Here is a 72089-nt window from a genome sequence, read left to right on the forward strand (position 1 = left end):
CGTACCCCAATAATACAACTTTCCAATGAAACCCATTTTCAAATTTGAGATAATCTTCTTGAATGGTGGATGGTGGTGGTGGTGGTCCCTCGTCATTGCCACAAGCTTTTGTCATTGGAAATCCACATAACCCCAAGTTACCATTGTAAGAATCATTCTTAAATGTATTGAACTGTTTACCTTGAGGTATCTGACCAAAATGATAGTTTTCTGATAGGTTTAAAATTGCTAGTGATTTGATATCTACTAATTGTATTGAAATTTCACTTGTGAGCTTGTTTGAGGAGAGATCTAATCATTCAAGATTGGTTAAATTTCCCAACGATGGAGGCACATGACCTGGAATTTCTCCTTTGAAATTATTTTTGGAGAAATCGATGGTTGTGAATAGACTTTGGATTTTTACCAATTCAATGAAAAACCCTTTCATTGTCACTGTCATAGAATCTTGATAATAATCATCACTCATATATTTCAATTCACCTTTGTTCACACTCGCATTCATCATGGCTTTTAAATACTTCAAAAGGTTTGTCGGCAAATGCCCATGGAACTCGTTTTGAGAGAGATCTATGATTCGCAAATTTGGGAATGAGAATTTGGTCTTGGGTTTGCCTAAGGCACCANAGACCCCAAACAACAAAATACCAAATCAAGTTTTATATCAAACAATGTATGTGCGAAAAATGATAACAAGCTTATACCAGAATTGATAAACAATCTAAACCAATTAAAATTACATGCACAATAGAAATTAAATGGTAAAGATTAAGGGAAGGGAGATGCAAACACAAGGACAACACAACGATGTGTTATCGAAGAGGAAACCGAAGCCCTCGGCGTAAAACCTCTCTGCCGCCTTCCAAGCAATCAATAATCCACTAGAAAATGAAGTTGGGATACATGAACAATAATAGACCCTCCAAGCCTAATCTACTCAGGTACCTAAACCCTCCAAGCTTCTTGCTCCAACGAGATTACGCTGAACCTTTGTCTTTTCTAGCTTACCGGATTCCGCTATGACCCATAGCATCAACCAATAACCATTGGTCCCTTCCAAACTGCTTCCCTTAGCATTAAAAGACCTTCTCACATACGTAGGTATGGTGAGAAAAGGATTTGGTCAAGAACCTCTCAAGGATGTATCAATGGAGATGGTGAGAGTAGAGGAATTTGAAGAGTCTCTATGTGAAGATTGTGGCTAAATCAATCTTGTTTTTCCCTAGGGTTTCTCTCTTAAAATTCTCTTTAGAAACTCTCTACATTTCGTGGGTATAAGGGGCATTTATACTAGGGTAAGATAGGAATACAAAAAGTCAGGTTTTTCAAAACAGAGCTAGTTGGGCGGCTTGGCACGACTTGACTGAGTTGCGAGTTCAAGCCGCGAGATAACAGAACGGCCAGGCTAGACCTTTTGTCTTGTAATGCACCAGCTGGCGTGACTGTTCATCTTCTCACATGCTTCACTCATGTGCTGCAGTTGATGGCTTGCTAGTAGCGAGTCACTCACGAATCCCTGCATCTTTGCACAATCTTGAACATATCTTCACACTCTCTCACTCACTACCCTTACATGAATCCCACCTAAATACAGGGTTTCTAAGTGCTGAAATACAAGAAAATTGGCATGAAATAAAGCCAACAAGATGGTTGATTAAATTCAACCTTACAACAAGTACAAAAGCTACAAAGCATGGTACAAACACCTTAAAAGCTTAGAAAATAGAAGGTACAAAACATACCACAAGCAGCTGAAAGACATCTTATATAAACTTAAACAAATGAACCCCAAGTTTCAAAAGATTTAACAGAAACAACCATGAGTTTAAACTAAACTATTAACCAAAGTGTAGCAAACCCAAAATATAGACAACATTATTCAAGCAAAATACCAGCACCAACAACATAAGCATAAAGTAAAAACTGATAAATGTAAGTTTTTATGCATGCTCCCCTTCAAACTGGCACTCCCCCTCAAGAGCTACCTTAAACATCTCCCCCTTTTTGACCAGAATGGCCAAAGGGTCACTGCTGAGTGGAGAAGCTATCAAACTTTGCTGACAGGATGTTCATCTGATCTTGAAGTGCTGCCACCCTGTCAGATTTTTCATTCTGGACATCTCTGAGTTCATCACTCCTCTCTAGGAAGATCTGGAATGCATTTGAAGGTATAGCTGATGAAGATGAAACTCTGCTCCTCTTACCACGATCTCTTGAGCTTGAGGATTCTCCTGTAGCCTCTGTCTCAATTTTCATTGGTTCACCTTCTTCTGTATCACCTGGGAGATAAACTTGTATCCTTGTGATGGTTTGTTTGTTGATGGCTGAGAGTGCAGGCAAGAGATTGATATCTTGAGGGATTTTAACACCTTTCTATCTAAAAAGACTCATAAAAAGGTTGGGAAAAATCAGCTTGGCTCTTGAAGTTGTTCTAGTCTCATCCACAATTGTGTCAAAGATGTGAGAGCTGATGTCTATGAAGGTGTTCTCTTTCAGCTCCATGAGAAAGATAGCTCTAGCATTGTTGATTGTAGTCAACTTCCTGACTGGGTACAAGTTCAACATCATGATGGTGGCTAGACACCTCATGTCAGTTGGGAAGGCATTAGTGTTAAGACATCTCCCCTCTTTAACACCACCAATACGAGATTAGACAATTTCTATGGATAGCATCCTGTCCTTGTAATTGGTGAAGTCATGGTCATCTAAGCCTTCAAGTCCTAGCACCTCATTTATATCACCCGCATCTATAGTGAATTCCTTTCCTCTTATCCAACAATTAATTTCATCCTCTTTTAGCACAACATTTGCATAAAACTCCCTAATCAAGGGCTCACACACTCCAGGCAAGTCACTTAACAACTTATCCCAACCTCTGCCCTCAAAACATTTGGTAATGAAAGTGTCCTTCAAATCCACTAAGTCTACAAATCTTTCTTGAATGATTGTTGCATTCAGGTAGTACACTTTGTATATCTTAAAGTGTTGAGTAGATCTGAACTTGGAGTTGTCCATTTTCAGTCTTTTATCACCCTTCTTAGCAGTGGTCTTCTTCTTGGTGGGAGTCATCTGTAAACAAAGCAGAAAAGGCCACAAAAACAGAGCACAATGGATGGAAATTCAAACATTAGTAACAAGTTAGTATAACTGAAAAGAACATAGAACTATATCACCATTAAGTCCATATTCAGATGAGATTCAGACATTGAAATGGATAGCTCAAACCAAAAAAAAAAAAAAAACCTTATCAACAATAGTTATGCCTAATACATTGTGACAGTGAGCACAACAACTTAATCAAGAACACTCTAGGGCACATTCCTAATCACAGACTTCAACGTGCAATAATATGTCTATGAGACATATTTGAGTGAGTATGACATGTTCAATATTCAACATAGAGCAGACAATATCCTCAAGGCAGAAGCAACACACATGATATCAAAAGTCAATAGTAACTATAAAGTAATAAACCATAACTCAACCAATTTGAACCAACAATACTCAAAAACAGAGAAAGTCACAGTAAACCCATACAAATAGCATATGACAATGAGACAAATTAACATGGGTATGAGATATACCAACCAACACAGATCAAAGCACAAACTCCAACAGTGAAACTAAAACATGATAACAACCATATTTAGTATCCTAGAAACAAGATCAACCAAACCCAAACACCCAAACTCACAAACATGAATCCAACCAATATCCGAAACTATAGATATCACAAATCAGAACCTCAACTCACAGATACAAGAAAATAAAGCTCAAAACATGAAATATGTAGTGAGAAAGAGAAAGCTCATACCTTTTCCTTAAAGATTTGAGGTTGAAATGATGCAAAAATAGAGGTTTCTGGAGAGTGACTTGGTGAGTTTGAGAGAGAGTAGAAATAGGGAAGACAATGAACAATCACAAAAGTTCGAGAGAAAATTGAAAAGTTTTGAAAACTACCATTAAAGCGCAAAACACGCGATTTTCGTGATTAAGTCAAGTTGCGTGCAACCAGGGCTAACTGCCAGAACACTTAGAAACAAAAATTTGAAAAAATTTCTAAGTGTTTTTCATGATCGGATGGTCTACATGTGAGAAAGTCGCGAGGTAAGTCACGAAAATCTCTATGTACCCCTCGTGATTGGGCCTTCCACTTGCAAACAACTCGTCACACTGAGCCGCGAGAAACATAAAAACCCAAATTTTGAAAAATATTCTAAGTATTTTTTGTGATTGGGAGATTGACCTGCCAGTGAGTCACGAAGACCTTCTGAGTAATGTTCGTGACTGGGGGCATGCGACTGTATTAACTTGCGATTGAGTCGCCGGAACAGGGCAACACTGTTTTTGAAGTTTTGGCAATTTTTATAAAAAATAAAATACTTTCCAAAAATAAACTAAAACACTAAAAAATCTTTTTGTGTTTGATCAACAAAGATTGAGCATGTGAAAACACATTTAATCAAGTACAATCACACAAATGAATATGACATTTATTGAACATAGACATGTGTGATGTGTGTGGGTATCAAAAATGAGATAGTCCTTAATCTAATGTGAAGGTTCAATGATCAATTCAACCACGGCATACATAATTAGCACTAGATAATGTGGCTCATCTCAATTATATAAATATGCATATATGGCCTCCCACATAACTTTGAAACTTTTTATTTGGCTCCATATACAACATATCATTTGATCTTTTTGAATCAATACATCTCATTTTGAGATCGATGCCTGAAATTTTTTATATTTAAATTTAATGAGCAATCCTTTGGGTTTTTGGGCATCATACATTTTATTTTTGGTCTTTTTTCCTTTTTTCCAGTCAAATACTAGTATGTGCAACAGGCTTTTGCAGCTCTATATCTCCTTTCATTTGGAGATTTACATTTGGTGAGCTCTTTAAGCAAAATAATAAAATAAAGAGTGGGAAGATATATAGGCATAAGTCTATGCATGTGTCAAGATCAACAAAACCATTCACTAATCACTCATGACAAGGTTGAAGATCTATTTACAATAGTCACATAGATTTCAAGATTTCTTCCACGATGATATAAGTGCATAGAAAACAAGTTAAGCTCGTAGATGCACAAAGCCATTAGTACAAAGGTACAAGGAAAAACATGCTTTGAGACAATACTCAACAATGTCGATCAAACTTTTTGGATTTTCTACTCTTTATGTGTTTTTGGATTTTTGACACAAAAGCAAGAAAAGACTGATAAAAAACAACAACGTAAAAACATTTAAAAAGAACAAATAAACAAAAAAACAATTATCAACTCAAAATAGTAAAAAGCACACAACCAAGCATAGTCACAAAGCATAGGAAGTATTAATGCATGGATATGTTGTAATGCTTATGCATGTGTACCCCTCTTCACCCACACGTCACATGCGTTTGGGGTGATATCCCTATAGGATTGGGTACGAGAGATAGGACTTTTAAACCTTCTAGTGAAGCTTTCCAAGCAAGTGGTGAATGCACCAATCATCTTTATCACGTTCATCATACCGGGATCACCCTTTCGACCTCTTGATGACTCAATAGCCTAAGTCCTCTTGTCATTTCTTGGTCCTCTCGCCCTTTGATCAGTTGCATTTTTCAATGCTCTAAGCTTATGACAATTTGGTCTCGTGTGTCCTTAAAGTCCACAATGATGGAAAAAAGGATTCATTCTCAGACCTTTTTGTGATTTTGGAAGAGATTTTCCTCTAGCTTTAGGTTTGATTATTGATTGGTTACGGGGCTTATTCAACACTCGTTGGTCAGCCACATTCTTCTTCTTTTCATCCTCTACTTTCTTAGGTGTAGAGGCAGCCATTATAGGTTCTTTGGCTTGCATAAACTTCACTTCCTTGGTGATTTTGACAGCTGAACTACTTTCTTCGGTATATGCCAACTCGGATTTGTCTGAGAATTGTTTTTGAGAGGAAATGACATCATCTAGTTTCTTGGTGGAGACCCTTTCTACCTTGGCATTTGCTTGAACTACTTCAAACTCAAGGAATCTAATTTTTAGATAAGCTTCTGACAACTCTCCATTCAGCTTCTCTATCTCACACTTGGCCTCCTTATGTTGCACTAGGAGACTTCTATAGTCCTCTTATGCCTTCTTCATCTTTTTTACAGCTACCTTAGTCACACGTGCATATTCTCCTGATTTCTCAAAGAGTGAATTGAAGTTTTCTTGAAGACCTTCTATATTCCCATCTTCTTCAACATTTGATTCTTCTACAATTCACATTGATTCCTCATTACTATGCTCCCCAAGCTCTTGTACAAGAAAATTTAAGTCCTCCGAAGACTCAACATAAGCAATAGTCATAAAAGTTGAGTAATTCCCTTCTCCGTCATAGCTTTCCTCAAAATCTGAATTAAAGGAATCAGAATCACTAAGGGTAGTGGCATACACCTTGCCCTTTGATTTCAAATAATTGGGACATTCTTTCTTGAAATGTCCGCATCCGTTGCACTCGAAACTAGTGATTCCTTCTGTAGATTGGGATTCCTTTTCATCTTTCCTTTTGAATTCCTTTTTCTCCTTCTAGGAACTTTGGAATTTCCCTTTATCACCAAATTTTTCATTGTTCTTGAATTTCAAGAACTTTCAAAAATTCTTCACCAAATATGCCACATCTTTATCGACAACATCCTCATCCGATGAGTCATGAGCTTCCACCCTTTCATTAACCATCTTAAGAGCAAGAGATTTGCTCTTCCTTTGTGTGGACAATGACAATTCATAAGTCTGAAGTGAGCCAATCAGTTTTTGGACTTTGATATCATCAAGGTCCTTACTCTCTTCAATTGTTGTCACCTTGGCACGGAAGCTCTCTGGCAACAAATGAATGATTTTCCTCACAACTTTTGAGTCCTCCGTTTTCTCCCTCAAGTTGAACTTGTAGATGACCACTTCATTCAGCTTGCTATAAAAATAGTCGAAAGACTCGTCCTCACTCATTTTCAGCTCCTCAAACCGAGTGGTCAGCATCTGCAACTTGGTATCCTTCACTTTCTTTGTTCCTTCATATGTGGTCTCAATATCTACAATGTCTCCTTGGCAATAGAAATGTGAGATATCATGTGGAACTCATCTGGAGACACACCACAAAAAATAGCATTAAGTGATTTGCTATTTGCATTAGATGCCGCTAGGGTTGCCTTATCCCACGTGGATTTGGCAACCTCCGACCTAGTCCATCCAATATCTACCACATCCTAGACGGTTTTATCCATTGAACACAAAAATGCCCTCATCCTGACTTTCCAAAAGGCATAATTGCTACAATTAAAATATGGTGGTGCATTTAAAGATTGAGATCGGTCCATCTCAATACGGGGTTAAGGATCGCACTAAGGTGTTTAAACCACAAAGAGTGCACCCGCTCTGATACCAATTGAATGTTCAAATAGCGTGTAAACACTATGAACATTTAGACCCCCAATTACAAAATTATCAATTCAAGCTTAATGTCAAACAATATATGTGCGAAAAATGAACACAAGCTAATAACAGAATTGATAAATAATCTAAACCAATTAAAGAAATTAAATGGCAAAGATTAAGGGAAAAGAGATGCAACACAAGGACAATATAGCGATGTGTTATCGAAGAGGAAATCTAAGCCCTTGGCGTAAAACCTTTCCGCTGCCCTCCAAGCGGTCAAAAATCCACTAAAGAATGAAGTTGGGATACATGAATAGTAGAAGACCCTCCAAGCCTAAACTACCCAGTGTACCTAAGCCCTTCAAGCTTCTTGCTCCAACGAGGTTGCGCCGAACCTTTGTCTTCTTTAGCTTATCGGATTCCGCTATAGCTCATAGCATTAACTAATTACCATTGGTCCATTCCAAACTGCTTCCCAAAGTACCAAATAGCCTTCTCATAGATGTGGGTATGGTGAGAAAAGGATTTGGGTAAGAACCTCTTAAGGATGTAACAATAGAGAGGGTGAGAGTAGAGGAATTTGAAGAGTCTCTATATAAAGATTGTGGATGAATCAATCTTGTTTTTCTTTAGGGTTTCTCTCTCAAAATTCTCTCTGAAAACTCTCTACATTTCGTGGGTATAAGGAGTATTTATACTAGGGTGAGAAAGGAATGCGAAGAGTCAGTTTTTTCAAAACAGAGCTGACTAACGACTTAGCCTAGCGACTTGACTGAGTCGCGAGTTCAAGCCGCGAGCTAACTGAATGGCCAGTCTAGACTTTTTGTCCTATAGTGCAACAGCTGGCATGACGGTTCAGCTTCTCTGCATGCTTTGCTCGTGTGCATCATCTGGCGGCTTGCTAGTCGCGAGCCACCCACGAGATCCAGTCACGAGTCCCTGCTTCACTGCACATTCTTGAGCATTTCTCCACACTCTCTTACATATTACCCTTACATGATTCCCACCTAAATACAGGGTTTCTAAGTGCTGAATTACAATAAAATTAGCACGGAATAAAACCAATAAGATAGTTAATTAAATTCCACCTTACAAGATTTATATTAGTTGGCAGATTTATATCACTAGCCTCATCATGTGATTTATATCCATTGGTGGATTTATATCACAGGCCTAAAGGTTCGTCATTTGCTACTATGTGGAGATTAAGACTAAATAATTTCTTTATTGAACTACTTTAAAGCATAAACAAAAGGTTGTCATTGATTACAAGAAACTTAATCCTTATTGATGATACCTCTTGAGGTGTTCAATGTTCCATGGACAAGGCAGTTTGTTGCCATCCATGGATTCCAAATGGTAGCTCCCTTGTCGTGAATAATAGGTGATTTTGTAAGGGCCTTCCCAAGTTGGCCCTAACTTCCTATGGGTTGGATCCTTTGTTACTAGTGTGACCTTCCGTAGGACAAGGTCTCCTATGTTGAATCTCCTGAGCTTCACTCTCTAGTCGTAGTACCCAACCATCTTTTGTTGATATCTTGCCATTCTTTGGGATGATCCATCATTAACATCTTTGTTGAAAAACTCTCTTCTTATGTTGGTGATCCCTACTTCAACAGGGATTACTGCTTCAGTGCCGTAGGTAAGGTTGAATGGTGTCTCTCTTGTTGGGGTTCTGGCCATGGTTCGGTATACCCACAAGACACTTGGTAGTTCTGCAAACCATGTACCTTTTACCCCTTCTAGTTTAATTTTGATGGATTTAAGCAAGGTTTGATTGGTTACTTCCATTTTTCCATTGGCTTGAGGGTGTCCAGGTAACGAGAACTAGTTTCTGATTGCAAGCCTTGAGTAAAAAGATCTAAAGCCTTGGCTGTCGAACTAACGACCATTGTCTGAGATGGTTGTCCTTGGTATGTCGGACCTACAAATTATATTCTTCCACAGAAAATTTTGTATCTTTGCTTTTGGATGGTTGTTAGAGCTTCTACTTCTGCCCATTTTGTGAAACAATTAATTGCTACAAGTAAAAATGTTACCTATTTTTTACCTTGGGGCAAGAGGCCTACTATGTCAATCCCCCATTATGCAAATGGCCATGGTGAGGTTATGGTCGTCATTTTCTCCCTTGGTATCCGTTGGATGTTTCCATACCTCTAGCATTTATCACATTTCTTGACGAAGTCTTTTGCTTCTTTTTGCATCATCGGCTACAAATAACCTGCTCTGGTGATCTTTGATACTAGAGACCATGGCCCCAAATGATCTCCACAGACATTCATGAACCTCTTCTAGGATATACTTTGCTTCGTCTTGCTCAACGCACCTAAGGTAGGGGAAGGAGAGCCCCCTTTTGTAAAGTATGTTGTTCAAGAGGGTGAATTTGGTATCTTTTCATTCTTTGTTCCTTCTCTTCGTAATCTCATTTGATTTGTCATATGGAAGACTATGCCAGCTTACTGAACCATACTCATGCTACTCCCTTTAGTGTTGTCGAGAAGGATTGGAATACTATCTCTTCCGGGGTCCGTTGTAGGCTCAAGGTCAACTTGAAGGTGGTTATGTGATCCAACGGGTCTTTTAATTTGTCATATGACTCAAGTTACAAGAGATAGAACATTGGTGGCAAGGGGCACTCTAGGACCTTCAACGTTAATGGTGAGTCAATCCTTTTTACCATCCCATCCAAGTTTTTTTCCATTTTCCCCTTCATAGCTTCTTTAAGCTCATCCATTTCCCTCCTTATGCTCCTTAGGAGGTCGTTGCTAGCTTCATTAGACCGTTCGTTTCTTCTCGAGCCATCTATTCCCTGGCTACCTTTCGGGTCTTGAGCTTTATCTTCATTCTTGTTGTTCTCGATCCTCCTTGGCGAACAGTTTTCTTCCTATTGCAATCGTTATCTCATTTCTTGGCTTTGATATGTGAGTTCTTCCACACTAGCCATAAGGGCTTGGATCTGCAAGGCTAGGGTGTCTGACTCTGGTTATGCACTGGATTCCATCTGGATGCTAACAATAATAAGGCAACATCTTTTGACCTTAAGGTTAGAAAGAAGTTCCCCATAGACAGCGCCAAATTGATGAAGCCAAGTTTGTCAGCTGCTGTGATCATCCAAATAGAATCATGCGTTCCTGTAAGAAATAAGGAGTGAGTCGCATAGGTCATCGACATGGTGCCAACCAATAAACCTCCGATAACAAAGTCAGATAATGGGAGAAAATGGTATCTAAATATCTGGAATGATATATATTTTTTTTTTGTGTACCTTTGCTTTAGGTTTGACCTCCTTTATATATGTTTTTACCTTTCTAGCCGTTGGAGGCCTTCAATAGTTGCTTGTTTGAGTAACGTATCTGGTGATAAATGTAGTGTTTATGGGGACTTCTGAGCTGTTATGCCTCTTGCTTCGTCTGACCGTAACGGCCCTTGCATTGAATGCTTTCTTTATGGCGTTTTGGTCGTCCATTACCGTGTTTGGACGAGGAAGATTTCCTGACTCATCAGATATAGTTAGAGATTTTTGATTTTCTTAAAATTTTGCAAAGATATAATAAAAAAAATACAATTTATCGGAGAATTTGCTAGAATTCAGATTTAATAAAAAGATACAAGGAAGGTTTAAAAATTTTCTCTTCAAAGTAGTAACTTTGTCCTTTTGTTATTTACATATTTTTTAAAAATTCAATTATTATAAGTAGGGGAGGGGATTGATTGAAATTAAACGGATTCTTGACTGCTTGAGTTGAAATAGTTGGAAGATCGTTGGTGTTGCAACTGTTGAGTCACTGATATGATTCTCCCAGTAAACGGTTTGTGCAACCGTGATTATTGGTTCACTGTGCAAATAGACAAGCAACATTAATTCAACTGTCCCACCAATAATCTACATTTACAATTTTGCATTTAAAACTAAAAGTAACATCTTTCAATCTAATAAGAAGGTTGTCTCCCACCGACAACCATTTTCATGGTTCCAGATCTATCTTTCTCTTTTCCATTTGCCCTTCGTTTACTTGTTCAAATACCCACATAGTCAATCTTAAGTTTTCCACTTCTTAAGCCTCCACATATAGAACAATGAGTTGGAGAGGCATCTCTCTCTCTCTCTGTTCTTGTTATTTTTGTTGTTTTATGCAGTGCTAAAATAGCACATGCGCATGCTAGTATGAATCTCAGAAACAGCAGCTGCAGCAGCAATACCGATACCCATCAAAATTACACTCAGTTCCTTCTTACAAATGGCGTTGCTCGTACGCCCCCGATGGGGTATTGGAATACTTTCTAACACCTGCCCTTTTGCTTAAATTAAATTTGAGTTATTAGATATTATTGGTTTGTTTTAATTAATTTTCTTTTGACTAGTGTAGTTAGAACAGCTGGAATCATTTTCAATGCAACATAGATGAATGGACAGTGAAGACTACTGGTACCACTTTCGATGCTTATTGATTTTCTTTTTGGGTTTAGTTATACTTTGAACTTTGTTATTATTAAATAATAATGGTTTTTCAGTTACTTTAGTACAATCATCTTTTATTAATTTACCTTCTCAAAAAAAAAAAAAAAAAATCTTTTATTAATTGAAAAAGACCCTTGGCCCCTCATCTAATGAAAAGATGGCCTAGTAATTTTTTTTTTCTTTACGATAAACTTGATACTTTTTTTTTTCTTCTATGATTTTATTATATTTAATGCAAATGGAGATCCACTTTCGTAGATTGACTTTTACTTTTTGTAGTGACACTCTTTGTTCAAAGTATTGTCGTGTTTTTCATTATTCTAAAAATTCTCTATCAATTAAGGTCAGTTACATCAATATACTATTGCCTAAACATATTTCTTCAAGGAAGGTTTTAGCTTTCATATAATGCTTGTGCACGCAGGAATCATCCTAGGGTGCCAAACCATCCCCAGTGAATGATCGCGTCCTGCGCGGGACATAGGAGGACCCAATCCTTTCTCATAGAGTATTTTCTTGAAGACCTCAAACTAGTTTTACCTAGCTAAAGAAAGCAAAGGAACTTCCTAATTAGGTTCCTCACAAATGACCAAGACCAACGTTAATGTGATTTAGAGAATAGACCAATTGAACATTCCAACTGCCTTTGAAAATGGAAAGTCAAATCAACTATAGTCATTGCAGGAAAAAAAATGTATATATTATATGTTTCCGTTATATGCAACATCACACATACAGGGTTGGCCCCACCTACCTATGGAAATGCTGTCCAAGGCTCCAATCACAACATTTAATCTAATACGGCACAAACTTGATCTAATATATCATTGCTGAATGAACACTTCTAATGACTAATGATCACTATTTCCATGAAACTATTCAGAGTTTCTAGGTTCTAGCCCTTTCAAGGATTGTTTTATTTAATCTTTGCTATTCCTTTTGGTTACTGAGCACAGCAAATGCTCTTATTTCAACCGGTTTGCCCTGGGGTACAAATTGTAAGGTTGAAATTTATCAACCATCTTGTTGGTTTTATTTCGTGCCAATTTATTTGTAATTTAGCACTTAGTAACCCTGTATTTATGTGGGATTCATGTAAGGGTAGTGTGTGAAGAGAGTACGAAGAATTGCTCATCTTTGTGCAAAGAAGTAGAGACTCGCAGTTACGACTCGCGACTGACTCGTGGCTTGCAAGCCGCCAAATATTGTGCACATGAGAAGCATGCGGGAAGGTGAAGGGTCACGCCAGCTATCGCACTACTGGACAAAAGTCCTAGACTGGCCAAACCGTTACCTCGCGACTTGAACTCGCAACTTGAACAAGTTGCGAGGCCAAGCCACCAACTTACCCTGTTTGGCAAAAATTGACTCTTCGTATTCGAAACACATACCACTATATATAGACTCTTATACCCACGAAATGTAGAGAGCTTTCAGAGAGAATTTTGTGAGAGAAATCCTAGAGAAAAACAAGATTGCCTCATCCCCAATTTTCACTAAGTGACTCTACGAATTCCTCTACTCTCTTCCTCTCCATTGATACATCCTTGAGTACATTTGGTGCTAAGGGAAGCAGTTTGGAAGGAACCAATATTCATTGGTCGATGCTATGGTTTAGTAGCGGAATCCGGCAAGTTAGAAAAGAAAAATGTTCGACGCAACCTCGTTGGAGCAGAAAACTTAGAGGGCTTAGGTACTTGGGTAGATTAGGCTTGGAGGGTCTATTACTGTTCATGTATCCCAACTACATTTTCTAGTGGATTATTGACTGCTTGGAGGGCGGTGAAGATATTTTATGCGAGAGCTTTGGTTTCCTCTTTGATAACACATCGCGTGTTGTCCTTGTGTTTGCATCTCTCTTCCTTTATCTTTGCCTTTTATTTTCTGCTGTGGATGTAATTTTAATTGACTTAGATTGTTTATCAATTCTATGTTTGGCTTATGTTCATGTTTCACACATTAATTGTTTGATTATAAGCTTAAATTGATAATTTGTAATTGGGGGTCTAAACGTTCAAGGGTGTTTTATACACATATTGAACTTCCAATTGGTATCAGAGCGGTTACACTCGCTGTGGCTTAAATACCTAAGTGTGATCCTTGACCCTTTTTGAGATGATAGGTCTCAATCCTTAAATGTTCCACCATTTTTTTTTATGGTAATAATTATGCCTTCTGGAAAGTTAGAATGAGGGCATTTCTATGTTCTATTGATGACACCGTTTGGTATGCGGGTGAAGTCGGTTGGACTAGGCCAGAGGCTGCTAAATCTATTGGGGATAATGCAGCTCTTGTGGCAGCCAATGTTAACAGTACAACTTTAAATGCTATTTTCTGTGGCATGTCTCTAGATGAATTCCACAGGATATCTCACATGACAGTTGCCAAGGAAGCTTGGGAGATTTTGAAGACAACTTATGAGGGGACTAAAAAGTAAAGGACACAAAGCTCCAAATGCTTACCACCAAATTTGAAGAGCTCGAGATGGGTGAAGATGAATCGTTTGATTCGTTCTATGGGAAGTTCAATGAAATTGTTATTGCGAAGCTCAATTTTGGTGAGAAGATTGAAGATACTAAGGTGGTGCGAAAAATCTTGAGGTCCTTGCCTGAAAGCTTTAGAGCAAAAGTCACAGCCATAGAAGAGAGTAAAGACTTGGATGAGATCAAAATTCAAGAGCTAATTAGGTCTCTCCAAACATATGAACTGGGACTGCCTTCCCACAAGATGAGTAAATCGCTTGTTTTCAAAAATATCACCGAAAGAATGGATTATTCCTGCAAAGAAGATGGAGTGGAGAAGGAAGTAGCATATCTTGCAAAAAACTTTCGCAAATTTTTGAAGATGAAGAACAGTGGGAAACCATTCAACAGAGGGAAGTTTCCATCTTCAAGAGGTGATAGGAAAGAGTTTAGGAAGAGTGAAAGGAAGGATTCTCAATCTCCTTCGGACATTGGGTATTTTGAGTGTAAGACATGGACACTCCAGAAAGGAATGTCCCAACTATTTGAAGTCAAAAGGAAAGGTCTATGCCACTACTTTAAGTGATTCAAATTCATCAAAATTTGACTCTAAAGAGAGCTGCGATGGAGAAGAAAATTACTCCGCATTCATGACTATTGTACATGTGGAATCCTCAGATGATTTGAGTTCACTTGTGAAGGAGTTTGGTGAGCATTCTGATCTGAGGTCTATTGGGGTTGTTAAAGAATCGGAGGCTGAAGAAGATGAAGATACATCTGGTCTTCAAGAGAATTACGCCTTACTTCTTGAGAAATCGGGTGAGTATCCAAAGGTGGCAAAGGTGGCTGTGAAGAAGATGAAGAGAACTGAGGAAGATTACAAAAGTCTTCTGGCACAATACAAAGAGGCAAAGTGTGAAATTGAAACACTAAATGGTAAGCTATTAGAAGCTTACACAAAAGTGAGATTTTTTGAGCAATAGGTAGTGCAAGCTCATGCCAAGATAGAAAGGGTCTCCTCCAAGAAACTGGAAGATGTTATTTCATCTCAAAAACCTTCCTCAGATAAGTCTGGGTTGAGATATATCGGAGGGAGTAGCTCATCAGCCAATGTTACCAAAGAAGTGAAGTTTGTGAAGGCTAAAGAGACGACTGTGGATAGGTCCATTCCTGAGAAAATTAAGGCTGAGAAGAAAAAGAGTGTGGCTGGTCAACGGGTGTTAAATAAGTTTCGTAATCAATCAGAAGCCAGATTTGAAGTTAGAGGAAGATCTCTTCCGAGATCACAATGGGGTCCTAGATCGAACCATGTTTGCCACTTTTGCGGAGTGCAAGGACATACAAGATCCAACTGTCACAAGCTGAGAGCATTGAACAATGCAAGTGCTCCTCGGTCACGAGGAAGAAGAAACGACAATAGGACTTGGGATGGTGAGCAACCAAGAAATCAAAACCGTGATCCAGGAATGATGGACATGATGAAGATGATTGGTGCCTTCACAAATTGCTTGGAAAACTTTACAAAGAGGTTTGACAGTCCTAACTTTCATACCCAATCCGTCAAGGATATCACCCTAAACGCACATGACATGTGGGTGACACAGGGTACTCATGCATAAGTATCATAACATGTCTATGCATCAATTCTTCCTATACTTTGTAATTATGTTTGCTTGTATGCTTTTTGCTTCTGTTTGTTTGGATTGTTGTTTGTTTATTTGTTTTTGTTTCTAAAATGTTTTTCCATTGTTTCTGATCAATCTTTTATTACTTTTATGTCAAAAATCCAAAAACACATAAAAAGTAGAAAATCTAAAAAGATTGATCAACTTTGTTGAGTGTTGTCTCAAAGCATGTTTTGCCTTGTACCTTTGTACTTATAGCTTTGTGCATTTAACAAGCTTAGCTTGTCTCTCATGCACTCATATTATTGTGGAAGAAATTCTGAAATCTATGTGACTGTTGTAAATAGATCTTCAATCTTGTCATGAATGATTAGTGAATGATTTTGTTTATCTTGAGACATGCATAGACTTGTGTCTATATATCTTCCCACTTTTATTTTATTGTTTTACTCAAAGAGCTCACAAAATGTAAATCTCCAAATAAAAAGAGATATTGAGCTGCAAAAGCCTGTCGCACATACTAATATTTGACTAGAAAAAAGGGAAAGCGATCAAAATAAAATGTATGATACCCAAAAAGCCAAAGGCTAAATCATCAAATTGAAATATTAAAAGTTTCAGGCATCAATCTCACAATGAGATTTGTTTATTCAAAAAGTTCAAATGATATGTTGAAAATTAAGCCAAATGAAAAGTTTCAAGAATTGTACTCAAGTTTATGTGAAAGGTCATATATGCATATTTCTATAATTGAGATAGGTCACATTATCTAGTGCTAGTTGTGTATACCTTAACTGAATTGATCATTGAAGCTTCACATTGGATTAAGGACTATCTCATTTTTTATACCCACATATAACACACAAGTTTATATTCAATGAATGTCATATTCATTTGTGTGATTGTACTTGTTTAAATATGTTTTCACAAGCTCAATCTTTGTTGATCAAACACAAAAAGATTTTTGAGTGTTTTATCTTGTTTTTGGAAAGTATTTTGTTTTACAAAATGTCAAAATTTCAAAAATAGTGTTGCCCTGTTTTGGCGACTCAGTCGCGGGTTGGTCCAGTCGCATGCCCCAGTCGCGAGCTCACTCAGAGATTTTTCGCGGCTCACTGGTGAGTCAAGGTTGCAGTAGCAAAAAATACTTAGAAATTTTTTCAAAACTTGAGTTTTTGTGATTTTCATGGCTCAGTGTGGCAACTTGTTCGCGAGTGGAAGGTCTAGTCGTGAAGGGTACACAGAGATTTTCGCGGCTCCCTGGCGACTATATTGGGGGTAGACCTTCCAGTCGCGAAAAACACTTAGAAGATTTTTTGAAAATCTTAAGTTCATAGTGTTTCGCGGCTTACCCTGGCTACTTACTGGCGACTTGATCTAGTTGCGAAAAACGCGTGTTTTGCGTTTTAAAGACAGTTTTTAAAATTTTTTTTCAGTTTTCCCTCGAATATTTGTGACTGTTCATTATCTTCCCCAAATCTCTCTTTCAAACACTCCGTGTCTCATTGAAAAAGTTCCCATTTTTGCATCATGTCTTCATCAAACACCAAGAAAAATGTATGGTTTCTTCTATCTTACTTCCCTGTACTTGGTTCAAGTATTTTTTTTTTTTTTTGGTTGTGTGTAGTGTTTCTGTTTTAATAATTGATTACTAAGTAATTCAACTTGGTATATATGCCAACTTTTAATCTCAAAATAATTCAGTCTTAGAGCATCCACATCAGTTGGTGGATACTCTTGTATAATACAAAATCCCATTCATTTTACACATTTTGGCTAAAAGATCTCACATATCAGTAGATGTAAAGTGCTATAGTGACCGTGCATATACGCACAGTCACTGTAGCTCGTGTATCTATTAGATTAGTAATTTTTTCTCTCTCCCACTCTGTCTGATGCGCTTCCTTTTCTCCCTAAAAACCCCGATCAAACCCTTTCCTCACTACCTCTCAACTCGCCTCCTCTCCTCTTCTCAATTCAACAACTCACCAACTTCAATGGTGATCCCTCCTCCTCCTTCAGCAAAGTCTGTGGCAACAATGGACTCCAAGGTGGGTTTAGCCAAACTATCCTGGATCAAGTTCCGCAGAGAATCGGTGCTCACTCCGAGGATGGAGCGCATGGTGGCGGCCATCGCGAGGAGGTGTCGATGCTGCTAGGTGTTGATCTTGCTCAAGCCGGAGGCGTCGATCTCGCTCCGATCTATTGGTTGCTTCTTTTTTTTTCTTTTTTTTTTCTGGTTTTTGGGTTGATTGTGGGTGTGGGTCGTCTTTAGGTTGATCGGCTTGGCTTTTTTGGTTCATTGATGGGTTTTGATGATCTTGCTGCCGATTGGGTGGGTGATGATTTGGCTTGACTGTGTTTCAGGTTGGGTGGGTGATTAATGGGTTTGGGATTGAATGGGTTTCAGATTGAGTGGGTTTTCCTTGATGATGCTAGTTGGGTGGTGATGATGGTGGCTGGGTGGTGATGATGGTGGTGATGGTGGCTGGGTGTGAAGTGATCGTTGATAGTGACAGACTGTGGGTCTGTGAGAGAGAGGCGCAGTGAGGGAGGGAATAATAAAAAATTGTAAAATAATGAATATTTTATTGAATAAATGTATAGAATAGATAAACTGATGTTGGTGTTTTGTAAGAGTATATGTATAAAATAGAAAAAGTAAGTTTTTTCATGTAAAATAGATGAGAATTTTGCATCCACTGATGTGGACGCTCTTAGACTGTTATTTAGAGTCTTAAAAGTAATTGATTACTTTTTTGATTACTAAGTAATTGAGACAGTTACTAATCAAAGTAATCAATTGCTATGTTGTTAACTGTTAGAGTCTACAATCAGTTCTACTACAATCAGAGTCTTAGACAGTTATTTACTAAGTTGTTAAAGTGGTACAAATCACATTAATTTCCACGTTAGTTTGTAACCCCTTATCAGCAAAATTGGTATTAACTCTTATATTTTCCTTTTGACTATATATAATGACTTTCATTTTTTTTTTCATCTTTTTATCTCCTTAGTTACAAAACCTGCAGCAAGACAATGCCCGGCTCTCTTGGGCATGAAGATATAGATGCAAGAACCTTTGCTGAATGGGTTAGTTTCCTCTAGTCTGTTACTACATAATTAGGAAATAGTGATGGTGATTGGTTTATGGGGCATTTGGTTGTAGGGAATTGATTACTTGAAGTATGATAACTGCTACCATGATGGTTCTAAGCCTCTAGATAGGTATTATCTTTTGAAGCTTTGTACATTCTATAATTGCTATAATGCTGAAAGGTAGCTCTATACTAGTGAGAGCCTGTGTTTTAGAATATATCTTCCTTTGTGACAGATTTGCTAGGATGAGTTATGCATTGCAGAAGGTTGCCAGGCAAATCCTTTACGCTATATGTGAATGGTAAGACAATTGTATTTAATTTGTTGGACCATTAATATCACAAATTCTTTAAGGGGTGAGTATCTGCATGCTCTGGCATGTTTTAGTTAGCATATCTACAATCTGCATCATATTTCAAGCAAGTATAATTTGAGTGTTACATTAGGCTTTGAAAACTAGAAGTAATTTGTTGGTCTCTTGTTTGGATGTTCCTTCCTAGCCTCTCGGGATGTAAATTATAATTGGTGCTTCAGAAGACAGGGAAGTTACTTGGATAATTTTTTTGCAAGGCATGTAACTTGTTGTTGTATGTGTTTGTTTTCTTTTTTTTAGTGATGATCTAGGGAACGACCTAGGACAGGTCTTGGTAAGCTTTAGGATTTAGGGACCCCTAAAAGCATGCTTTGAGCTATGCTGTGTATATGAAGGTGAAAAACCTAATATACCAAAAAATGAAAATTACAAGTCAAGGCTCTAGATTAGGTGGGACTAGAACATAGTACATGGAATGAGTTTAGTAAAAGTAGAAGCATAGATGAAGGGGTGGTAAGACTTGACAGCCAAGAGATACTGAAGAACGAGATTTGTTGATATCTTGGATCAATTATTCATAAAGAAGGAGAGATTAAGTAGGATGTGAATCATAGGATAAGAGTAGGGTGGATGAAATGGAGAAGTGCATAAAGAGTATTGTGTAATCATATAATACCTATTAAGTTAAAGTCATATACAAGATCGTAATAAGACTGACCATACTCTATGGTACTGAATATTGAGTTATTAATATGAATGTGATTGTTAGGATGGATAAGTGGGCATATATGGAAAGATAAGATTTGAATCGTAGAAATGTGCTTAAAGATAGTGGTGACTCTTATTGATGAAAAGATGAGGGAGAGTTGCTTGAGATGTTTTAGTAATATTCATAGGAGAACAATTAATCCACCTGTGAGAAAGGGTGAGCTGATTCAAGTTGAAGGAATGAAAGAAAAGGTAGAGGACAACAAAAAATAACATTACTAGAAGCAGTCTAAAGTGATATGTTAATCACAAAAGTAACTGAGAGTATGACTTTGAATAGAATAGAACCACGGAAAGAAAGCATGTGGCTGGCCCTGACTAATTTGTTGAGGATCCTTAGCAAACCCCAAAAAATTTGGGACTAAGGTTTGATTGTTGTTTGTTATTGTATAACATACACTTTTCTAGAAACTTTTGAATGTTATCTTATAGATTTTGACAGGAAAATATTCTCATAGGGGAGAAGAGAATCCAGCAAAATGGGCCAGTCGGTATGGTAATGGTTGGAGAACTACAACGGACATAAAAGACATTTGGGAAAGGTCAAACTCTCATTCCTTTTGCTTCCATGTTTTTTATTTTTGAACTGGCTCTGATTTTAGAGGTCAGTCTGACGTTAGAAATTGAGTAAGTTCTTTAATCTTTGTACATCTCTTTTCAGTATCGCATCAATCGCAGATGAAAACAACATTTGGGGAAGATATGCTGGACCTGGCAGGTGGAATGGTAATTGCCAAAATTTCAATATTAGCCTGAGTAAAGATTGTCATCTTTCTGTTTTTGTGTCAACGACTCAACAGCTATAGCTCTGATACAAATTATATTCACAAAGAAAACTAGACAATCTCCATTGACATTTCATTTACTGATCTTTGGGCCAATTTCACTAAACTATTTCCAATTCTGATTGTTATAGATCCTGACATGTTGGAAGTGGGCAATGGAGGCATGAGTTTGGAGGAGTATCGACAGGGACGTAGCTGTTCATTGACTAAGGGGGGCAATGGCCCCCCCTAGATTTAAAAAAAAGAAAAAAAATCATAATAGTATATATATTCTGAATTTTTTTAACATTTAGGTCCAAGATAATTAATCTTGGCCACCCCTTTCCCCCAACAATTTGCAAATTGGCCCTTACAACCCATCCAAAATAGATTTTTTTTTTTTAAAAAAAAAAATGAAAAATAAAGTCCATCACTTTAGTTGATGGCCTCTCCACAGACAAACAAACAAATTCCCCAAAAACAAGTAACAAATCCTTGAATTGTAAGATATATATATATATATATGTAATAAATAAATAAATAAATAAATAAACCTCTTTGACATCCCATTCTGCATTGTTCTTGAGGAATGAGGAGACAACTCAAAAAAGTTTACCAGTAATATCTGGAAAGTCACTCACTCTACTCTATTTAGAATGTTTATTTGAGAGAGATGAATGATTTGTACTTAAACTACTCCCCCTCACTCTTAGCTCTTTTTGTGTGTGGCCATAAGCTATTGAGTATGTTACTAAGAGGACTACGTGTGTGGCTATTAATTTTTAAGGGAATACTTCTAATATATAACTGGTTAAATTGGTTTAACTTGAAAGTTGAAACGTTTGTGTTTTTTTTTTTTTTTTTTTTGGAAAACGTTTGAGGTATGAGCTTTTCTTATCTTCTCTTTGTTTACATTTAAAAAAAAAAAAAAATTATCAATTAGTAGAGCTATAAGGTTTGAAATTGAAGAAACATTTGAAAATTAATTAAATAAATGATAGAACGAAGTAATGGAAACATTAATTTTTATAAGATAATCTCATTTAGTTACAAGTCAAGAAAATTTTTTAACATATTTTTTGCACCCCCTAAGTCTAAAGTCTGGCTCCATCCTTGAGTATCGATCTCATTTTAGCATTTGGGCTATAATGAAAGTTAGTCCAGAATTGATGCCTGTATTGTGTAACATCTCTATGACTTTCATGTTGTGATAAAAGGAAATCCTTATTCTGGCAGGCGTCTTTGCTTATCGGATGTGACATCCGATCTGCAAGCAGAGAAACTCTAAGGATTCTTGGAAACAAGGAGGTGATTGATGTTAATCAGGATCCACTAGGAGTGCAAGCAAGAAAAATACGATCGAAAGCAGGTCTAGAGGTATATAACCTGTTGTTTTTCTTCATTTTTGCAAATAAACTTATAACATTGCAACCATAACTTATATCCCTCAACCTTGGACCTAGGCTCACGTGTTAAAGGAGTGGGGTAGTGTTGGCACAGGTTTTAAGTTCAAATCCTACATATTCAAAAAAGAAAAAGAATATGCAATGATAAGGCTTTGTGAATTAGCCATCTTAACTTAAAAATCATTGTGCAAATTGTTATATCCTGCCTAAGTTGCTCTAGTTCATCAAGATGATTTATCGCAGACACGGTTTAAGAAGAGTTTGTCTATGTTTCTCATCAATGTGATGCAGGTTTGGGCAGGGCCATTATCATGGAGAAGAGTGGTGATAGTATTATGGAATAGAAGCAAGTATAGGCCTCCCATATCAGTGGGATGGAGGGAGGTTGGACTCTCTCCCATAACGTGTTTGAGACTTATGGGCGGTATGATACACTTCATTTTTCCTTTTTTCAGTTTTTTTGGTTCCATTTTCATGCATGGATGCTTAAACTTCACGTAGGCAGATTTATGTTGTTTGGATTCCATGGATGTAGTTGCTTTTGAACTTTCATTCAACATGACTGTTAAAGTGGTGGAACCACATAGCTTCACCACTCTCAGTCAACTGTGTCCTCATGTGAAGGTTCAGGCCCTTTTTTTTTTTTGTCATTGTTGGTAGGAAGTGAATAGGTTTGGCTTAAGTTGCATATTGTTTGGCCTGGCCCTCCTCTAACATAGTTTATGCGGGAAAAATAGAATAGAATGCATTATTAATATAGGATCTTCAACTTGGTCGTGGATTTAAACTCTTCAGTTGTCAAAATGGTAACACATAGAATGCTTCTATATAAGTCAAAGATATATGTATTTTTTGTCACTTTAACTGTATTTTTTGCAAGAAAACTTACCACCAGTTTTCTTTCAGCACTCATTCATTTCCAAGAGTATACGCTCTCGGTTGACTGCACATGTTGCTCCTCACGCTTGCAAAATGTATATCCTAACTTCAATCTAAAAGGACGAGGGGCTCTTCACTCCATAATAGTGAGTGAAAACAATGTTCCCTTCTGAAGGCTGCTTAATGAGGTGAGGATATTTATTGGTAATACTCAATATATGTTAAAGTGAAACTAATTTTGGTCCGAAGGATATTTTGTGCTTCTTGGCCTATTCCCTTTCTATTTTGCATACACTTGTTCTCTACTTGAAATATATTACAAATTTGCTTGATAAAATGTTGTTCAAAATTGATATGGAAGAATTATAGCAAGTACCATGAGCTTAACCCGTCAGCTTCTATTTTAGCTGACGGGTCAATTGTGACGGATATTATAGGCTAAACGTGGAGAAAGGCATGCTGACTAGATTAAAACAAGCCGACGGACTGAAGGCTCCAAGTATAACTGACGATAATTTGAAGCCCCTGGGCTACTCAACGTTGCGAGAAGCTGACGCCAACTTAGCTGAAGGGAAGAGTGCAAGCTGACGGTTTCAAGGCCGACGGTTCTATGAAAACCATGACTTGGTCACCACGCATGGGTTTTAAGGAAGTTGCTTGTATTCCACGCCCAGTACTATTACACACACTCAATTACACATACAGAACACACACTTAGTTTTTTGAACTAAATAATGATTTTAAGTTATAATTTTTGTGTATAAATGGTGAATATATGTACGAATTATGCAAGTGAAGGTATGAAATAGATATGGCTCAAAAAATTTATAAAAGAAAAAAAAAAATGCAGAAGTGTTCCCCACCAAATATAGAAAGGAATAACAGCAGCTGGGATGGCACTTCAGGAAAGGAAATCATGTCCGAAGTAAAGTTTGTTAGTGTGGAAATAAAAGTGCCCTCCAGTTTCAGGTAGAGAGTTATTGGGTATATCTACCCAACAAAAAGCCAATTTTCATGATTCAAAAACAGTCACAGATAAAGTAATATTAATAAATTAATTTGAACAAAGGCAGAAAACTGACGTTTTTAAGTGCTTGATTTTCTTCACTTATCTTATAATTAAAAGCTAATGAATTTTCTCTTTAAATACATTGGCCCAAAGATAGGACAGGAGCCGAAAGCTAATGAATTTTCTCTTTAAATACGTTGACCCAAAAATAGGAGAGTAGTCGGAAATAGCCTTTTGTAGACTACCTATTGACTTCAAAGTTTCAAACTACTCCCTCTTAATTATATTACCAAGCAAGAACTATGTCAAGTTAAAGTCTCTCAGTCCCTGTCTTCCATTTCTTTTCTATTGTGAAAACTTTTCCATTTCTTGTGATTATCTTCTAGAACTACCTTATATTCATCAATCCATCTTTTATCAAATTCCAAGAAGAAAACATGGGACTGAAGGATCTTCATCTCAAGTTCAAGGTAAAGCCTATAATCTTTTTCTGTTCTCTCTTCCTTTTACAACATATATACTATTTCATTAGCCTTTTATCTTGTAGTTCTTGGCCAATTAGATAATTTAGACTATTGGGTCTATGAGTTCTGGTTGATTTCTTCTTTCTTGTGTTAGAAGCATTCACATGCCAAATGTAAGAAAAATGGAGAAAGAACATGTTATGATATTCCTAGCAAGAGATATACTACTACCAGGCATCAGCAACAAAGATTGATTTTTCTTTGATATTGTTTGTTTTAGTCTTTCTTGATGCTTGAGATTACATAGATAAAGAATAGGAATTTTCGCAAAGAAGTTTCTGTTCTTTCATATAAATGTAGAAGTTCAAGAATTTTCTGATATGAGTAAATTTACAATCAAGAAGTTGGTTATTGCAAGACCCCATCTTTCGTTAGATAACTTATTTTCTTGCGTTTTATAGGCATTCAGGCTGAGACGCTTTCTCATAGGAGATGGCAAGAGAAAGAAAAAAGGGCAAGAGTTTACAAGAAGGCCCTCATGGATGATGCCAGTTTCACATGGATATTATGTTGTGGAGGATCAATCATTTAGAGGTGGTTCAGAGGACTTTGAGTGTAGCTCAGTTGTGGTTCAGCGAGAGCCAGTTGGAGACATTGAATGTTGGTTTTTTGGGGTTTCCGATAATCAAATTGCAGATGGAATTCACAAGTATATTCAATCCCATTTATTTAGCAAGAACCCCAATGAGGTAATGAACATTTTACATAATGCCATACCCTTTAAAGATTACTTTCATGAAAAAAAATGACAACTTCAACCAATACATATGAATGTGAAAAGCGCTTTGATTAGCAAGTAACTTGATATTTACACTGACTGCAAATGAAATAATGCCACAGGTCAAGCTGCATACATGCTGCGCCATTTGAGCACACCGTTGCATATAGTATAATTTCCTATGTGTCTTGTTTGACTGTTTGCTTCAATGCTAATTTAAAAAGGATTGTGAAAAGACTCCCAATATTGCAATGAAATGTCATTCTAGCCATGATACTAATAAAGAACAAATTTTGCTTAGTTTTAAAAGGGCAAAAAAAAAGCACAAAATTCTAGTGCCATATTGACTCCTTCCCTCTCTCCCTTTTCCCATTTTCCCCTATCTTGATATTGTTACATTGTGCTTTGCAGCCTCAGGTTAGGAGGAATAGCAAAGAGATAATGAGAAAGGCATACCTTTGTGCTAGAGCAAAGATTAGAGAGACATATGAAGCAGATGAGATATGGAGAGCAGGTTCAGTATCTGCGTTGGTGATGAATGCGGAAAAGCTTGTGACAGCTTACATGGGAGACTATAGAGCTGTTGTCTGCAGAAATGGTGTGGCTCATCAGATAAGCAGCTGCGACCAGCAATCAGGCAAAAGACACTGGTCTCGCAGACTTATGTCAGGTATAGAACATCTTCTTACCATTATTTTTTAAACCAGTGGATGAGGGGATTCGACCTCAGTTCTTCTCTATGGGAGAACCCAATAGTGCCATTGAGGCACAAGGCTCTTGGCGAACATGTTACTTTTATTTGTGTTACTCTAAAATAACAACCTTTAGTTAATTTATTGACACAACTTTGCCACTGACATAAGAATAGGAGTTTGCATTTAGATACAAAAGGGTCAGAAGATTCATAACTAACCAACTCTTGTTCTTGTGTTCACATGGTCTAGAGTACTTTATGATTGACACTCTCTGATAATAGTTGCTCTTCTTGTGCATAAAGTACGCATATTAGGATTCAATTTGGGCAAAGTTAAGCAACCCAGAGGCTCAGAACTTGTTATTGCTGCTGAAAGAATTGATTCCAGTACTGAATTTGTCATCATAGCAAGTGCCGGCATATGGGAGGTAAGATGCATTTTTCATACCAACAGGCATTAGAGCCTCATGCTTCCCTAATGTATGGATTATAGTCATCTTTCGAGAAAGTTAAATAATCACTCACAACAAAACAATGCACTCACCTCATAATGAAGTTTAAGTAGTAGTGTTGTACACTTGCACTAGCACACACAATACTTCTATTTTATTTCAGAATATCAAAGAAGTTTGAATATGTTTGCCTTGTATGTCCAGGTAATGCAGAATCAAGAGGCTGTGAATCTCATCAGGCACTTAGAAGATCCCAAAGAAGCTGCTGGGTGCTTGGCAAAGGAGGCTTTAAATAGAATGAGCAAAAGCAGCATTGCTTGCTTGATCATTCACTTTGACTAACATCCTTTATGTTTATTTATAGCAATAGAACTTTAAAAATTTTTACAGTGCATAGTTTTACCGCATCTTGATTGACCAACTAAGCCAATATCAAATGACAGTGAAATGAACAGCAAAGAAGTCATACCCGGGAGGAGTTTTTGCTTTATTACAAAGAAAAGAAGAAAGAAGAGTTTTTGCCTTAGTTTGTATGGAAGGCATGCATTTTTGCTTTTGTATGCAGCATGTATGAATGGTATCATCATATACACACAAGCTTATTATATTGCCAAATGTGGGTTTCTCCACCACAAGCGTTCGGATTAATTTTTTTTTACTGAAAGTTTTTTTTTTTTTTTTACTTACTAAAACTCGACAAAAATATAGTAAACGAAAACTTTAAAAAACTATAAATAAGAAAATAAGTTAAAAAAAAGCTAAAAACTGAAAGAAAAACAATTAATCCAAACTCACTTGTAACAGGCCAATTTAGGAAGAAAATAAAGGGAAAGGGGTTTGGACTTTGGGGGTTTCCAAAACAAAGAGGTATATTTTTTTGGACATAAATTAAAAAATGAAAAACAAATTGTCTCCTTTGACTACATTATGGCAAGGCAACTTACTCAGTTTTGTTAGGATTGTTCAACCAATCTCATCCTTGCGCTTTGGACTTAGATATGTGTAAATTGCAACCTGCGAACTAGTCAGGGAGTTTGAATTTTTTGCCCACAAGTGAACCCATTATAGATTGTCTGCCACAACCCTCTACACTAGTAATGATGCATTATCATCTGCGTTGACATTGAAATTGGAAAATACTAACGTAGACATCCAATATTTCTCTACCTGAAGTTTTTAAGTCAGGGAGTTTGAATTTTTTGCCCACAAGTGAACCCATTATAGATTGTCTGCCACAACCCTCTACACTAGTAATGATGCATTATCATCTGCGTTGACATTGAAATTGGAAAATACTAACGTAGACATCCAATATTTCTCTACCTGAAGTTTTTGACGTTAATCCACATTGTGAATACATCTGACATTCACATTGGTGTGAGTTGTGGCCAGCTTGAGACAATATATGGCATCCGATCGAGTTGAGGACAGAAACGGTCTTTCTAAACCCATTCTCTAGGTAGTATTTACATACCAAACTTATACACATTTTAGAAATTTCATCTCAAACCCATCCCATTATATTTGAAACCCAAACATGTTCTAAACAGTAAATACACGGTTATCGCTCTCTGTATTTTAAAAAGATTCAAAAAATTAGTTATGTCTTCAGAAAATATCAAAAACACTCCTAATCTAATTAGATAATTTTTATTCTTAAAAAAAAAAATAGAGTTAAAATTTTAATTCAACAAAATTAAAAAACTACTAGATAAACTTTTTTTCCTAAAAATTAGCACACTCTCTATTTGAATATATCTCACACACATTTAATACATTTTTTTTCTAAAAACTAGCACACACTAAACCTAGCCGTTTACACTCCTGTGTAGCTTCACTAACAATAGATAAATTAAAATTGAAAAATTACATTAAACTAAAAAAAAAAAAAAAACTCATCATGTGTGATGAAGCTAGTCTTACATAATATGTTTATTTTTACTCGAATTGAATAAAAAGTGGAGATATAAAACGTCAATTTTTTTTTTCAATAGATTTTTTAAGAGAGGTCATACGTTCACAACATTTTCATAACAAATCGTAGGTGGTTAATTATTATTGGTTCTAATTTAAGCCTACTACTGAAATTACTTTTCTACCCTACCAATAACAACCTGTAACAACTTGCCAAATAGTATTTGTTGTGAAAATATTGTGGACATAACATTTCTCATTTTTTTAATAGTCAAATTTGTTGTATTTTATAAATAAAATTGATAAAAGAGATATAGGATCAAGTTAATGTTTCTCGGAAAAAAAGAAAAAAAGTCCAGATACCCAAGATATGAAATCCAAATACAAGGCCTGTTTGGTCAGCTGAAAAGAGCACCATTTTTTGTTTTCATTTTCAATTTTTAGTGTAGTGGGTCCCACCAAAAACTAGTTTAGTTTTAGCATTTGTATTTAGTTTTCATTTTTAGTATCCTAAAATTTGGATTTGAAAACAGAAAATTAATACAACTTTTCAGCGTTTTCATTTTTTATGAATATGAATACAGTAGTATATTTGTAAATATTGTGAAAACATAAAATTACTTTTTTGTTAGTCCTGTGATGTGCTTGAGTGATAAGAGTTTTTTTTTAATAAATAGAAAACAGTTACCAAACGGTCCAAACCCGGGTATTATGTATTCTATACTCAAATTATATATCCAAAACAACTTATCAAACACTACCAAATGTGAAAATAAGAGTTTTTTTTTTTTAACTTAAATTCAGGATTTGAATATAGAATAAAGAAAATGAAAAGTAAATAAACCTTTTTTTGAAACCAAACAGGTGCTAGAGGATTTAAAATCTGAAATCAAATTCATTTTTTTAAAAAAATTCTCAGACCCTCACCAAAAAGGTCAGATTAGATTAGAAAACCTACTAAACCCAACCCATTACCATCCCCACTTGAGAACTCCAGTTCTTGTGGAAAAGCTTAGGCCACACCTGTTTTTTAATTCCGATTTGACTAGGAAAATATATAATTCTAGTCATTCTTCGTTTAGTGGCAACATTAAACAAGTTAGCAGTTTCCCTGTTCATATGCATTGTTGGTTGGACCGGTGGTATAAAGCAATCGTGAAACTAATAACAAAAATCCAAATCCCAACCGTTATTAAAAAAAAAAAAAAAAATCCCAGTTTATTAATGTGTGATCCAGCAACCATAGTCTACTTGCAATTTCAGCTAACCTATAGATAAAAAGCTTGCATGTTCGTTTGCCTCCAAGTTATTTGTTTAGTTTTTAGGTTAATTGTATTATTTTTTAAAACTTCACTTTTTTAAAGTATACTTTAGCACGCTTTCAGCATAAAGTAACCATTAAAAAACTAAATAAGTTAATCTCAAACATGCACGCAATATGACTTATGCAGTAAAAGGCTAAATAATCTGATCCTGAACACGCACGCAACATGACTTATGCAGTAAAAAGCTAAATAAGCTGATCTACCAAACATGCGCGCAATATGACTTGTGCTGGGGGTGCTACAATTTCTACAATCAATCCATTTTGAGGCTGGCTATATGTAGTGGTGCCAACCCTAACGTTTGTGGTACACCTACCAATTGTTGAACAAATTCACAGATAGTAGGTCCGCATGACATGCGTGGAATAATCAATAGCTCAGCAACGACGTCAGTTTGTAAAATATGTAGTACTAGTACTAGTACCCTAAGCATCTCTCAAACAAAACTATCAAAGTTTATAGCTATTGCTGATTTAATAAGTTCACACAGCGAGCTACACAATATGTTATCATTCAAATGAATGGTCATGTACAAGGATCACTTTGACAACAATGTCACTAATAATTTTGCCTTTTCACATTACAACAATGATATTTGTAAAAATTCACAACCAAACTAGTTGAAAGACACAAGCTGCTCCGTCACCTTCAAATATATAATCCATGTTGTCATGCTGTCGGTTTCTTTTCACTATTCTTGCTCCGGAAGGGAGATAACAAGGAGAAAGAGCGAGAAGCTGTAGGAAGACAAATAAAATCATTAATCTCAAGTCCAGACAGCAGGGAAAAGAAAGAAAGAATGAAATTTGTTTAAGTTGCAAGGAGCACTTACACTTTTGCGGAGTATGGCCACCTGTGGGAGTTTCATCTTGAGAGATCAAATTCTTCAATGTATGAACTGATGATGACAACAGAAAAATAATGCTTAGCAGACAAATGACAGTCAGCTTCTGTGGTTAAGTTAAGCTCAATCTTATGATTAAAGCTCCCATTTGAGATTGACTAACATCAAAGTAACACTAAATCTTTAATTATTATAAATTTGAAATCAAGTCAGTTATTTGCAATCAGATGTATAGCCAAATCAATTATTGATATATACAACTTTTATAATCTGAATAAATTATTCATTTTACTTGTACAAGTAAAGAATTTGGTTACATAAAAGGGAAAAAAGAGGAAGGATAGAATACCTTAAATTAATTGAAAAAGAAATGAAAATTATTTTTTTATATATTCACTTCTAACAGAACAAGAATAACTCTAGCTTAACACTGGAATATTCTCAATGTAGAAATCGAGAACTTTCCGTGAATTGGAACACATACAGCTGAAGAAAACTTTCACAAAATCAACACAATCAATATGGAGGGAAATTTTGCACAAACTGAATTAAAAAAGAAAAGAAAAAAGATTTTTTTTTTTTTTTTTTTCCATTGGTGTGGAAAATGCACCACGACACTCAAACAAAAGCCATGTAACATGACTTATATATAGCCTAGACAAAACCCCTAAGCAAGACCAAATTAAGGACCCCTTCAACACTAAACTACCAATGATCTCAGAATTACCACTGTCAAATGGTGTAATTCTCTTCATAGTAGAATCACTTGTGTACCTTTTGGATTCTTTGTTCACTGTTTTGAAATTTAGGTGTCACTGTGATTGTTAGTAATGGTCATTAGACTTCAAGTTGACTCCAGAAGTTTTGGGACTATACTGTTTGTTGTTGTAACTTATAGTCAGTAGACTTCAAAAGCATGTCAATAATGCATTTCAAAATTGTTCAACTAAGTACAAGAGGGAGGAGTAAACGCATGCTACCTTCACTTGTAGAAACAGAGTTTGTCCCAGAATCATCGACCTCAGAACCAGTGACACTGGCATTGTCAGATTCAGTATTGCGTTCACCTGTAGCTGAGCTATGATTCTTTCTTCCAAACTTCAACAGCCGTCTAATTCCTTTTGATGATTCCTTTACTTGAGGTTTCTCCAATGATTCAGGAATCTTTTCCAGTCTCAAGTTTCTAGAATCAGATACAAATGCTTTAACAGTCTCTGTACCTGTTGTCATTATCTCTGAGCTTACTGGTGGTGCTTTGCTAAACTCGGAATTTCCAGTACATGGATCTTCCAAAGAAGAATTCCGAGCCAAGGGGGCTTGATACGGTTTCTCAGTAATACCAATGCTTGAAAACTTTGGAGGTTCTTTGTCTGTATTAATTGTTGTGACCTGTCCCGAAGATGTAAAATAAAGAAAAAAAGGGGGAAACATCAGACTATCAAGAGAAATTCTCATTTTTGCCAAAGACTTAATATAGCTAAAATATTTTTTCCAATTCAACAAATTTCTAAATATCATTCTTCTGTTCAGATTAAAGAAAGAATAAGGATGGTTTCAAAACATATCAGAGCACCAATTTTAAGTACCAAGGCTGCAATTATTACAACTAGGAAATGTAATCAGCTGCAAGGAAATGTGCTTACTCTAGTTAACCATAGAACAGAATTTTCACCAAGCTTAGCTAGTAGTAGCTATCAACTTGTCTCAAACATTCATATTATATATAAAAATAAGATGAATTTTTAATTGCCAATGGAACAACAGTGTGGATCACATTGCTTGCAATAATGGATTTTTTATGTTACTGATTATTTTTGAAGATTTCTATAGATAGAAATCAGAGTAATAAGATCAACATAAGATGAACCAGCTGTGAGCTGGAGCAACTCCCACATTGTTTCCTTTAGCAAGAATTGCAACATTCACGATTACATATATTTGGGTTAAGTTCTATTTTTAATCCATGAAATTTGAAAATTTTCTTTTTTAATCCTCAAAAAATTGTAATCGTATTAACTTGGTCCTTCTATACTATATCCTCAGTGTCATAATTTTAGCTTATGTGGCAAATTTCGAAAAAGCCACATGGCACTGTATTCAAGGATAGGGAAGGGCAAACTTGGTGCATTTATAATTTTTGGAGGACTTGGAGGACTAGAAAAAAACTTTTCAAAATTTAGGGAGTACGGTAGAATTCTGGCCCATTTTTAGGGATTGATGGCATATTTCCTCCATGAATTATTCTTACTTGTTCAAGAAAGTTAGATGCATGTTACATTCATCACGGTCCTAAAGACACCGAAAATAGTTAACCTGTGAGCAAAGCTCTTCTTGGCTCTGACTAACCATTGAACCATACCTTATAGGAAACAGGTTGTTCTTGTGATTGGCGTTTAGACGAATCTCCATCAACTCTATCCATGGTAAATGGTGAAACTGGAGCATGTATAGCAGCATAATCTGACACCACCTCAGATTTCTTCCCAATCTCTAAGTTATTGTACTGTCCCTTTTGTGCCTCTATATTTCCTTCCAATGCATGTACAGTAGGAATAGAAGGCTTATCACATTCTAGCATCACAACAGTCTTTATTTTTTTTTTTTTTTTTTCCATTGGTGTGGAAAATGCACCACGACACTCAAACAAAAGCCATGTAACATGACTTATATATAGCCTAGACAAAACCCCTAAGCAAGACCAAATTAAGGACCCCTTCAACACTAAACTACCAATGATCTCAGAATTACCACTGTCAAATGGTGTAATTCTCTTCATAGTAGAATCACTTGTGTACCTTTTGGATTCTTTGTTCACTGTTTTGAAATTTAGGTGTCACTGTGATTGTTAGTAATGGTCATTAGACTTCAAGTTGACTCCAGAAGTTTTGGGACTATACTGTTTGTTGTTGTAACTTATAGTCAGTAGACTTCAAAAGCATGTCAATAATGCATTTCAAAATTGTTCAACTAAGTACAAGAGGGAGGAGTAAACGCATGCTACCTTCACTTGTAGAAACAGAGTTTGTCCCAGAATCATCGACCTCAGAACCAGTGACACTGGCATTGTCAGATTCAGTATTGCGTTCACCTGTAGCTGAGCTATGATTCTTTCTTCCAAACTTCAACAGCCGTCTAATTCCTTTTGATGATTCCTTTACTTGAGGTTTCTCCAATGATTCAGGAATCTTTTCCAGTCTCAAGTTTCTAGAATCAGATACAAATGCTTTAACAGTCTCTGTACCTGTTGTCATTATCTCTGAGCTTACTGGTGGTGCTTTGCTAAACTCGGAATTTCCAGTACATGGATCTTCCAAAGAAGAATTCCGAGCCAAGGGGGCTTGATACGGTTTCTCAGTAATACCAATGCTTGAAAACTTTGGAGGTTCTTTGTCTGTATTAATTGTTGTGACCTGTCCCGAAGATGTAAAATAAAGAAAAAAAGGGGGAAACATCAGACTATCAAGAGAAATTCTCATTTTTGCCAAAGACTTAATATAGCTAAAATATTTTTTCCAATTCAACAAATTTCTAAATATCATTCTTCTGTTCAGATTAAAGAAAGAATAAGGATGGTTTCAAAACATATCAGAGCACCAATTTTAAGTACCAAGGCTGCAATTATTACAACTAGGAAATGTAATCAGCTGCAAGGAAATGCGCTTACTCTTGTTAACCATAGAACAGAATTTTCACCAAGCTTAGCTAGTAGTAGCTATCAACTTGTCTCAAACATTCATATTATATATAAAAATAAGATGAATTTTTAATTGCCAATGGAACAACAGTGTGGATCACATTGCTTGCAATAATGGATTTTTTATGTTACTGATTATTTTTGAAGATTTCTATAGATAGAAATCAGAGTAATAAGATCAACATAAGATGAACCAGCTGTGAGCTGGAGCAACTCCCACATTGTTTCCTTTAGCAAGAATTGCAACATTCACGATTACATATATTTGGGTTAAGTTCTATTTTTAATCCATGAAATTTGAAAATTTTCTTTTTTAATCCTCAAAAAATTGTAATCGTATTAAGTTGGTCCTTCTATACTATATCCTCAGTGTCATAATTTTAGCTTATGTGGCAAATTTCGAAAAAGCCACATGGCACTGTATTCAAGGATAGGGAAGGGCAAACTTGGTGCATTTATAATTTTTGGAGGACTTGGAGGACTAGAAAAAAACTTTTCAAAATTTAGGGAGTACGGTAGAATTCTGGCCCATTTTTAGGGATTGATGGCATATTTCCTCCATGAATTATTCTTACTTGTTCAAGAAAGTTAGATGCATGTTACATTCATCACGGTCCTAAAGACACCGAAAATAGTTAACCTGTGAGCAAAGCTCTTCTTGGCTCTGACTAACCATTGAACCATACCTTATAGGAAACAGGTTGTTCTTGTGATTGGCGTTTAGACGAATCTCCATCAACTCTATCCATGGTAAATGGTGAAACTGGAGCATGTATAGCAGCATAATCTGACACCACCTCAGATTTCTTCCCAATCTCTAAGTTATTGTACTGTCCCTTTTGTGCCTCTATATTTCCTTCCAATGCATGTACAGTAGGAATAGAAGGCTTATCACATTCTAGCATCACAACAGTCTTTTCAATTATTGGGTTGTCATCACCATCACTATAATGTGAAATGCTTTCGTTGTTCCTCTTCGGCTTAGCACCTTCAGAAGTTGTAGAAGACTTCTTTCCATTAACCTTCTGCGTCATATCTTTTGCTGCTGATTTGTTCTTGGCAACATCAGGTCCTGTGGATGTCCTTATTTTCAATTCTGGGAGGGTTGCTGCCTTGCTTTTATCATAGTTCACAATAGCAGATATTTTTTTGCTCTCAGGCCCATCAGATATCTTTGTTTTTGATACTGATTCAGTACTTTTTGACTTAACTGAAGAAACATGATGGCTGCTACCCATTTTAGGCTCTGATAATCTTCTGATCCGTGCCATGGATGCCTTTGTATCAGATGTAACACTAGTGTTCTCTTTCTTTGTTTCAGGCAATGAAGACACTGAGTGACTCAGTTTATTTCCAGCTGGGTGACTTCTAGTATTCAAGCTGCTAGGTTTAGAGGCTTTTTTAGAATCACTGGATCCCACAGAAGCAGTTTTGATGGGGAACCTATTTAGAGGTGATGATGATCCTAGCTCCGAATCACTAAACTTTGATACCTTGTGAGAGCCTGGGGAAAGTTTTGTCGGCAATTGTTTCTTGGTTTGATTTGTGGGTATTGATGACTTAGCTGGGATGGAACCCCCTCTAGCAGCAATTCTCTTTTGCCTCTCAATCTTTAAAGCTTCTAGTCGTTTCATCTCTTCTGCCTCCTGAAAAAGCAACACTTGAAGATATAAATACCTGTTTAACAACTCGGATGAGAGAGAAGAAAATGAAAAGATAAACTGAAGTCATGCCCCAATAGAAAATATAACTTATATCTGATGTAACACGTAGACAGAATTTGGATTGGGGGAGGGAGGGGGAAAACTTGAACGGATACCTTGCAGCCTACATGATTCATGTCCCAATCAAAGTGTTGTACTTTTTTGATGTGGAGATAAGTCCCAATCAAAGTGTTGTACTTTTTTGATGTGGAGATAAGAACCTCCTCCCCAAAACAAATAAATAAAAGGGAAAACGATAACCAAAATACCTTCTCTTTCTTCATTTTCTGGAGATCAGCTTTAAAGGTTCTTAACTTCTCAGCACGTGCTCGTGCTTCATCCAAAGGACTCAACTTTGAGGACCTTCCTTTCCTTATTGGCCCCCCAGTCTTCTTATCTGAAGCATCTGGCGTAAGTCTTGATTTCCGCTCCTTGTCTGATTTTTTAGACCCTTGCTTGATTTCTACCTCCACATTTTTCTTATCTAGTGAAGCACCATCTTCAGCTCGGATCTGCATTTCATAATCTAAAGCAGGGTCATAACCAATTGATTCCTTCTCTGTCCCACGCTCAGGCATCAAACTCAATTCATCTGGCTCATAATTGACTTGACTGTCAACTCTATTCGACACACTTTCTGCCAACTGAGAAGCAGATGGGAACTCAGAATACATGTCAATAGCATTTCTTTCATTGTTTCCAACTTGATCTAGTGAATTAGCCCTTAATGCAACAATATAAGAATCATCATCCATATCATGTGATGACTTCCTATCCAAGTTATTGTTTATACGATCAAATCCATTTACAAGTGGATCTGAGGTAGAGCTTGTGTAATCCAACTGGCTACGTATCATAAAATCATCATTGCCAGTCCTCCTATAGCCACCACGTCTTCCATCTAGTTCTGTAGACTGTACATCCAAAGACCTTCTGCCATCACCAGGTTGACCATTTCTTCTAGAAATCAACAATTCATTGTTTGAGTCCTTGTGCATGTAGGTCATCTTTCCACTAATTTTGTGCATATCTATCATATTACCTTCTTGTATTTCACCCTTACCTTGTCCACTAAAAGCTAAAGGATCATCCCCTATAGTATTTTGTCTCCTTTTCACTTGAACTTCCTTTTCCATTGCAAACATGCCTTGATCAACTGCACGTTTGTCCTCATCATCATCTCTCAGTAAATAATTTTGAAATGCTTGCCAGTGTCCACCATCTACATCCTTCCCATGTGCAGCATCAGATGAATTCAATTTATCCATGGATTTGGTATGCTTTCCTTTTCTATTGGAAGATCTCTGAGAGTCCATACGCCTCGCATCCAGGGAACTAGCCTCTAAATCTCCAACTTCCTCATCAGTTTCAGCGTCAGAAGCTGATTGTGATTCACTATCTGAAGAGTTCTGTCTCTTTGAAGTGATGTAATTAATGTTCCGAATGACAACCATACCTGATTGCTTTTTGCCTGATCGGCTACCCTTCTTCCTTGATTCTCGAGTTTGCAAAACTTCTTCATTCTCCAACTCCACTTCATCCTGCGATCTGGTTTTTGAAGCATCCATCTCCCAAGTTTCTAATTCAGTATTGCTATCCCTACTATCCATGGAATGCCTTCTACGCCCCATTCTTTGACCAGCATTGAGTCTAGGGTCTGACACTGATGGATATGGTGGCTGGAAATATGGGCTGTTCCCTGGATAGTTCTGATAGTAAGGCATGCCTTGCATGGGATATGCTGGATAAACTGGAGGGGCACCAGGAGGAGAATGAAGAGGCCAGGAAGGGAACATATGAGGTGGAAACTGTCCTTGAAAATGCCCAGGCGGTGGTTGGTAATCCGCAGGAGGCTTGTCATCTGGGCAAAGGATTAGAATCCAACTGAAAATATAAATGAAGGCATACATACAACACCACATTTAGGATATAATTGAGATATAGCATAGAAAGAAAGCCATCAATCAGCCACTCACCCTTCAGAACCAAATGTTTATAGCATGGTTCATTTGTCTGGAGGTACTATGCCAAGTTGTCAACACCTCATATTGATTTTCACCAATACCAATGTTCTTTTTTTTTTTTTTGGTTCTTATTTATTTTTTGAGATAGTCCATATCTCTTTGCACGAGTGATGCATGAGCTCACTAAATCAATTCAAAAGGAAGTCCCTTGGTGTATGCTTTTTGCAGATAATATTGTTTTAGTGAATGAAACTAGAAATGACACAAGTTAGAAATTTGGCGAAACACTCTAGAATCCAAAGGGTTTCAATAACTAGGACTAAATAGAGGACATGGAACATAAGTTTAGTAAAAATAAAAACAAAGATGAAGGGGTGGTAGGACCTTTTGATATTTTGGATCAATAATTCATAAATATTGGGAGATTGAAGGGTATGTGAATCATATGATAAGTGCAGGATAGATGAAGTGCAGAAGCGCGTAAGGAGTATTGTGTGATCATAGAATACCTATTAAGTTAAAAATTTTAAAAGACTAACATAAGACTATACACTATTGATGAAAATATATGGGAGAGAAAGTCGCTTGAAATAGTTTGTTCATGTTCACTTTAAGAGAGCGATTAATGCACCGGTGAGAAAAAGTGAGCTAATTCAAGTTGAGGGAACGAAAAAAAGTAGAAGAAGACCAAAAATAACACCGGTAGAAATAGTAAAAAATGACATGTCAATTAAGGAAGTAACATAGAATATTACTTCCGATAGAATAGAATGGCGAAAAGGAATACATGTGGCTGACCATGACTGATCTGTTGAGAATCCATAGCCAACCCCAAAAATTTTGGGAGTAAGACTTGATTGTCGTATTTCTTTTTTGAGATCTTTTGGGAAGATACTAAAGAATAGATATTTTTCCCATCAATCATTCAGCAACACACATATATAAGCCCTAGTAACCAGCCACCTCAGTGGATCACAATTTTTACGAAGGATGAAGTTTTAGTGCCATTCTTCTATTCTCAGCATATGTTACATGAGACAAAAGTAATCTCTCTCTCTCTCTCTCTCTCTCTCTCTCTCTCTCCCCCCACCCCCCTTTTTTACCAAAAAAATAAATAAACGGCCCCTTTCATGGTTGCAATCTGAACTTCATCATGTAAGTGCAGATATCCATATAATAAAAAACGACTGAAACCTTTATCAATTATCAGAAATGGAAGTTAATTTTTTAACGAAGCAGTTGAAGAAAAGAGTAGAAGGGGGCTAAGGAGCCCCATTATAATAGTAAAGATAATAAGGTAGTTACATATATGCAGGATACCTCCTATTCTATGAGCCCATACCTGTACTTATGGCACTAGTTGCTTTCCCATTATTTTCTGAAGCCAGCTCATATTCTTTTTGCTTGACCTCATTGGCAAGCATAATTCCTGATGCATTGATTGCAGAATATTCTGATCGGCTAGACATTGCTTCAGCTGCTTCAATTTCAAGCCACTGGCCAGTTTCATGCTTTCTTTTCCATAACTCCAAAAATTTCATACAAGCATCCCTGTTACATTGATAAATTTGACATCATTAAGGAGGAAAAAAAGAACCCAAGATATAAACATGCCCACCATTAATGCATTGGAGAAAATTACGATATCTTGAACTCAACAAAATGTAATGAAAAGATGGTCAGCTACAGGCAAGAATCTTACATTAAACGCAAGGCCCCAAAGCACTCGGCAAATGACATCAACGGTGACATGTGATCAATGTCAAAACCAGCAGCTACAGCACGTGCAAAGGCCATGCCTTGCTCTTTCTGCAGCACAGTTCTGCGTGTCTCCAGGACTTTCAAAAGTTGAACTCTAATACAAACCAAAAAAGAACATGAGATTGCTCATGATGAGTTAACAAACAAGACAAATTATTAAGTATCATAACATTCACAAAGTTAGATATGACATTAAGAGTTGCCACCCATAACTTACTTTTCTCTCTTTTCATTTCTTTAGGTGATAACTTATTCAACACTATTCTTGACAAAAAGTTGTTCCTCTTGAAAAACAAGTTAAAGACATTCCTGATTTACCTAATGAAGAGACTTGCAAAAAACTAAGATGTAATATTTCATCAATGGACTTTTTCTTTTGGTTTCTTCAAGTGATGAGTTATTCAACACTATTCTTGACTAAATTGGTCCTATTGAAAAACAAGAATTTCATCAATTATTGAATTGATATGGGAATAAAAAAGATAGGTGTCCACGCATACTTAAGAATTTTCCCAAAATCAAATCCACCTTTTCAGAGTGAGCATGGAAATCAAATTAAGGAAATATCATTATTGAAGAAGAAGCAAAAGAATATATGATGAATTTGACTTTTTGCTCAGCTTCTAATAGTACATATGATTGCACTTAACATGTTTAAGACATTCCTGATTTCCCAAATACAGAGACTTGCAAAACACTAGATGTAAAATTTCATCAATGGACATTGTGTACAAACCCTTAATAATAACTTTATTACTCGCAGCAAGAATGGTAAGTGGGGTTTTAAGTGGTTGTAGGAAAAATATGCAAGAAATAGTATATACTTCGAATTTCCCTCCTGTGTGGTGGATCCATTTGCTTCAGGTGGATTTGCTCCAGGCTGCTAGGTAACAAAAGAAACCAAATTAAATAAATTTGACAAAATTCAATTGTATGACAAGAAGGTTACTCAATGCCGACTCACCTTATAAAGGACAATTGCTTTGTCCTCATTAGTATCAAGCACAGGCCTGCTACCTGTCCAAAACTGTGGGGTGTTACAAAGTAACAAACCAATACAAAAGTCATTGAAGTCAATTCATCTACTAACACTCCCCCCCATCCCTTCCCATATAAAAAGAGAAGGCATATATTGTGAAACCAATGACAGAGATTGAAAAATCTCAGAATGTTGTTCATACACACATCAAGATTCATCAGTGGATTAAGCTATAGGAAGAGAAACTATCTGAGAATGTGTGTATGATATTATTCAATAAACTAACTCTGCTGTTTATATATGAAGCAGAGAGAAGCGGGAAAAAAACTAACCAACCACTAACTAATCTACATTCTACTGTCCAATACAGAAATGCCACCTGGCTTCTAGCTCTAACTAACTTCACTGTACAAAGGCTACTTGTAGCTAAGTATCACTATATGCATAAACGACCTACAGTTTAAGTATTATATACAGTACTAACAGACTTGCTACTCTACTCTACATCACAATGTGGAATAAAAATAGACTTGCTACTCTACTCTACATCACAATGTGGAATTACAATACATCATCTAGCACTCCCCCTCAAGAGGAACATATATGTTGATTAGGTTATTCTTGGACAAGAGATACAAGAATTGCCTTTGGCTGAGTGGCTTGGTGAATAGATCTGCCAATTGATGTGTTGTAGGCACATGAAAGGTTTTGATCACTCCATCTTGAATTTTCTCCCTAATGAAGTGACAGTCAATCTCTATATGTTTGGTTCTCTCATGAAAAACCGGATTGGCAGCAATATATAAGGAAGCCTTGCTATCACAATAAAGAAAGGCTGGCTCTTTGTGTATGTGACCAAAAGTGCCAAGTAAAGCAATCTACCACACTATTTCACTAGTCACAGTGGCTATGGCTCTATATTTTGACTCAGCTGATGATCCAGAGACTACTTGCTGCTTCTTGCACTTCCATGATATGAAGGATTCACCTAGGAACACATAGAAGCTAGAAATTGACCTTCTGGCATCCACACAAGCTACCCAGTCTGCATCACAATAACATTTCAGTTGCAAGGAAGATCCTGCAGACAAAAAAAGCTCCTGACTTGGAGTTTTCTTCAAGTACTTAAGAATCTTATAAGCTGCTTGAAGATGAGGCATTTTAGGAGCACTCATAAATTGACTCAACTTGTGAACAGAAAAGCTTATGTCAGGTCTTGTAAGAATCAGATACAAAAGCTTTCCTACCAATCTTCTGTACAAAGAAGGGTTAGGCACTTCATCTCCATTACTACTGCTCAATTTGACTGACTGTTCCATAGGTACATTTGAGGGTTTGCAAGCCAATAAGCCTGTGTCTGATAGCAACTCAAGGGTAAACTTCCTTTGACAGAGAGATATCCCTTTATCAGACCTTGCCACTTCAAGTCCCAAAAAGAATTTCAATGTACCAAGATCCTTGAGTTTGAATTTGTTGTCTAGAAATTGCTTGAAAGCATTCACAGCATCAACATTATTACTTGCTATCAATATATCATCAACATAAACTAAAAGAATGATGATGGAACCCTTTTTAACTTGAGTGAACACTGAACAGTCTGATTTGGACTGAACAAAACCATGATCAATGATTGTGGAGGAGAGCTTGGCAAACCATTGCCTACTAGCCTGTTTAAGTCCATATAAGGACTTTGTAAGCTTGCCAGGTGGAAGAGTAGTCATAGCCTATGTGTGGTTAGCCTGCAATGCCTCAATTTCAGCTTGCATAGCATCCTGCCATCTAGAATCCAAAATGGTTTGAGCATAGGTAGCAGGTTCTTTGTGAATAGTCAAAGATATGGAGAAGGCTTTGTGAGAAGAAGAGACCTTATCATAAGAAAGAGTGGAAGAGAGGATACAATATACCTGGACTATGAGCAAAATAGTAATTGGATGAGGTAAGTGAAGTTGAGGCCAGCACTGGAGTAGCAACAAGATTACAGTAATAATCTCTCAAATAAGGGGAGGTTTGTGAACTCTAGAAGACTGTCTAATAGGAACAATTTCAGGAGCAACAGGCTCAAGAACAACAGACTCATTAGCATGACAAAAACTGGAATCAATATGAGGATGGGAGTGTGAAATATCATTATGAGAATGCATTAAATCAGGAAACTCATCAGGGGGCATAGCAATATCAGAAAGTGTAGGAGTTGGGGAAAACTCAGCAGAAACAGATGGAAGAAGAGGTGACTGGTCCGAGGTGCATTGTTGAGATAGAAAAACAGAAATGTGACAGAAAAATACAGCAACAAGGAGACTAAGTTAGTTTGCTAATGGATACAAGATTGAAAGAGAAAGTTGGAATGCAAAGAACATTCTCAAGTGTTAAAGTGGAGCTTAGTTTGACTGTGCCTATGTGAGTGACCTTGGCCATATCTCCATTAGGGAGTTTAACAGAGATATGGACAATAGAAGTGATGGAAGTGAAGAATTGAAGAGAATGGACCATATGATTAGTGGCACCACTGTCTAGGATCCAATCAGAGGAACAACTATGTGAAGTATCCACTTGAGAAGAAAAAACAGAATATTGCAAGGAATGGTAAGGTAAATTGGGAAGGTGAGTGTGTGCAGAAAACCTGATACTTGACATCTCATGCCCTTGAAAATCCAAAGAAGGTTAAGTGATTATGGTAGCAACCTGAGGTGCATTTGAGGCAGGCTCTTGTGGAGCTTGAGTACCAAAGTGATTCTGAGAATTGAGCATTCCAAGAAGTTGTTGGTATTCTGCTCTAGTGAGATTGACAGTCTCTTCACAGCAATTATCAGTGGCAACCACATTGTTAGCAAAAGATGCACTTCCACCTTGTTGAGTCTTGTTCTTGAACTTATACCTAGGTGGATAACCATGTAACTTGTAGCACTTGTCAACCACATGACCCAAAGCTCTACAGTGTGTGCACTGAGGCCTACCAGACTTGCCCTTGTTAGAACCTTTAGTAAAAGATCCACTGTTCTTGACTGCCAAGGCTGAAGAATCAGTGTTGACCCTCTTTCCTACCTTTCTTTGCTTCTCATCTTGGAGCAAAAGAGAAAAGACTTTGCTCAAGGAAGGAATGGGATCCATGAGTAAGATTTGACCCCTCACTGCTGCATAAGTGTCATTCAAGCCCATCAAGAAAGACATAATGCATTCTTGTATTTGATGACCACAAGAACAGGTCCTATAATCCGAGAGCTCATCCCACAGTCCCTTGAACTTTGTAACCATTGATGGTCAAATCCTCTTGAGACAAAGAGCAAATTTCCTTTTTCAATTCAAAGATATGAGGGCCATTACCCTGTGAGAATCGATGCTGCAAATCAAGCCAGACCTTTCTTGCTGTCCTGAAATAAACCACACTAGGTTGCAAATCTTTGGAAACTGAATTGAATAACCAAGCCAAGACAGTGCTATTGCACTTACACCAAGCAGTGTAGTAAGGATGGTCACTAGATTGAGGCTGTGGTATAGAACCATCAATAAAGCCTATTTTGGTCTTGGCATCCAAAGCAATAAGAACTGCCCTACTCCAGGTACTATAATTCTCTTTAGTGAGATGTTGAACAACAAGAGAAATAAGGACTAGAGGAGAGTTCTCCCATGGCTGAACAGTTTGAATAATTGGGATAGAAGTGCTTGATGTACTATCACCCATATTTCCTACTCAAAAATTTTGGTAATACAACAGCTAGCACACCTCAAACAAGGTACCCAAAAGAATTCAAACCAGAAATCCAGAGAAGGACAACAAGAATCGGATTATCACAATTCACAACAAGAACTGAACTATCACAAATCAGAATTCTGAATCACAGAGAAACAAAACAGAATTCTAATACTCAAGAAATCAATTGCAAACCCACAATTGATAGAAACCCTAAAATCAATTGCTAAATCACAACTGATAGAGTAAGAAAACCCTAAATCAAGAATTTCGATTTGCTAGTTCTTTGCAAAGAAATCAAGATTTAGAGAAGAAATTCTAGTGCAGAGATCAAGAGAAATATGAAGGAGTAATTTCTGCTTGAATTGAAAAATACACTAGAAGAAAACAGAAAAGAATTGAACTAGAAATTTCAAAGAATACCAAAATTGAAGACTCTAATCCAGTTCAAGCTCTGATACCATGTTAGAGTTCATACACGCATCAAGATTCATCAATGGAGTAAGCTATAGGAAGAGAAACTATCTAAGAATGTGTGTATGATATTATTCAATAAACTAACTCTGCTGTTTATATATGAAGCAGAGAGAAGCGGGAAAAAAACTAACCACTAACTAATCTACTGTCCAATACAGAAATGCCACCTGGCTTCTACCTCTAACTGACTTCACTGCACAAAGGCTACTTGTAGCTTAGAATCACTATATACATAAACGACCTACAGTTTAAGTATTATATACAGTACTAACAGACTTGCTACTCTACTCTACATCACAATGTGGAATTACAATAAATCATCTAACACAGAACACAAACATTAGTGCAACGTACACATATTCGTCCCTTGCTACAGTACCTTCAATGCTTTCTACAGGTTTGGCATGATAATCTTCTACCTGCCATGCAGAAAATAACTGAGATTGACCTTTCTTTGACAGCATGAAATTAGGAAAAAAACAGCTGATAGATTTTACTTACAGTATTCATCCCCATATCATTGTTGCCTTGAATTGCAATTGCCTCCTCAATCTGTAAGATCTCTGATTCTAGAGTGTAGACCCGTTCCAAGATCTCTGGAGTGCTCACAAACCGAACAAACCTATAGATTTCATAATATGTTAGTCTAACATGCAATGTTCTGTCTCCAATGTATTAACCTCGAACATTTTTTTTTTTTGGGTAATTAAAGCTCAAAGTGAATAGCAACCTCGATAGTCACACGTCACATATCAGTATGATTACATTAGTTATTAATAAGAATGGTTTGGCAGGCTATATGGAAGCACTTTTGTTTTCATGAGAGAAAAGAACGCATATTTTTGCTTTTAAAAGAGAAATAAAGAGGATAAACTAGAGGATAAACTAATAGAATGAAATTCAAAAAATAGAAACTGTGCACCACTCATGTTAGTTCTAACCATAAGTTCCTGTAAGTGTCCACTTCTGAACACAAAATGTACAAGCAAACTTAAAACTAAGTTCAAACACAAAAGTAGATACCTTTCCACTGTGCCCTTTGTGAACCACATTGAGTCACTGCCAGGCTCAGGCTCTAAAACGATCGAATAACCCCCCTTGGCCATCTGCTCCTGTGCAGACTTCAAGTGGGCAAGAAATGGATTCAGCAAACCCGAAGCTATTTTTTCTTCCTTCCCATTTGCAGATATAACCAAATCACACCTAACAAAAATCCAAAATTAGTTTTGACATGGTAGAATTGCAAAGTTTCCAAGGAAATTTTTACATAGCAAAAACATATCACATGTCTCACAGAAACTAATAACACAGCTACACACAAAGAAATGTAAGTTCAAACTCATCCAAAATTTTAAATTCTATCCTCTATTCGCAATATTTTGAACACGTAGTGTCTTGTCAACTAATAAACCTTCAAATTTGACCAAACCTTATGGAACAAATTTCATAATTAAAGAAAAAAAAAAACCCCCAACAAAAATTCGATACAAAACTAAACTACAAAGCACAGAGATTCTAATATTACTAAAAATAATAAAATTTAACTCGTAAGAAAAATGCAAAGTCAAAACTAAACTGGTAAAACAAAAACAAAAAAAAAAAAATAGTAACAAGAATATTTATTTCTAAATTAAGAAGAAAAAAAGCTACAGAGAATTGGCAAAGCTATAAAGATAGAAACATCTAAATACGTAAAACACGACGACCCAGATCGCTAGAGAAACATTAGATTCATTATACTATTACTATATAAGCTATTGAATGAAAAATAAATCCAAATTTTAGTTGTTTGAGTTTGAAACACTCACTGTATAAATACTATAAGCTATTGATTCAAAGAGATTACCTGGTTCGAGTAGGAGTGAGCTGAAACAAAGCCGAGTCAAGCCGAGTCGAAGACTTCATTTTTCTTTAGACAAATTTGAAACAAAAAAAAAAAAGAAAGAAAAGGAAACCCAAAATAGAAAGAAGTAAAAAGAGAAGCTGTGACTACTAAGGTTTCCTGGTTTCAGAGAAAGATCAAATGGCGGTTAAAAAAGTTGGATCAGAGAATTGGATAAAAGATTATCCTTCAAAAGCGGATTTAATTTTACTTCGAAATGAGAGATCTTTTTTTGTGTGTTTGTGTGCGTGTTGGTGTTTGTGTTTATATCTCAATGAAAAAGCTTCCGACAAAACCAAAAAAGAGGAAAGCCATAGCTAGCTCGTTAGCTCCGAAAGCCGAGCTAAGCTTTAATGGCCACCAAAGAGAGAGAGAGAGAGAGAAAGAGAGAGAGAATGGAACTGAGAGAGACAGAGTGTGTGAAAAAACAAAGGATTTGTAAAGAGACCATGAGAGAGTGTCATAGGATGCCAACGAGGGATGATTTTTTTTTCTTTATTTTTTATTTCTGAATTAAGAAAAAGACTACACTAGGTAGATTGCTTTTATTTTGACCTTTACAGCTCAGAAATTTGATTCTTGACATTTTTGTTTCACTTAATTTTTCATATTGTACTTCCTCGTTTATCTCATTGATAATATTTTTTGACGAACTATCTTCTTGGTAATAATTTGACTGGGATAAAGTTTAGTTACAAAATCAATTGTAACCTTAGGCTATAAATTCACTCAATATTTTTTTATTAGAGATGAATTTTGACAAATTCACCATTAGATTGCATCTTTTTCTTATATCCTCAATGTTTGCAAAATTTCAAGAAAATTAATAATCAATAGCTATGTCATCAATAAATTTTTAAATTGAAAGTTTTTATAATTTAAAATTATGTATAAAATACAAGATTATAGATTATATAGTAAATGATATCCGATTGACACAAAAATTGACATGTGCATTAAGAACGTAAAGAATATGTAATTCAACGGTTAGATTTTCAAAATATACAGTAATATTTATTTTATTAAGTGAGTTTGTAGCCTAAGGTTACAACCAATTTTGTAGCTAAACTTTATCCATTTGACTGATAAATGTCCTCTCGTCTAATTAGTAAATTTTTTTATGTTATCCAATAAAAGATTTATGATTTGAAACTATACTAATTTTGCTATCAAAATAAAAGATGTGAGGTTTGAACGCCACCTCCTTTATTACCAAATAAAATATCTAACCTTCCTTTTTTTTATTTTTAATAAAAGATTCGGAAAATATTAGTATTTGAAAAAATTAGATTATTAGTCGAGAAAGATGGCAGGCAAATATGAAAATAATTAAAATAAAATTTTTGAACATAAAGAATAAAGGAAAATGTTAACTAATGTTCTAATAGTATTTTTTATTGAATCATTTAAAAAAATTTATAAGAAAATAAATAAAATTAATATTTTGACTATTTTTTCAATTTTTTATAAAAATTTTTCTAAATTTATTTTAACAATTTTCTTAATGACACCGTTAACATCACCCAAGAATAAAATAAATAAATAAAAACTTAAATTTATTTTAAAGGCTAAAAATTGTACAAACCTAAAGGAAAATAGAAATAATAATATTGCTTCGTTGTCGCTGAATTTGGCCAGGAGTGGGAAATAATGGAAAAGGGAAGGGTATTTTTGGAAATAATGGAAGTGAGCTTGACGGTGACGGACATGACATCATGGGAAACAGACAGTAGTGTAACGGACAAAAGTATCATACTGTTTCTAGTTGGATAACGATGTTCGAGAGCGTTTTGGTGAAATTACCAAAATGACCTGACCTGCTTTTCTCTCATTTAAGCAGTGTTTGGTAAAGTGGTTGAGGAATTGCTATAAGTTGCATCGGTGTCAACATTTATTTATTAATACAGTCAAAACCAATTAAAGACTTTTACTACCCAGTGGCCAATGAAGTTTCACGATTTACATTTGTGTCTCAATTTTCCAACATTCATTTTTTTTTTTTTAATAATTAAATTTAAAGAGCCAAGGAAAACCATCTACACATTTTATTTTTGTTTTTTTTTTAATAGGGATATGAAGGAAAAAAAAAACAATTATATTGAATTAATAGGAACAGATGTCACACTTGATCATTGTTTAAAGATAGATGTTGTATTCTTACCAAAAAAAAGAAATGAAAAAGATAGATGTTGTATTTTCTAACCTTTTTTAATATATATATATATATATATGAGCAAAATTTAGGTACAGTACTTAGATGCTATGTATTAGGTTCCTATTTTAAGATTCTGTAATGTAAATTTTTTTTCATGAGATAAAAGTGTATTTTCTAGTTAAATAATTACATGACTGAATTTTAAAATGAAAAATTAAGAAACAGCACCTAAGTTATATACTTAAATTTTTTCCTTTATATATATTGTAAATCCTAATCCACATGAAGAATAGGTCTATTGTGGTGACAACTGACAACCAAAATAGTATTAGATACTTATTAATTCCAATAATTCAATGGAAGAGCCAACCAGCTGACTAATTGAATGAGATCATTTTGGAGTCAGGTGTCAAGTTGCTAACACCACTTTGCAATATTTTTCGCCTAACTATATAGTTTTCTTTTAAAGCTTGGCAAGAGAAAGATATCTCAATTCTTTCATTTCTATTTTCACTGCACCTATAACTTACGTCAAAGGCCACTTCTTTCTTTTAATGTAATCATAGATATCGTTGTTGATCTTAGACACTTACAAAAATAAACTAAAATAAAATAACTTTTTGCAATTCTACACGTATACTTATTTTTATTTTCAAGTTTTACATGTATTTTCTGGCATAAGAAATTGTGGAGAACGCCAAGTTACATAATTAAAAAAAAAAAAAAAAACTGAAGTAAATAAATATTATATACCGATGAATTTTATTTTTCTTTTTGTTTTGACTAAGAGAAAGGGTGAAGCTTTTGAGACAACTTTGCATTCAAAACTTGTGGACCAAATAATAGTATAATACTAAAAGCAAAGAATTATTATTAGGCGTAAATACACTTTTGGTCCCTACATTTTGTATTTTTTTTCATTTTAGTACTTACATTTTATTTTTACTACTTTTAGTTTCTAAACTAATTAACGCGTGACATTTAAGTCTTTACCGTTAGCCAACTAACGAAAAAGCTGAGATGGCAGACGAAACACCCTATTAGCTGACGTGGCGTTGATGTGGCGATTAAAATATTATTAAAAAAATATTATTTTGCATTTTTATATGCCACGTCAGCATTTTAATTTTTTTTTATAAAAAGCCATGTCAGACAATTTAAACCAAAAAAGAAAATAAATTAAAAAACAAAACTTAATTTTTTTTTTTTTTTACTTTCATTATTTTTTCGTAAGAACTAAAGTTGTTCTTCATGTTTACAGGATATACTTTGCCTTCTCACATTGTGGTTCAACCATGGATCTACTACAGTGTAGAAGTTCAAATGGCTCTACAATTTTTTTTTTTTAAATTTTCTGAATATTATTATTTTGATTTCTTGCAATTTCTTGCTAACCAAACAGGATTTCATTCTAATTCTTTTCTTGCAATTTCTAGATAATCAAACACTAATATAGTCCGACAATTTCAAATCAACACAGATCACATTGTTTCTAAATTCTAACCTTCTGGTTGGCTTTCAATCACAATGAATTTTATACCATCAATCAAGAAAGATCAAATAAATTCTATAAATTTTAGCCAAAATCTCCAAATTCAAACTAAAACCCAAACCCAGATTTACTAAACCCATATTTAGTGTTCACCACAACCCAACCACCCAACACCACAGATCCACCACAGAGCCTGGACCATGGCCACAGATCAACTGCAAATCCTCTAATCCAGATTTCCTTGTCTCAAACTTGACCCGTAAGGATCTAGCCTCACATCGTCGCCGCATTACGTATGAACTCGTTCTAGATGTTGTAATTGGCGAGAGTACATTTCGATTACTTTCCGACAAAGATTAAATGATGTTGATTGGGGGATGACTCCTTCATCTTGGATCTTGGCCTTCACGTTTTCGATCGTATTGGAGCTTTCCACCTCCAAATGGATGGTATTTGCCAATTAGGACTTTTACAAAGATTAGCTTTAATAGAAAAGGGATGGATCTTTGTAAGAGAAAAAGTGAGAGATTTTGATCAGAGAATGGTGGAAGAAGACGTAGTTGATTCAATGGAGATATAGGAGAGTGGCTTGGTGGATTTGGGTTTAGAACAGAAGATTAACCACTAGACTCTAGAGAGATGAAAAAAACAAAACAAAACAAAAGATTCATATGTGTTTTTCAGTTTTTGTGAGGCTGTGGGTTTCCAAAAGAAAAAAGAAAAAAATAAAGAAAAGGAAAAAAATTGGTAAAATTATATAGGAAGAACATGAAGAACAACTTCAGTTCTTACGAAAAAAAATAATGAAAGTAAAAAAAAAAAAAAATTAAGTTTTTTTTTTTAAATTTATTTTCTTTTTTAGTTTAAATTGTCTGACATGACTTTTTATAAAAAAAATTAAAATGCTGACATAGCATATAAAAATGCCGAATAATATTTTAATCACCACCATTAGTGCCACGTCAGCTAATAAAGTGTTCTATCTGCCACCTTAGCTTTTCTCGTTAGTTGGCTGACGGTAAGGACTTAAATGTCATGCGTTAATTAGTTTACAGACTAAAAATGGTAAAAATAAAATATAGGGACTAAAATGAAAAAAGTGCAAAATGTAAGTACCAAAAGTATATTTACACCTTATTATTATTATTATTTTTTTTTTTTTGGCAAGTGTTTGAATGACTATTTTTAAGCCAAAACAAACAGAAAACCCGCATATTGGATCCGAGTTGGGATGGTTTTTCTCCTTTACGAGGAAATTAACATCATATGATCACTTGTTTAAAAGCATTATAGATTGAAAATCTTTTAAGTCTCACGTATAAAAGAAAAGCGTAGGACATTGGGTGCAAGTCCATATGAGCTTGGCCTTGTTCATCCAATATAATTGTTTTTTGTTTTTTTTTTATTTATTATTATTATAAAAATCTCAATATTCAGTTGTGTACACTAGACTTAATTTGAAAATAATGTCTATTCACTATTTCCCCATTTTGAACTAGTGCAAGTGTGCCTATAAATAGACATCCATCTTTTCATTTTAAACAATTGTTTGCATTTATGCATAGAGTCATCTAGAGAGGAAGATTCCATTATGCTTGTTATGCACAAAAATTGTAGTGCTTCTTTTATATGTTGTTGATCATTGTACCATGGGATATAGATGATAAAATAGTTCGAGAGGTGAACTATGTCTCATGGAGATAGTATCAAACACTAGCCTTAATCAGATTTGTATTCACCATTCAGTCTGTGGGTATATTTAATTATTCGTAATTATTTAAGCATTAAACCTGTCTTAAAAAAAGAAGAAGAGATTTTTATTCTATTCTTTTTTTTTAATCCTTAAATTTATGTTCTTATTCATTTACATGTATAATGACTAGCATGCCCTTGAGACGTTCCTTTCTTTCTGATTATGGGCTCCACCAACCCACACACTCCACAGGGATTTCCCTTTCAGTAAACGTCAAAAGAATAAGTTGGCCGTGGGCCCGTCGATGAATTTACGCTTGTATATATGAACTCTTATCTTTTTAAGCGTATGTATTATGATTTTTTTTTGGTTGACAACTGAAGGAAAGGATACTTGAGTTGGCAAATGAATTGAAAGTATTTGGACTTATTGTAATTTAAGGTCAGTCAAAGACAAAGTATTGGATATACGTATATTGGCTAGGTGATGTTGGACTCCTCTACCATTTTTTATATTGGATATTATTATTTTTTTAAGACTTTTTTTTGGTTAACACTAACTTTGGTATATATTACCATCAACTTTACATTAACACTAAATATTATATATGTCTCTAACACAAATCACACGTTTCTAAAAAAGAAAAAAAAAACACAAAATCACAAATAAATTAAAAAGATATCCATAATGATTTTAATAATCACACATGATAATAATAATAAATCAATAATCACACATAAGTTAATAAAATCGATAATGATAATTAAACAATACTATTTTAGATTAAAAGTTACGTAAAAGCATATATCAAAACTGAAAATTATAATAAATTAAGAAATTATTTTTAAAAAAAAAAATTCAAATTTTGAAACTTGGTATGTGACTATGTTAATAATTTTAGACTAAAATGAAATTAAACCTCTAATCTTTCTTTTGACATAATCGATTTTAAATAAGATTTTATACATTTTAATTTTGGAAATTTTAACTTACGTCTACATACGCAACTGTAACATGAATTTTTACTGATATTCTACAAGTCATACATTCATTAGGAAAAAAAAATCTAGCATTTATATATAATTTAGTATGTTAATTATAGTATTTTCATCTATTTTTAAAACTTTAAATTTTGAAAATAAATTATAAACCATTATCAACATAAACATTATGTTTGAGATGGTCACTCTCTCTTTTAGCAATGTTAAATTTTAGTTTTTGAACATTAGATTTCATAATGTATTTGTTTGGAAAATTATTAATTTTGATAGAGACAGAAAGGAAGAGTCTATTCACCTTCCATTTATTTGGCAAATTGAAATATTTTATGCTTTTAAATAGCTACAAATAGAGTGAAATGTATCAACAAATTGCACAACATTTGAAGAGAGGATAACATGTTAAAAATAATTTTTATCAACAAAAGTATTGGCCCTTAAATAAGATTTTTACACTAAGACAAATCCTATTAATCAAAATTGTGGGGCCTTAAATCTTTTTTTTGCTAGGTGAAGGGCCATACCTTTTCATTATTATTATTTTGCTAGACTGTAAAACAAATAGATATAATATATTGTATTGTATAGGGATTTTCTTCCATTTAGGGGCCTTTGGTCATTGTTTAAATGACCTAGAGGTTAAGCTGGTCATACCCTCTCTCATTCTATTTTGAAAAAACATTCGATAGCTTTGAATGAAAATAGAGAGCTTGGTGGATATGGGGTTTAGGAATGCTCAGTTTAACCGATGGTGAATGTGTAGTGGTGGTTTCTTCTGTGGGTCTTGAATTTGAAGTGTGTTAATTGTTTTTGGTTTAGCTGGATTATGACTTTTTGGGTGTTGGCTCTTACAACTTTATCAGTAATATCCGAATCCTATTCCTAGTCTTTTTTTAGAATTCTATTCCCACTTTATTTCCACTAAATCAAGCACCTTGAAATTTTCCTAGAAAAACCTTAAATTTTAATTTTTTAAAATGTATAATTTTGAAGATTTTAACTATCAATAGAAATAGACGGAATGACGACATTACAAATGGCCACAAACCATAGAGATTAAATAAAAAAAAATTAAATTTCAGGTAACAAATTTAAAATTGTACTAAACTTCGAGAGTGTACTTTGTAGTTTAGGCATAATTGTAATATATCTACAATTCACCCATATAGGAGAACATTTCATAAATAAAACTTATGTTGAGTCACATAGCACAAACATAAAGTGTGAAATTCAACTTTTATTGCTAAAACAAAAAATTATGGTAAATATTAAAATAAATTAAAACTATTTTATTATTTAAAAAAAAATTTAGAATCTTTTGGTAACAAAGTGTTAACTACTGTAATATTATAAATTTCTTGAAACTTTGTTAATAGAGTTTCACAAGAGTAATTAAACTGTATTAATGCTTCTAATGCAATTATAATAAATCACATGGCAAAAGCACGTTATACAATAGAAAACACTTATGAGTCATATGATTCTTTAAAAAAAAAATGCTTGAGTCATGTGGCATAACCTAAGTCTAGGATGCAATCTTTATTATAAAGTATATGATTTAATTAATAACCACATCTACGTTTAATAAGGTCACCCAACTTCTCTTTGCTGCATGCTCTAATATGACTTTTAACATTTTTCTCTCTCATATTTAACCATAGAGAAAAATAGACAGTAGATTCTAGTTAACTCTATCCATATTACTTTTATTTTTATACATGACCCAAGCCTATGTATTTTTTAATAGGGAATTGAAGGAGTGTGGTTTGGACTTTGGAAGGTATAGAATGGGCCTATTTGAGCTTATTCATGAAAAAAAAATTATGGTAAATATTAAAATAAATTAAAACTATTTTATTATTTAAAAAAAAAATTTAGAATCTTTTGGTAACAAAGTGTTAACTACTATAATATTATAAATTTCTTGAAACTTTGTTAATAGAGTTTCACAAGAGTAAACTGTATTAATGCTTCTAATGTAATTATAATAAATCACATGGCAAAAGCACGTTATACAATAGAAAACACTTATGAGTCATATGATTCTTTAAAAAAAAAATGCTTGAGTCATGTGGCATAACCTAAGTCTAGGATGCAATCTTTATTATAAAGTATATGATTTAATTAATAACCACATCTACGTTTAATAAGGTCACCCAACTTCTCTTTGCTGCATGCTCTAATATGACTTTTAACATTTTTCTCTCTCATATTTAACCATAGAGAAAAATAGACAGTAGATTCTAGTTAACTCTATCCATATTACTTTTATTTTTATACATGACCCAAGCCTATGTATTTTTTAATAGGGAATTGAAGGAGTGTGGTTTGGACTTTGGAAGGTATAGAATGGGCCTATTTGAGCTTATTCATGAACCTAAACTTAGGCTTCACAAATTTAGCCTAGAACACTTATAGAAGTTGAAGGTTTATGAGAAGTTGACCACAAACACAAAAATAAACACTAATTAAAGTTGTTGTTTTTGTTACAAAATTCGGATGGTTGTGTAGACAGGGAAAATTTCCAACCTATCACACTACCAAGTCCACAAAATACAGCATATTACAAAGCGTCACGTATTGCTGCTAGGTTTTGCTATCACTACTCAGAAACCAACAGAAATTTGCCAAGTGTCATGCCAAAAACCAACCACACATCAGCACGTATAAGCGATGACATAATTAGCCTCGTGCATGTAAGCGATAACATAATCAGTCTTGCACGTGTAAGCGATGACATAATCAGCGTTGCACGTGTAAGCGATGACATAAGCGAGCCAATCAGACTGTGACATATGTCACCAATCAAACTCCGCCACGTGTCGCTCATCCACCCCCAAACTCCTATAAATAGAAGCCTTCCTAAGACATTTAAAGGAGAGAGGACACCAAGCCATCTGAAGCACAAGCAACATCAGAGAAGATTCAGAAGTCCAAAAGCTCTACTGGAATCAAGCCCTGAAGCCTTTAGCAACTTCAAGAACTTCAACCTTCAAATACGAAGAACATTTGAAGCAGAATCATCCAAACGATCTGCTTAGATCCTAAAGTTCACTAGAATCAAGCCCAAAAGCTTCCAGAAACCTCAACAAACCACAAATCAGTGAAGCTCTACGGATTTAAGCCTTTAAAGCACCGAAGAACTTCCACAACAAACCTTCAAATACAAAGAACATTCGAAGAGGAATTATCCAAATCATATTCCTAGATCTCAAAGTTCCCTGGAATCAAGCTCAAAAACCTCTAGAAACCCAACCAACCATAAATCAACGAAGCTCTACAGATTCAAGCCTCTAAAGCACCGAAGAACTTCCATCACAAACCTTCGAAGACGAAGAACGCACCAAAAACACGAAGAACACGAAGAACGTGAAGAACAAAGGATTTCTAATAAGCTCATAGCCATAAATTCATTGTAATTCTGTTTCAAAGATCTTCAATCCATTCTTTAGCCAAATTGAAGTATATTTGGTGTTCGAATCAAAATCATATTACCACAATTCCAAATCAACAAATCTTTCAAGGAGATCGAATCAGAAGATCACTCTTTTGTAATCACAAAGAATTATACCACATAATCATCAATACAAATTCACATTTGTGAAACTATTTTACTTGTTTGACTTATTTCGAACCGAGAAATTTAGTCGTCTACAGGTTGATCTAAGCTAAAAGATATACGTAGGCTGTATTTAAGACATTCTAACCACATCCCACAAATTTAGTAGGTTCCTAGGGAGGTTGTTTCCCTTTAGCAAAGACAAGAACATGTGACTGGTCAAAGGATTGCCCAAAATAATTATCCAACCAAGAACAAAACTCAAGGTTGCCATTTTTTCTAAAATCCAACAATCAAAATCCTTATGGTCTATTTGGATTGAGAGGGAATAGAGTAGAGTAGAGTAGATTTAGTCCAAAATTTGCTTATTTTTAGTCAACTCTACTCTACTCCCCTCCGCTCCTCCTTCTTCCCCTCTCCATCCAAACAGACTCTTACTTCTTATGGAGAGATGGATAATAAGAGCTTTCTTAATCCATTATAATCCCAAAAGAGTGAGACAAGGGCAGACCAACTTCCCACCATCAATTCTATATGATTCTCAAACCTACTACTACCCTAACTTGGGGTAAATACAACAGCTCAAAGAAATGGTGTTTTGTGTGAGTGGTTGCACAAAGTGTCTACTCTCTCTCACGTTCATCGTCTCGCTCAATCTCCTTATTGTGTTATGTAGAGTCCAAATCTTATGTCCCACTTTTCCTATTCCACTATATACTTCACCAATAAAAACTTGCCACATGTTCACCTAATTAATTAAGGTGAACACGTAGCAAGTTTTTATTGGTGGAGTATAGAATAGAGTAGAAAAAGTGGGACAGAAGATTTGGACTCCATTTATACCATTTGTTCAATACTTAATCCATATTCTCTTTGTCTTTATTCCCTCTCATAAGCTCTAAATTTAAATGCCTTTCAATTTACCTCATAGGTATGTTGGTCAACCAATACTTGATCATATCCCACCACCCCCCCACCCCCAAAAAAAAAAAGAAAAAAAGAAAAAAAGATAGTTTAAATTAAAGTATGCTGGCATTATTTAAGATACACATTAATATCATTTGCCTTCATGCTTGATTGTAAGTGATGGAAACAATAATTAGTTGCTTATCTAAGCTTGTGACAAACTAAATAAAATTAATCCTGCATATGTAGCGAAATCAGCTTGCATTACTCTACCTTCGATCTTGAGAAGTTGAGGAATGAAATTTTTTATTAGGTTACTTCACTTCTTATCTTTCAGTTTTCAAGACATTGTATTTGTACATACTACATACGCATTGGACTCCATTTTCTTCTTTGGAGTTTACCATTTCAATCATTTACGATTTATACTTTTGTTTTCATTTTCGTTCATTACTTTCACCTCCATTATCAAAATTATCTTTATAATAGCATATTGTAATAATTATTTATTTTATATATAAAATAAAAATAAAAAATAAAAAATAAACATTCATAGGGAATGTCATCTTGAATCAAGTTGTTTGAAACTTTTCATGCATATATAGCTTCATATATTGAAGTGAACAGTAATTACTTTCAAGTAAAATCTCAAGACAATGATACCGTACCCTAATGCAATCTTTAGGCAATAATATTAGTTTCCACGGTGAAACAAGGATGAAGTTCTTGACTTCTATCGACAATAAAGAAAAGCATATAGCGAAAACAGATCCCTCATAATCATTGTAATTAGAACAATAACTATTTCTATGAATCATGCATCAGATAATTGGAAATTTTAGACCACTCAAAACCCATTCATGATAGAGCTGTACGAACAAGAAGTTGGATGTTATAATCGGATATATTTAATGTATAAGTGGGACATGTATTATTAGAATTTTTTTGATGAGCATCATGAGATTTAGATGTGCCTCCAAAAAGTAGTATATAAATCTTTTTTATTTAGAAGAAAAACTAGTAAGATATTACAAGTAATTATATGTTTCCTATGTATAAAGGCAATTAATATGCTGTGGGGTATGAGTGTTTTTTTCTTTCTTTTCTGATTTTTTTTTTGGATTGCAATTTGACTATTTTGATTCCACTCCTGTCTAATGTTTCAAATGGAACCCACTGAAACATGCTAATCTAATCAACATGTAGTACCATTAAAAAGTGATTTACTAGTTTATACTTTATAGATCAAGATGCAATGCAGGCAGTATGTTCTCCAACCTCAAGACATGGATCAGATCTGATTCCTCTACCAATATCCAATAGTAAGGCACACCTCCATTTTTGTCGTTATCTTTAATATTTTTGTGGTTAATAAATTAATAGAACTTTTATCTTTTTGTCATTGTTGTGACTTGTCAATGTTGATGGTAGCTTGCTATACTTGTCGAATCCTAAGCAAACATTATGCCCAAAAATTTAAGGAATGTATAACTGTATAAGTCTTTAGCATACTCTATACCATTGTTATTAATACCGTTTCGGACCCCGTTTCGGTTTGGCCAGTGGAATGGAATATTTCGGTACCGGCCGATTTCGGCGTACCGTTTCAAGGTGTTTCGGGGTTCTTAAAAAATAATTTATATATATTCTTGTTGAACATAAAATTGTCAATTCTAATAAATAAATAACTAAATATCAAATAATACAAATCATTTAGTCTTAACTCTTAAGTCTTAAACATCAATATAACATCAATTTAACATCACACAATAAAACGATTTACAAGACAATAACTAAATATCAAAAAATATAAGATTTACTCATCCTTCTCATCATCATCCATGAGAGAAGGATCAAATTCATCATCAAAAGAACTCCCAAGAACTACCATCACCCATTGGACCTTTACTTTTTTTTTTTTTTTTTTTTTTTTTTTTACCACCCCCAAAAAAAAAAAGAAAAAAAGAAAAAAAGATAGTTTAAATTAAAGTATGCTGGCATTATTTAAGATACACATTAATATCATTTGCCTTCATGCTTGATTGTAAGTGATGGAAACAATAATTAGTTGCTTATCTAAGCTTGTGACAAACTAAATAAAATTAATCCTGCATATGTAGCGAAATCAGCTTGCATTACTCTACCTTCGATCTTGAGAAGTTGAGGAATGAAATTTTTTATTAGGTTACTTCACTTCTTATCTTTCAGTTTTCAAGACATTGTATTTGTACATACTACATACGCATTGGACTCCATTTTCTTCTTTGGAGTTTACCATTTCAATCATTTACGATTTATACTTTTGTTTTCATTTTCGTTCATTACTTTCACCTCCATTATCAAAATTATCTTTATAATAGCATATTGTAATAATTATTTATTTTATATATAAAATAAAAATAAAAAATAAAAAATAAACATTCATAGGGAATGTCATCTTGAATCAAGTTGTTTGAAACTTTTCATGCATATATAGCTTCATATATTGAAGTGAACAGTAATTACTTTCAAGTAAAATCTCAAGACAATGATACCGTACCCTAATGCAATCTTTAGGCAATAATATTAGTTTCCACGGTGAAACAAGGATGAAGTTCTTGACTTCTATCGACAATAAAGAAAAGCATATAGCGAAAACAGATCCCTCATAATCATTGTAATTAGAACAATAACTATTTCTATGAATCATGCATCAGATAATTGGAAATTTTAGACCACTCAAAACCCATTCATGATAGAGCTGTACGAACAAGAAGTTGGATGTTATAATCGGATATGTTTAATGTATAAGTGGGACATGTATTATTAGAATTTTTTCGATGAGCATCATGAGATTTAGATGTGCCTCCAAAAAGTAGTATATAAATCTTTTTTATTTAGAAGAAAAACTAGTAAGATATTACAAGTAATTATATGTTTCCTATGTATAAAGGCAATTAATATGCTGTGGGGTATGAGTGTTTTTTTCTTTCTTTTCTGATTTTTTTTTTTGGATTGCAATTTGACTATTTTGATTCCACTCCTGTCTAATGTTTCAAATGGAACCCACTGAAACATGCTAATCTAATCAACATGTAGTACCATTAAAAAGTGATTTACTAGTTTATACTTTATAGATCAAGATGCAATGCAGGCAGTATGTTCTCCAACCTCAAGACATAGATCAGATCTGATTCCTCTACCAATATCCAATAGTAAGGCACACCTCCATTTTTGTCGTTATCTTTAATATTTTTGTGGTTAATAAATTAATAGAACTTTTATCTTTTTGTCATTGTTGTGACTTGTCAATGTTGATGGTAGCTTGCTATACTTGTCGAATCCTAAGCAAACATTATGCCCAAAAATTTAAGGAATGTATAACTGTATAAGTCTTTAGCATACTCTATACCATTACGCCAATATATAATGTTTTATTGGCAAATGCGATAATGTTTTCCATATTAAAAAATAACTAAATAAGTAAAAAGATCATGTTTATGAAGAATTTTGAGAACTTTGTCTCGGAAAATTATTAGGTACTCTCGGAGTACCAAAAATGCGTACTTTCCCTTCTCATATAAATGGTGGGTCTCACCATGAATTTAATTAGTGGGATTCACTATTCATGTGAGAGAAAGAGTGAGACCCATTATTTATGTGAAAAGAGAGAGTATGCATTTATAGTATTTCGAGAGTACACAATAATTTACCCTCTGTCTCATGATTAAGGAAGAGAGATTTCTTGTATATACTTATATAGATAAAATATTATAAGATGGGATCTATACAACATAACTGATGTAAATGTAATAAGAGATACATTAGGAAAGAGTAAAGAAAATATGGAAGAGATCACACCTATCCTTGTTGGGCATGTTTGAATTTATTTGAAATTCTACCACTGTTACTCTGCTGCTGATATCTTGCTGTTCTGCTGAAACAAAGGGAGGAAACCATGGAGATCATGCTATCCTTGCTGGTCTGCAGAAACTAAGGGTGCCAGCTGTGGTCTTGAATCTTTGTTGTTATCAGTTTATTCAGAGAAAAAAAAATATTATTATTATTTTAGAAAAAAAGAGATCATATTTAAATCATGGTTTACGAAATAACCATTTCTTACAAATATGATTAATATGGTAAATATTTGAACTGGTTACCAAAAGAGAAAGTATCATCTAAGATACATAGAAGGTAATACGTTTAAATATCCTGGGAGTATTATTGAATTGAAATTAACTTTTATTAAACTAACCAATTATCCAAATTGATTAATTAGTTAAATTATGCAACGGTCCAATTAATTATATGACATGCACAATCAAGTCACCAAAACCAAGTGTAGCAAAAAATAAATTTGAACATAAGCAGTATGGTCACTATAGGGAAAACATTGGAAAAAAATTCAAAGGGTGGTTTGAAGGTCATTACCAACTTGAATAATCCATTATGAAATATCAAAATTAAAACTACAAGGAATATAAACTCAATCCCAAATAAGCTACGTACACGAGAATTTACTGACACTATCAGAATGAAGCAACAATCAAGTAGGAATATTCTTTCACGTGAATCTCTTCGGTGCACAGATATTGATTTAATGCACAATCAAGTCACCAAAACCAAGTGTAGCAAAAAATAAATTTGAACATAAGCAGTATGGTCACTATAGGGAAAACATTGGAAAAAAATTCAAAGGGTGGTTTGAAGGTCATTACCAACTTGAATAATCCATTATGAAATATCAAAATTAAAACTACAAGGAATATAAACTCAATCCCAAATAAGCTACGTACACGAGAATTTACTGACACTATCAGAATGAAGCAACAATCAAGTAGGAATATTCTTTCACGTGAATCTCTTCGGTGCACAGATATTGATTTTATATTTGACTTCACACAATCATCTCTTTTGATTGTTGAAGATGTGGGTGCAAATATCTTTACAAGAACACTTGATCTCAAGTGAACAAGAAATGCAAGTTGGTACAAAACTCTAGGCGAACAAAATCGCATTAGCTTCTCCAAGTGTACAATGATATTCCTTCTAACTAGTCGCTAACCTGTGCTATGTACGAGAACCTACTTATTTGTGAAGTAGACTAAAATAATTTAATAAAATCTTAAATTGATTAAAAAATTATACTATTGCATGATTTGTTCTTGTATGACTTCAATTTGTGTTACAATTTGATAAAGAAGCCAATATAAGAAAAATATTGGTTATATTCAAAAGAATAATCCATGGCTATAACCATTGAAATTGTTAATGTATATTATGGGCTTTAGGCCCAGCTGGTTTACTTGTATAGCACACTTATACTACACTTTACTTGTACCACACACATATGCTTACTTGTACCGCACACTTATGCCTCCTATATAAAGGCATCACATGTATATTCCATGATTATGAAATACAATACAATTATTCAGTATTTCTAACATGGTATCAGAGCAGTGGCTCTTGAATGCCACCGAGGTCATCACCAGTTATGATTATATCATCCACATATAGGAGAAGCAAAATGGTGCCTTTATCATTGCGACGAAGAAATAAGGCAGAATCATAAGGACTGGCAGTGTAACCCAAGCGAAAGATGGTGGAGCTGAACTTGGCAAACCAAGCTCGTGGAGCTTGTTTAAGGCCATAAAGTGCACGTCGAAGGCGACAAACCTTGTTTGTTTCAACAGAAAGACCAGGAGGAGGTTGCATATAGACTTCTTCATGCAGATCCCCATTAAGAAAGGCATTTTTAACATCCATCTGAGTATAAAAGAAAAATTGATTACCTTCAAAAGAATAATGCATGGTATAATTATTGAAACCTACTAAACATGTTCAAATACTGTAAAAACTAACATAAATTCAGATGTTAAAATTTCCAAAATGCCAAAAAAAATATACAATTAAAGAATAAGTTATTGAAATATGACTATTCAAAAGAGAAATATAAGAAAAGAAAAAAGTACATGAACCCATGAAGCAATAAGTTTTTAAATTTTAACAGGTCTTAAAAAAAAAAAAAAAAAGAAAAAGAAAAAGGAGTTTGCTGCAAACCTGTTTGTTATATTAGCTAATTGCTTTACGTGAAGAGAACTGCCTTCACCCAAACCTGTTGTAACTATCTTAGGCTTCTTAGCATCTTTGGTGATGTGTTTGCCCATGAGACGTTCTCTGTAGGATCCTATGGTGCTATTATGACATAGAGGCAATCTCCTTGAAAGAAAAAACAAAATAACATAGGGTTTCAAAAAGAAAGGCGGCTACAAAGTTTGAGAACTATTGAGTGTTTAAAATTTGGGTTTTCTCCTTTAAAAAAGAAATCGGTTTGTAAATTTTAAGAAAATTAATTAATTTTTAAATGAAATCTTGCAAATTTAGAGATAAATTACCAACATTTGAGTTTGAGTTTAAGTTAGACTTATTGAAGAAATAAAGTTTTACTCATTGTTAAGTTTGTTTTAAAAAAATAATTTTAAAAAAAATAATTTTTTATAAAATTTTATAATTTTATTTAAATATTGTGCTTATGTGGAAAATTGTGAAAGTTTCAAAAGTTTCGATTATATATAATAATATATANAGTTTCGGTTATATATAATAATATATATATATATATATATAGATGATGGCAACTAAAATTGGTATTTAAACCTTTGGGAATGTTAGTGCATAAATCCCAAGTCAGTCAAGTCATTATGGATCGTAAAAGAAAATTATCAATCGGGTGGTATCAAGATTGGAATCGAGGTTTAATGAATCTTGATCTATCGAGTGGAGTTGAGCTTGTTATCAAGGCAACAATTCTTCTACTTTCTTAAGCAGATTCTTGGGCTATTTTATTGTGTTTCCAATGTAGATCCTTAACACTATTCTAAACACTAAAAACTAACACTCCAATTACATTAAAAAAATGTGTTTTAACTTGGATTTACAGGCACATACAATATTTGACCCTAACAAGTATTATAAATGAGTACTATCTCCTATAAAAAAATGAGTTTGACTTACCTCCAGTACTTTTTTAACTGAAATCTTCTTTTATTTTAATAAGAAACTGCCACATCACTGACTAACTAAATAGAAGGTAGAGATTAAAATCCACTACCACCTATCATTGTTATTTAAAACAAAAGGAAGTGTCCAGTTAAAAAAAATACTGGAAGTAAGCCAAACCCTAAAAAATAGTGGGTCCCATTTATTAAATTAATGGTAGAACTCACTTTTCATATGAGGATAGGGAGTATGCATTTATTGTACCCCCAATGCATTCTATAATTTTTCATATCATACATGTATATCTACAAACATTGTTCTTGCACACTCCTTATTGTTCATTGTCTGTATACATCACTTATTTCACATTTTAAATGTGTCCATAAAAAAAAAAATGTAAAAATCGTACATAAAATTATGGATATTGTGTGTATAGAGTGTACATCAACGAGTGTGAGAAAATAATTACCATATATCTATTAGATTGGAATCATGATTTTGGCGCCAATGGGGTCTTGGCTCAGCTAGCAAGGTTCGGACGCTTCGTGCAACACATTTAGGTTCGAGTCCCGCTACCAGCAGGATTCCGTTGGTGGGTAAACTTGGTGGAGGGTGTACTCACAAATGTGAGGTGACTCTCACACAGGCTGGTACGGCGTGGTCTGCCTGCGATGTCCTCGCCTTACCCACCCCACTGCCACCTGGCTCCCTGCTCGGGGGTAAAAATATAACCATAAAAACCCCCATTTTTTGCTTCTCAAAAAAAAAAAAAAAGGAATCATGATTTTGCCTAGTTCATCTACTTAATGGCTTTGCTGGCAATTGTAGACACCTCATTTTGCATCATATATTTAACTTGATATGGAGGGCAAAAAGGTCATTCACATCTCGAGGTAAGACCATAATTTTGTCCATTTGATTTTCAAATGTTTCACGTAAAATAAATCTCAAAGTCATAACAATCATTGTATCACATCTCACATCTCAAATTCAACACAACACACAACGTAATCACCATAGTTCATATTGTCAACAGCATGTTCAGCACTCCACACACACTAACATCCTATAACTCTTATAACCGCATCCCATAATCCGTCATGTTGTTATATGCATGAACATGTTAATATGCATCTACATACCTCACTCCATCCCATAATCCATCATTTTGTTATATGCATGATCATGTTCAATCGTTTTCTTAAGTCTAAATCCTAGAAATGTTTTTAATCAATCAAAACATCTTAGACATGTTTCTAATCAAGCATAGATCCTAAGCATATTTCTAAACATGTTCCTAAAAGAAAAGAAAAAAAACAAAAACAAAATTAAAGCTACTAGGAGTTTTAGGATGAGTGTGTATGTAGGGAGAATTCATGTGTACCAGACCCGTGGAGCTACGTATGCAGGTTTGATCCTGTGCACAAAGCTTGACCCAAAACTAGAACCTAAACTAGTTGAAAGTTCGCACTTCTAACTACTAGGTGTTATTTTAGACTCCAAATTTTAAGTACAACTTAATTTTAGGCTAAACACAATTAAAGTGAAATATACGTAATTAGCCAATTAATTAACTTAACCATCAAACAATTGTATGGATGAATATAAAAGTGCAATGTAATAATGTGTAGGGCAGTAAGAAAAAGAATATCAAACTCAAGATAACACTCGATGTATTATCGAAGAGGAAAACTGAAGAATTCGGCATAAAAACCTCTCTGTGTCACTCCAAACCAAAAATGATCCACTGGTAAATAAATTGGAGTAGGATGAACAAAGAGACCCCCTAAACCTAATATACCCATTGTACTTAAGGTCTCCAAGCTTCTGTTACCAACGAACTACCTGAAGTTTTGTCTTCACTAGCTTTTTGGATCTCGTAATACTACTCGTTTGCACTAGCATGCCTTATTAATTGAATATGTGGTCAAACTCCAATGCTTCCCAAGCTCCAAAACACTCTCAACACTCAGAGTGTGTGTGGGGCGTGTTTGGATAAAATCTCCTCTTAAGGTATGGCAATGGGAGAGGGATGGAGTAGACACTAAAAAAAATTCTCTCTTAAAGGACTAGTAGCTGTCTCTCAAGAGTTGGTGTTTATAATTTGTAAAACCCTTAATCTCTAAGTTAAAATTCGTGGGAAAATATGTATGTAAAAAGGAGGAAAAAGAGGCATAATTGTTCCAACAAAATGAGCTGTCAGAGTAACTGGCAAGTTGGCCTACCTGCAAACTACTCGTGAGACACCCTAGTTGTAACAAACTTTTGAACAACCTCACTGTGGGCACAAGTGCCTGCGATGAGTGGTTTCCTCGTGGGAAGTACACCTCGGCATGGAGTGGACTAGGTAGAGGGTGGAAATGGAGTTGCCATCTAGTTTAGGTCCAAGAATCAAATTGGGCCTTTTGAGCCACTTATTTACATGCATAGGTCTACATATCAAATTATGGGTACAGAGTTTAGGTATGGCTTATGAAGGTGTTAGACACCTAAGACTGCCCGGCTCATTGGCCGGCCTCCATTATGTGTTGCTAGACCATATTTAAATAAAGAAGTTATTAAAATAGTCCTAATCTTTAACTTAAACATACATCATCAAGCACTTAAATTAAATGACACACAACATGTTAAAGATCACACAATAACTGAAAAGGAAATACATTAAAACCACAATCAAACATATACTAAAAAGGAAAAGATAACAATTAAATCATACGCATAAGGAAAGACTATCAAATAAACCAAACATGGCAACAATACTAAAATAAACATGGAAAACAATTAAACATAAATAACTTAACCTAAACAAAGTTAAACTAAATCAAATAACATGTGAAAGAGAATTAATTAAATAAAAACAAGAATTTTGCCCTAATATGAGTTTAAGGTGGATACGCATACTTAACTATGCGTATGCATGGTTGAAACTATGTGAGCGCATACTTGATGATGCATACGCATTCTTTAGCATAGAATCCAGAAAAATCACATATTTGCATATTTGAACAAACAAAGGTATTAACAAATAAACATGTTGGAAACCCTAAATACTTAACTAAGAACCAAATATAACTAACCTATAATCAAGTTAACACATCAAACAATAATCATAATCATTGAACAAAACAAATATTAATATTCAATCTAACATCACACCAAGAACATGTTAATATAACATAAGAACTAAATAAAGTCACAAAAGCACTAAGAACATATTATAAACTAGCCTCTAAGCACATGCTCACATGCATGCTCAGAGGCTCTTCTATTTTTTTGGTAAGGGTTAATTTAGAGCATTTATTATAATTTGGGATTACTACATTTTCCAATCACAAAAAAAAAAAAAAAAAAAACCTAGGGGTGTGATGAGTATTATGTGTGGTTTCCCTCGGTTTAAGTAGTGACAAACAAAAGAATAACAAAGTCAAAATATATCTTTAATTCCCACTAAAACATTGCATATAAAATATAATCACTCTCCCACTAACCCACTTATTTAGAAGCAAACTTCACTTTTAAACTTTTCTCTTTCTTTATTTTTTTTAATTAATTGGCTGAAAATATATATATATTTTTTTTATAAACCCACGTTAATTTTTTTTTTTTTTAATTTTAGAAACCCACGTTAAAAAAGTTAAAACCCTACATTCATTCCCTTGCCATCCTTTTTTTTTTTTTTTTTTTTGAGAAATGCTATATTTACAACATTTTCACAACATTGCCTATAAAATAGGATAAATTTAAAAGTTTTTTTTAAAGAAAGTATTAAGAGATTTGAATTTCCTCCATAACTCCACATTTACAGTTTTCTCTTTTTTTTTTTTTTTCTCTTTTTTTTTATGTGATCTTTTTCTTTTTGATTGTCCACAAAAATTTTTTTTTTTTTAACCCACGTCTAACTTCCCATAAGTTGGTTGTTATTAGGGGTGTTCACCAAACTGCATAAACCGCACAAACTGCAAAAATCGCACCAAAACTATTCGCAAAATGGAATAACCACACCACACCACAAGTAATAGTGCACCATACCGCACCGCACCACACCACACCGCATGGTGCAGTGCAGTTTGCGGTTTTATAATAAGAAAACCGCACTGCACCCCACCCTCTCTATATATTAATATATTTATTTATTTTTAATATTAAATATATTATTAATAGTTTAATAACCCTAGTTTTCCCCAAAAAAAAAAAAGTTTAATAACTCTAGCAAGTGTTGACTAGAAAAGCCAACCAAAAATAAAGAAAAACTAGCTCAATAATTTAAAACTTGGTCCAAAAAAAGGGGAAAAATTAGTTTTGGGTTGAGTAGGAAAAACCCAAAATTTGAAAAATATATCGATTTCAAACCGCATCTTGTACATAGTATCGCACATATAACCGTAAAAACGAGGTGCGGTGCAATTACGATTTTAGCTAAACCGCACCGCAAAGTACGGTGCTAAAAATAACCCAAAACTGCACTGCACCGCACCGCGAACACCCCTAGTTGTTATCTTTTTCTTTTTCTTTTTTTTTTTACTCTTTTTTTATTATTCCTTTTTGATATTAGGTTTTTTTTTTTCTTTTTTGAATTCATATTTCTATTACTCCTACTCCCTAATATGAGATCTCACGTTTTTTTTTTTTCCAAATCAATTTTTCTCTATTGAATTTTTTTATAAAAATTCTTCTTATTTTGAAATTGAAGAGAGGAAAAAGAAAAATACTCATACTATAAAACTATCACTATAACTTTTCATTCATATCCCTTAAATTTAGACACTACTACTCTCTTGTTGGTTTTGAAATTGCTAATCATATCACCACAATTTGGTTGGATCATTTTTCTAAATGAAAACTCCCACATCCATCACTCTTATATCTCTCTCCCTTTTCTGCTTATTCCATACCCATTTGTTTTCGCACCCTCACATGCATTCTTCAACTTCAATTTCAATCCATGTGAGGAAAAATTATTTCACCACACATAATACTCATCACACCCCTNTGTTTAGTAGGATTCACATGAGTTTCTTAACATAGCTTTTATAATTGTTCTATTTGATTTTTTTTTTTTTGTTGATTTTAATTCTTTTGATATGTGTTAATTTGATTTTAGGTTATCTATACTACTATTTAAGGGTCTTCCTCTGTTTGGACCGGATTTTTTTTTTTGGTTTCAAAATACCCCTATTTCCCTCGGTTTAAGTAGTGACAAACAAAAGAATAACAAAGTCAAAATATATCTTTAATTCCCACTAAAACATTGCATATAAAATATAATCACTCTCCCACTAACCCACTTATTTAGAAGCAAACTTCACTTTTAAACTTTTCTCTTTCTTTATTTTTTTTAATTAATTGGCTGAAAATATATATATATTTTTTTTATAAACCCACGTTAAATTTTTTTTTTTTTAATTTTAGAAACCCACGTTAAAAAAGTTAAAACCCTACATTCATTCCCTTGCCATCCTTTTTTTTTTTTTTTTTTTTGAGAAATGCTATATTTACAACATTTTCACAACATTGCCTATAAAATAGGATAAATTTAAAAGTTTTTTTTAAAGAAAGTATTAAGAGATTTGAATTTCCTCCATAACTCCACATTTACAGTTTTCTCTTTTTTTTTTTTTTTTCTCTTTTTTTTTATGTGATCTTTTTCTTTTTGATTGTCCACAAAAATTTTTTTTTTTTTTAACCCACGTCTAACTTCCCATAAGTTGGTTGTTATTAGGGGTGTTCACCAAACTGCATAAACCGCACAAACTGCAAAAATCGCACCAAAACTATTCGCAAAATGGAATAACCACACCACACCACAAGTAATAGTGCACCATACCGCACCGCACCACACCACACCGCATGGTGCAGTGCAGTTTGCGGTTTTATAATAAGAAAACCGCACTGCACCCCACCCTCTCTATATATTAATATATTTATTTATTTTTAATATTAATATATTATTAATAGTTTAATAACCCTAGTTTTCCCCAAAAAAAAAAAAGTTTAATAACTCTAGCAAGTGTTGACTAGAAAAGCCAACCAAAAATAAAGAAAAACTAGCTCAATAATTTAAAACTTGGTCCAAAAAAAGGGGAAAAATTAGTTTTGGGTTGAGTAGGAAAAACCCAAAATTTGAAAAATATATCGATTTCAAACCGCATCTTGTACATAGTATCGCACATATAACCGTAAAAACGAGGTGCGGTGCAATTACGATTTTAGCTAAACCGCACCGCAAAGTACGGTGCTAAAAATAACCCAAAACTGCACTGCACCGCACCGCGAACACCCCTAGTTGTTATCTTTTTCTTTTTCTTTTTTTTTTTCACTCTTTTTTTATTATTCCTTTTTGATATTAGGTTTTTTTTTTTCTTTTTGAATTCATATTTCTATTACTCCTACTCCCTAATATGAGATCTCACGTTTTTTTTTTTTCCAAATCAATTTTTCTCTATTGAATTTTTTTATAAAAATTCTTCTTATTTTGAAATTGAAGAGAGGAAAAAGAAAAATACTCATACTATAAAACTATCACTATAACTTTTCATTCATATCCCTTAAATTTAGACACTACTACTCTCTTGTTGGTTTTGAAATTGCTAATCATATCACCACAATTTGGTTGGATCATTTTTCTAAATGAAAAGAATGAATTCATGGAAAGAATACTCACCTTACTTAAGATTTTGAGTTTAAAGTTTATTTAACCAACTCCTCAAATGCCTACAACACAAAGATTAGATTGAAAGAATAATAATAATAATAAAAGCACAATAGTTTAGGTAATCACAACTCAAGAACAAAATATTTTGAAAAGGTCTTGAGAAATCAAAATAGAACACTAGTTTCTACCTTAAAACTAACTAAAGAGAGGTTTTTTGATGATAAAAAACATGCCAAGGTTTGTGTGTGTGATTAGAAAATATGAACTAGGGTTTTAGAAAAGATGGAGGCAAAAATTAAACTTTCTTTAGATAGGGTTTTGATTTGAGACATAATGTGAGCATTTATATGTTAAAACTAGGATTTTCGGGGTGTTTTAGAGACCTTTGGACCTTCCCAAGGGTTTAGAGGCTGGTCCCCATCAAAGAATAATGTTTTGGGGGCCCAAAAATCAAGTTTTGAAGACCTAGAAACATGATTGCATACTTAGCTTTTGTGCATGCATACGCATGCTTCCTAAAAACCCTAAATTCAACTACACAGTTGGCCAAACTTCAAATAGCCATAACTCACTCAATATAAATCCAAATCATGCAAAATTTTTGTTCAAATTGAAGCCTAGGATGTCTACTTTCCAATGAAACATTAAGCAAATGTTATTTTTCAGTATCATTTTCAAAGCAATTTGAGTACTTTTGAGTTGTGATTACTTCCAAACTTTGTGAACTCTTTAATTACCCTTGGTTGACATATGTCAAGCTTATCATTAGAACCGGAGACCAAAGGTTATTAACAGGTACAAAATAAGGTGTCTACACTCACGTGCTTTTCACATAATCAATCACAGGTGC

The 72089-nt window shown here is 34.5% G+C and overlaps 2 protein-coding genes across 3 annotated transcripts; one reads left to right on the plus strand and one right to left on the minus strand.

Annotated features, from left to right (window-relative positions):
* The first annotated feature begins 24449 nt into the window (after positions 1–24449).
* Positions 24450–27098, plus strand: LOC112021073 (putative protein phosphatase 2C-like protein 44). Its single transcript, XM_024053645.2, has 5 exons — positions 24450–24654; positions 25110–25397; positions 25838–26096; positions 26424–26548; positions 26777–27098. Exons 1-5 carry the CDS (start codon positions 24622–24624, stop codon positions 26912–26914), a joined length of 843 nt encoding a protein of 280 aa, XP_023909413.1. The 5' UTR covers positions 24450–24621; the 3' UTR covers positions 26915–27098.
* Positions 27099–30245: 3147 nt separating this feature from the next.
* LOC112021282 (COP1-interacting protein 7) lies at positions 30246–47271 on the minus strand. 2 transcript variants are annotated; one of them, XM_065762612.1, is made up of 13 exons: positions 46768–47270; positions 45945–46124; positions 45423–45543; positions 45301–45340; positions 40742–40794; positions 40602–40660; positions 39719–39871; positions 39359–39567; positions 36322–37913; positions 35036–35995; positions 33657–34065; positions 30644–30709; positions 30246–30548 (listed from the first exon to the last, which is right to left on the minus strand). In XM_065762612.1, the coding sequence occupies exons 1-13, from the start codon at positions 46824–46826 to the stop codon at positions 30481–30483; spliced, it is 3969 nt and encodes a 1322-aa protein (XP_065618684.1). In that variant the 5' UTR covers positions 46827–47270; the 3' UTR covers positions 30246–30480. The 2 variants fall into 2 exon arrangements, with proteins under 2 accessions (XP_065618684.1, XP_065618683.1); XM_065762611.1 differs by lacking the exons at positions 30246–30548; positions 30644–30709 and having other exon boundaries at positions 33290–34065; positions 40602–40657; positions 46768–47271.
* Positions 47272–72089: the final 24818 nt, after the last annotated feature.

Source organism: Quercus suber, unplaced genomic scaffold, assembly GCF_002906115.3.
Source record: "Quercus suber isolate HL8 unplaced genomic scaffold, Cork oak 2.0 scaffold_466, whole genome shotgun sequence".
NCBI classification, from domain to species: domain Eukaryota; kingdom Viridiplantae; phylum Streptophyta; class Magnoliopsida; order Fagales; family Fagaceae; genus Quercus; species Quercus suber.

Coding starts and splice junctions, on each gene's coding strand:
- LOC112021073 (XM_024053645.2), top strand. CDS start 24,622: ATGGGACTGAAGGATCTTCATCTCAAGTTCAAG. Junction 25,398..25,837: donor TTAGCAAGAACCCCAATGAG/GTAATGAACATT, acceptor TGTGCTTTGCAG/CCTCAGGTTAGGAGGAATAG. Junction 26,549..26,776: donor CAAGTGCCGGCATATGGGAG/GTAAGATGCATT, acceptor TTGTATGTCCAG/GTAATGCAGAATCAAGAGGC.
- LOC112021282 (XM_065762612.1), bottom strand. CDS start 46,826: ATGAAGTCTTCGACTCGGCTTGACTCGGCTTTGTTTCAGCTCACTCCT. Junction 37,914..39,358: donor AACTAGTGCCATAAGTACAG/GTATGGGCTCAT, acceptor TCCTTTGCCCAG/ATGACAAGCCTCCTGCGGAT. Junction 34,066..35,035: donor AACAACCTGTTTCCTATAAG/GTATGGTTCAAT, acceptor TCTTCGGGACAG/GTCACAACAATTAATACAGA.